Genomic DNA, 70,488 nt, shown 5'->3' on the forward strand with positions numbered 1-70,488 from the left:
AACGCCTTAATATTGCTTTCAACATTCCATGAAAATGTTTGCTCATCGATCGTCTCTCAAGATTGTTGTAAATCATATTTATTTTCTCTATTCTTCCCTTTAAACGCAATAAAGAACGAGGATATTGTAATTATTTTTTTGATATTAATATTTTCATCTAGGGGTGATCATTTTCGGTTCGGTTTGGTTTTTATCAAAAAAAATAACCAAATCGAATTTTTTTATATAAAAAAACCGAAACCGAACCCGAACCAAACCGATCGGTTTCTGTTCGGTTTTTTAGGACAAAAACCGGTTCAAACCGGTTTGGCTCGGTTTTTTCTGTTTGACTTGTTTTTTTTTTCGGTTTGGGTTCGATTCGGTTTTTTTAGTTTTAGGCTTATAAAACCGAACTGAACCGACCGGTTTTTTCCAAATTTTAATCGGTTTTTTTTCACGGTTCGATTTTTTCGGTTATTTTTTTTCCGGTTTTCTCAGTTTTTTGGTTTTTTTACTCACTCCTATTTTTAGTATCACTTGATCCTTCAATATCTTGAAACAATAAGCAAAGAATATTAAAAGTATATCTGTATATTTCTAAGTCACTCCATGCATGCAATATCACTTGGCAATTATCATGCCACAATGTAGGCTATTGGATTATGTCTATGTAGCTCCTTTATCAACCTCAAAATATGCCTCCAAATGACATGCATCAATACTAGTCAATATTTTAAATGTTTTTTCCTTAAAACGTGTCTAACAACACCTCTATTGAAAAATTGATGAGTCATTACTGTTTTTATCATTATTATATTAAGAAATAAATTTAGTAAGATAAATTATATTCTCTTATTAATATATACTAATTATAAATATAATATCAAACAAAATATATGGCAGCTTTATTGAGAATCATGGATATTTAATATATATATCTAATTAAATTAAATAATTAACTTTAAATTAGTTCTCAAGCAATAAAACATATAAAAATCTGAAAAAACACCAACAATAAAAGCTTTTTATTGGACTAATATTGACATTAAAATACAAGAGTTAGAAGAGCAGTCGCAGATAAGATTAGATATCCCGATAATTTACTTATTGTGTTATAAAAAATTATCTTATATTTCAATAAGTTAACTAATTACTCGGAAATTAATAGTTGTGAAAATTAATTATAATTTAATAAAACAAATTACTTGTCATGTTATAAAAGGAAAGTACTTTATTTAAGTAATAAAACATTCATTTTTAAGTGATTATGAACTAAAAAGTACAAGCACCGTAAACTTTATCTAATTAATTTCGTAAACTTGAAGCATTATAATTATAGTCCTTTCAAATAACCATAACGAACAACTATGTAATTGATTGTAAATGTATTGTCTCCAAAATATGTCTAGAGGCTATAATTGAATTCTTCTAAAAAAAGTCAATAAATAGATTCAAGAAACGATACGACGTCGTCGGAGATTTTGTTTTCCGTTGGAGAGCCCATAAAAGAATAAACCATTAAAACAAAATAGAAATCGGCTGGCAGGAATCGGAGATTCCCTCAATCTTGCTCCCCTCCTCCTCCCTGTCTAATTATTTTACTATATAGCAAACCTTTCAAACCCAGATCCCAATCAAGCATCAGCAATCGCAGGAGAGACTGAAAGGTCAGCCACCAACGTCACTTCCTATGCTCTTTAAAATTTAGCAGATACTGAATCCGCATTGTAGCAATGTTTTGATTTTCCTTTTTTTTACTTGCAGGAGGTCTGTATCGATAATGTCAGGGGAGGAGAGATGGTGTGTGGTGACTGGAGGCAGGGGATTTGCAGCCCGCCATTTAGTAGAAATGCTAATTCAATACGACTTGTTTTCTGTTCGTATAGCCGATTTGGAACCCCAAATTACCCTCTCCACGGAGGAGCAAAATGGAGCCCTCGGTCACGCCTTGAAATCTGGCCGTGCTAACTATGTCTCCGCCGATCTCCGTGACAAACCTCAAGTACTCAAAGGTTACATAACCACCATCTCGATTGATTTTTAGCTAATTAAGTAATTTCAAGCAATCTTTTTATTTTTATTTTTATTTTGGTTTTTTCAGTTATTGAAGGAGCTGAAGTCGTGTTCCACATGGCAGCTCCTAATTCGTCTGTTAATAGCCAACAGCTTCACTACTCTGTCAACGTTCAAGGTTAATACCTCTTTTTTTTGCTGCCTTGAGTTTGATTTATGAAGTTCCTGGTTTATTTTATTTTATTTATTAGGTCCCCCCCGCCCCTGTAATTTATGTAGGAACAAAGAATGTAATTGATGCATGTGTGGAGCTAAAAGTGAAGAGGCTTATCTATACAAGCTCAGCTAGTGTGGTTTTTGATGGAATTCATGGAATCATTAATGGAGATGAGTCATTGCCTTATACAGATAAGGTATTGGCAATACTGGTATTGTTCGGTTGAATTTGATCTGGGATTAATGAATTGTTTAGTGGAGATGAATCTTTTTCTTCTTCTTTAAACTGTTTCAGCCTCTCGATTCGTATTCAGCGACTAAAGCAGAAGGTGAGGCTGCGATTCTCAAGGCCAATGGTACTAATGGACTGTTGACATGTAGTTTACGGCCTAGCAGCATATTCGGCCCTGGAGATAGGTTGTTTGTTCCATCTTTGGTTGCTGCTGCAAGGGCTGGGAAATCTAAGGTAAATATTTCTTTTAAGTAAAAATGTGATGTAACTTATTAGGATTTTTAAGAGATAACGTGTGTGTGCAGCCATGCACAGTGCTTTTGAAGATGATCACTAAGTACTACAAAATTCATGGATTGTTTCTGAATATCTGTTGGTTACAGGTTTCTATGAACTTATTAAATGTCTTCTTATAGTGCTAGTCGTTGGAGTGGAAGAAATAAGTGTGCTCTAAATGAAAAGTCAATGTAGCTTTGAAGGAGGTTGAACTTTTATTGAATACTTTTTCATGCTAGTTTCCTGCAGTCAGATTATCAGTTTGGATGGCTAATAAAGTTATGTTGACCTGAATTCTTATTGAAAACCATGCTAATATATTAGATATGATTTGCAAAATTTTATTCTAGACCAAAAATTGATGTCCATAGCCATCAAATTATGTTCCATACTCTCTTTTGCTTTAGCCATCTGCCATGCACATATTTAAGTTACTTTTATTCCCCGTTGCTGCAGTTCTATGCAGTTACTGATGCATATGTGGTATGTTTCTTTCATTACATCCAATGCTCATCTTTCTTCCTTTATTATTGTTTGAGCAGTTCATGATTGGTGACGGCAATAACATCTACGATTTCACATATGTTGAAAATGTGGCACATGCCCACATATGTGCCGATCGAGCTCTAGCATCAGAACAAGAGGTTGCAGAGAAAGCGGCTGGGCAGGTGCCATCTTTTTCTGCTTTTCCATTTTTCTTTCAATAACATGTGTGCACGCCATTAACTTTTCTTGTTATCTCTTCTATTCAGATCAATTGTTGTATATAACTAAAGGATTGCAAGAACAAAGTTTGAGTCAGGAGATTATTTAATTTTCAATAATTCTATTTCTTATCTGCGAAGAGTACACTTGCTGCTTATAACTTCTATCTCGCGTTTGAGTCCTGCAATCGTATTCTAGTTTTGTAAGTTCATTCCATGCATGAATTGACAGAAAGACACTAGTTTGGTTGGTACTTGCATGCAAGATTATATTCACAATTTTAGTTGGAGATGCTCTGGCCAGTGAGATTTCATACACACTGCAAATGGGACAGATATCAATATTTATTTGGCTTAAGAAAATCAGGTGAAGATAATTGGTCCTTGTCTAGCTGTGTGCAGATAGTATCAGTTCATTTTCTGCAAGTCACATGGCAGAGATACATTAATAAGGAAGATGGATGGCATGACTAAGAGAGAATACAAGGTAGATTTGGTCAACTAATTTCTCTGTTGAAACCAGGCCTAAGAAGACAATAGCCACATTTGTCCATGAGGACCATGACAGCATATTCTTGATACGCAAGCCTCTACCTTGGCTGACAAGCCAAAACTTTTAAACCTTCCTGTGTCAAAGTTGGACTGAAAGTGGCGAAGTCACCTTGAAGGCTTGAACCTTCCTGGTCACTTTGATTCAGGAAGACATAAAGATCGAAGTGCATCATCTGCATCTCACCCTTTGTCATGTAGGAAATTGATATGTAGGATGTCATGCAAAGCCATATGAAGTCCTTGAGAGAGCCCTTTACCTGTAGTCTAAAGGAAATCCCCTTTTAACTTCTAATTCATATGCTGTGTGATGGCATGAAGAGAAATAATATCTTCTCGATGCTTTAGCATGTTAGCTTTAACAAGAACTTGTGCGACTGCGACATGGTTCATATCAATCCAGATTCTGAAATGCTTCAGAAAATGCTGGAAAACAGAATAAGTGAGAAGGTTCTTGAGGGAAATTGGGAGAAGGTCCTGATTATTCCATGATGTATTGCTTTCTATTTTTTTCTCTTAAATCAGGGCAGTGTCATGCTTTGAAACTGTTATTTTCATGCTGACGTGATCCGGAGATTGTTTATAGCTAAACTAGATTAGATTTGCAGGCATATTTTATAACCAACATGGAGCCCATAAAGTTTTGGGAATTTACATCACTTATATTGGAAGGCCTTGGCTATGAGAGGTACTCCTTTTCTCTTAACTCTTTTCATTCGCCAGTTGTGTCCAAATGCTTATTTATATCTCATAGTTTGATCAAATTACTCAGTTGTTACTAAGTGTTTGCTTTTCCTTTCCTCTCTTCCTAGTTTTGTTATCCTGATTTTTAACTGTTTCTCTCTCTAGTTTTCAACAAATAAGATGATTTATGTTTTTGCCTTGGCCATTGTGCACATTTCTTTCCTTCTGAACCTCCACATTGGTCATATCCAGTCGAGCCTTCCTTGTCTTGTATTAGGGTGTTGATTTTAAGTCAGTCTAGAATCATATGGCATGCTTCTTAGATGCAACCTATTTCATATTATTAAAAATAGATATGGCACATTGTAATTGAATGTAATGTAATAAAGGAAGGAGATGCTACTTCTTTTCTTCTCCATCCATTCGGTTGCATGAGATTTCAGTACCTTCTTCCCAACATAGCATAGCATTCTGTATGTTTTTTTTAAATAAACAACTGTTATTGTTTTTTTTGAGTTGGGGGAAGGAAGTAGGAATAAAGTATTTTCTCTCTTTTAATTATGAAAATAGAATTTCTTCATAAACAATGCAATAATAAATGTTTCATTTTAATTCATTATGTCTCCTTGTATGCAGGAAATTAGAAACAAAAATCATTGTCTCCTTGTATGCAGGAAGCTAGAAACAAAAATCATTTATGTATTTGCTAGTCCACAATTTCTGCTATCTGAATTGTTGTAGTTTGCAGACCAAGAATAAAGATTCCCGCCTTTGCTGTGATGCCGATTGCACAAGTGATAGAGTGGATATATAAGATATTTGGCCCATATGGGATGAAAGTTCCGCAGCTGATACCTTCAAGAATTAGACTACTCTCATGCAGCAGATCTTTTAATTGTTCAAAAGCAAAGGATAGACTTGGTTATGCACCTATTGTACCACTTGAGGTTTTCCAACATCCCATGACAATTTGCTTTTCTGCATGACATGATCTAGAATTATTTGGTAGTTTTCACAAACTTTTGTTGAGATTTGCTACACCTTCCGAATAGTTTATACAGAACCTTAATTAGATGTTGCTATAAAAAATTAGATTTAAACCCTGCATTAAGTGTTAAATGTTTCCATTCTAGTTTCTCAGTTTCTCTTACAACATTGTTATAGTAAGTTTAAACACTTCGAATAGTTATTCTAACTAGTTTGAAAGTCCATCGCAAGAAAAAATATTTTTATATGTTTTGGGCATTCTGAGTTGTTCAGATTTTGTAACACCATCTTACCTGTCAGCACAGCTCTCTCTCAAACCTGAATGTCAATCGATAAATGCTTTTATCCTTACTAGCTGCTCAGATCCCATTGTCACTGTTGTTGCAGTCAATGTAAATGCTTTGTACTGTTATTCTAACTTGCTTGAAGGTCCACAGATACATTATTCTTATTATGTTTTGTGCATTTTGAATAGTTCAGATTTTGTAACACAATCTTAGTGGTCAGTACAGCACGCTCTCTAACTTGAATGTAGATTGGATGAATGCTTTTACCAACCAACAAACATAAACACCAATTCAAAATGCATGCTATACTACCTTTTTTAATTCCACTACAATTGGATTGGTAATTTTTCTTGTGGTAATGTGATTATGATTTTTTGCAGGAAGGCTTAAAAAGGACGCTTGAGTCATATCCTCACTTAAGGGCTGAAAATCAACCTAAAAGAGAAGGGCCATCTAAAGCCTCCATATGTCTCGGAAGTGGAAAGGGTACAAGTCATCAATTTCTGTTCTTCGTCATATTTTTCATGTCTGGCTCTGCAGGATTTTAGCTCCCTGAAAGCATTTTTACACTATGCTGTTGAATGCCGAGTTCTATATAGAACTGAAATCGACCAGAAACTTGTGTACGAATCACCCATTGCATGCTTATAATGCTGGCTGCATTTTTATGGATGCTGAACTGTTGAAAACATTAAACAATGCAACTGGGAACATTGAAAATAGAAAAAGTTTGTGCCGAACCATGGATTTGGTATTTTAACAAGTGATTGTAGGTCACAAAAGATGAAAGGATTGAGGGGTTTGAGCTGGTTTCCACATGCCTGAAAACGATAGAATTGGGCATTTCATTTTTCTTTCACTTCAAGGTAACTTGATGAATTTAACATGCAGAATAGGAATGTTAGCAATTGAAAGTTGTGGGGACATCATACCATGCATATTTTTTTTTGGTGTGGAACAAGTTGATATCAGTCTTTCCCTTTAGCTAGTTATCTCAACACTCATCTCTCTCTCTCTCCCCCCCCCCCCCCCCCCCCCTTTCTCTGTGGATGTGTGTGAACTTTACCATGTATTGGAACTAATATATTTTCGGCTGTTGCCATTTTCAGTTGCTGATACACTACTTTGGAAGGATAAAAAGCAGACATTGATAACATTGTTAGTTCTGGTTGCAATTTACTACAACTTCATTGCATCTCAGTCCACCATTGTTACTGCTGCTTCAAAGCTTCTCTTGGTGGTATCAGTCTTCTTGTTCATCCATGGAAATTTACCAGAGAAAGTGTATGCATGCCTGTGTTCCTTTTTCACTTGTCAATAAGCCAATCTTTTGTTTCTTAAAGAAGCATTTTTTTATCACTTAAGAATATGATATCTATAAGCTACATCCTGAATCCAAAGGTCCAAGTGTTTTACATGTGGTGCCAGTGGTTCCTTGCATGTGGTTCTTATCACATTTATCTTTTCTGGGAACAAATTTTCCACTATTAAAGAATATAATGAAACATGTGAAGTTTTGGGTTTTCAACATCATAATCTATAAGCTGAAAATTCAAAAAATTGCTTGCTCGAATTTCAAACACCAAGCATGTCCTAAATCTTCTGATACAGCGGGGGACTGACAGAAGGTCACTGCTCTTTAATCGAGGAACATCAGTTCTGTATAGTAAAATTTTCTTTTTGGTGCAGGTTTGGATATACAATTGAAAAAATTCCCATGTCATATTTCAACTTGTCAGAGGAGAGGTCGCACCAAACTGCCCTTTCAGTGGCTTCATCATGGAATGCTGCTGTTAATGTTTTAAAATCTCTTTGCAAGGGAAATGACTGGTCATTATTCTTCCAGGTATTCACTGTTCCTTACAGGTTTCTTATTACAAGTCTTATTCTGTAGTGTAGTAAATTCATATTTGGATTTGCACATTCTTTTCTTAGTTCAGAAACTGTTGTACATCTGCATGCTAGTTCTGAACAGGGTTTGCATGTACAGAATGCAAAGATACTAAACTGATAATGTAAGAATAGATGCTTTCATGTAATGAAAGCTTTCGTCCGATACTTGATACTGCTAAATGACAATTTCTTGCTTGAGAGATCGTTACTTTATCGAACATGTAAAATAACAAGCCCTACCGCCTGATTGCTGTAGCTATGAGCTCCTACATTGGAATTGAATCTTGCATTATTTAACTAAATGCATTAATTATGTAATTTTGTTCTTTAAGTTACAGCAGAAATAAGTTCTGTTACAAATTTTATTGTGCTTTTGAAGTGCTTGATTTTACCTATTCAAAGATTTGGGTAGTTTAGCCATTCTTGTTTAAAAGTTGGGATGCCATGTGCCATTTGCTAAGGTTTTTCATTTGCAATGGAACAGGTGGTGATATCACTATTGATTCTTAGCTTCCTTGGAGCCATTTCATTTCAGACCTTATTTATTATAGGTACGCTCTCTGCTGTTCTTGTATGGGCATAAATATGCAGATATGCAATTTTCCTTCTTTCAATTTTCAACCCTATAACCTTGTGGCAGTTACATCAAGACTAATACTTTAAATTGAAAAGAGCAAGCCATGCCAAAAGTTTTGACATGACCTCTTACCTGTTATAACTGTCTTTAAGTACAATTTAATCAGAATTCTGCTTGCCCCATTTAATTATATTCCAGATGCAGCCTTTTTACCTGAGTTTCTTCTTGTCCTGCTCCGACTACCATTATATGTTTAATTTTTTAATGTCTTTTTTCTTTAATAACAGCAGTCAGTTTGAATAAGTGTGGTTTTGTGCTCCGTTTATTATTGCAGGACTTCCTGTTGCTTTTGCTGCATTCTATTTGTATGAGAAAAACGAACAAGCAATTGATTCTATGTTTTTGGAAGCTCTCTCTTTGGGTTGCAAAATGAAATCTGACATCACCAAAAAGGTACTTGGTTCCAAGAAGAAAGATTGATGGCTGACTTCCATTTTTTCATCCGCATGCTTGTATTGTGTCTGGTACCGACTGGACTCTTTCACTTGGTAGTTTGATTTTGAAATGTGGGGGTTGTCATACGGTTTTGGGTTAGATGCAATTCTGCTCATGTTTGTCTATAGAGAATCCTTTGTGGAAATAAGCTACTCCTGTTTTGTTTTATAACTTGAATTATACATGGGAGCTGACATGTATGTTATTCTACCCTGATTTTTCTTTTTGATTAACATGCAATTTTTCTTTGTTTTAATGGAAACTGCATCAAAACTTGTTCCAGAAATTTTTATTCTTCAATTTTGAAGAATATGTTGCGGTAGTGTGTCTCTTCTACGTTGTTCCATACAGTTTGCCTGCATGTTAAACAGCATGATTCTTGAGCATGGAACATCCCTCAAGTCTTGGCTTAGAGCTTCTTTCTTCTTTAATCTTAAGCACGGACAAAGGGAAACTTTTTTTTGGTACATAAAATGGAATGGTAGGTAAGTTATCCATTAAAACACACTGGCAAAATGACGAATCTTTGAGCACGGCCAACCAAACACCGCAGCTAAGGAGCCGAGTTTTGCTAAAAAAAAAATTGATTTTTTTTTTTTTTTAATATGTTGATGATAATAATAAATTTAAAAAAATAAATAAAATATATTATTTTGATATGTTTTAAAATTAAAAAATATCAAATAAGCTCTAAAACAAGATGTGAATTGAGTTTAAAAAATATTTATTTTTTTACTTTAAATTATTTTTTTTTGTATTTTTAGATATTTTGATGTGGTGATATTTTAAAAAAAAAATAATTTAAAAAATAAAAAATACTTTAAAAATAAATAATTATCATATATTTGGGGTGTGATATGATAAAAAATTAAAAGTACAGGGGCACTAGTTGTTTTTTGTCTTAAAAAAAACCCTCCATTCATAAAATCGAGCCCAGGCCTATGAATATGCTACGTAAAGTAACAAAGCAGACGGCTCTCCTTCTTGAAACCGCAGAGTTTAACAAATAACAAGTGCCTCTCTCTCTCTCTCTCTCTCTCTCTCTGTATCCAGTGAAGTCGCAGAAGAGAAACCAAACAAAGCAGTTTGTCAGCACATGAAAGCATGGTTTTGTAAGCAAGTTGTTAAATCATCTCCTTTTTTTTCTTGCTTCTGGGCTGCCTCTCGCCTTTTAGTTTTGGTCTTGCTTAAAGAATCAGAAGAATTCATCAAGATACAATTAAGATACTTCATATATTCTCGGTCAAATGTATTATTTGTTTTGTACTTTTAGGAATCTATTACGCCAATAACTTCAGTTTTGCACCCACACACACACACACAAAAAAAAAAAAAACCATTTAAGGCCACCAGTAACATGAGTGTTTTAGAAAAAAAAAAAGTAGTTCTTGTTTTTGCTGTTTAGTTTAAGCTTTGCATGAATTTCGTGCTGTGCATGCATGATTGTGGATTTTGCAGGATGAAAAACGTGAATGATTTTCGTTTCTAATTAATCATGGCAGCTAGGGATGCTTATTCTACTTCCAAGATTTTAAATGATGTAAATATTGAGAGCTGGATTGTGTGGGAAAATAGCATAGAACTTGTTATCTTGTGTCATGACTCGCATATTGCTCTTGATGAAGATGAACCTGATAAGCCAACTGATGGAACTTCGCCTGAAGAAAAAGCCAAATGTGAGAGATGGGAGAGAAGTAATCGTTGACGCCTCATGATTATGAGATCCAAGATCTGCAGAAACATTTACCTTTTAGATAAATCTCGCACAGCTAAACAAATGCTTGCTGCATTTGAAGAGTTTATACTACTCAACTGACCCTTCTCAAAGAGCCCACAAGTTTTTCACAGGCTATTCAACACCCACAGTGGCGTGCTGTCATGCAGCATGAACTTAATGCTTTACAGGCCAATAACACTTGGAGCTTAGTCACATTACCACCTTATAAACAGCCCATTGGATGCAAGTGGGTATATAAGATCAAGCTGAAGGCTGATGGGACCGTAGAAAGATACAAAGCCAGGTTGGTGTCCAAGGGATACGATCAGATAGAGAGCATTGAGTTACAAAAATGGTCACAATTAATTTGTGTCTTGATTAGTGTTGCTTCCTTGCTAGGTTCGTATTTGCATCAATTAGATATTAACAATGTCTTCTTGCATGGTGATCTCACTGAAGAGGTATACATGTCTTTATCTCCTAGTTTAGGACGAAAAGGGGAGAATCATGTTTGCAAACTTCACAAATCACTATATGGCTTAAAACATGCATCTAGACAATGACAATGGTTTATCAAGCTGTCATCAGCACTCAAAGATGCTGGATTTCATAATCAGCTGGCAGACATGTTTACTAAACCATTAAGCTCCACTCAATTTGGAGTCTTGCTTCATAAGTTGGGTGTCATTAACATACACTCCCAACTCCCAACTTGAGGGGGGGAGTGTTATAGGAAATTAGTCAAGCAAATCAAGCCAAATAACTTGTCAATCATGACAATTAATGCAGATCAATCTCCCGTTATTGTTTCCTGCTTGTACACAATCAAGCTTGATCATTGGCAATAGAGTAGGATTTAGTACAATGTCAACAATATATATATATATATATATATATATATATATATGTTGTAATCCCTGTTTCTTAATACGACATTAATAGACTTTCTGCATATCAAAATCGTTTTAAGATGGTTATGAAGGAAGAGAAGATAAAGGTGCCTTCGATGTTAAAGAAGTTGTTGAGTATGAGACTTGATGATAGGCAGGATGATCTGCGATATATCGCACGGTGAACAATGAGTTAAAATCCAACCCAATTATATTCATTAACACCACTGTTAGATCTTAACAGGAAGCTTCAGTTTAAACCAAAAAGTATACTCTTCTTTGTAGTAGCTGGGCCATTGGCTAGTCATGGTGTTAGAACTTCGTACTCTTAAACTATTGGGCTCAGCCCCCTTAAACTCTCGATGAACGACTGCACGTTAATTTAATTTTCTGGTCAACCATCATCAATCATCCAGGAGATGATCCAAGAACAAATTGAGGAACGACTACGTGTTTTGCAGGTCAATTTAGAGGAACAAAAAAGGAGAAATTAGGAGTAAATACATGCATACTTGGCTACGAATTATATAATTAAGATATTTGTTTAGAATATTGTTAAACAAAATTATCATGAGTTTTTGCAATGTAATTAAGATATTTATATGGATGACATGGAAAAATTAGCATGTGCTAATTACATCAAAACGATTGTTTTGGGTAATCAAAACCATGAACTTCATTTTAATCAATGATTGGGCTCCTTCGTCTACATTCCCCTAATTAGTTACGGCATTAATTAGGTTTTGACCTCTCGGTTAGTCAAGCAAGGCAAAGACTGTTCTTATTTTCTTTTCCTTTTAAGAACATCAAATGAATATAAAAAACTTCTACCACGTACGTAAATGGTTCCAAATTTCAAACAAATAAATAAAAAAGGGTTAAAAAACTTCTACCACGTAAGTTTAATTCCAAATTAATATCATGTTCTTGATATTATTAAATATAAAAGTAGAACCCATCAAGAGTGCTTACCTTGAACCACAAGAATTCCACCGAGCAAAGCCTTTTTAACCAAGTAATCTCTTTCAAGTTATTACCTAAACTACTAAAAGTCTGTGCTAATAAAATCTTTGAAGATAATATTTCTTCTTCTTCTTATATTACTCAATACAATCCATTCAATCATCTTTTTTGTTAAAATTAAAGAACCCGTTGTTTCGTATTTCGTATTGTAGTAACTATTATTTTTTAAAGTTTTTTTATTAATTTAAAAATATATCAAAATAATAAGAAAATATCTAAAAAAAATATTTTAAACAAAAAAATATTTTGAAATGAAAAAATATGTAAAAGTTTTTAGGAGTTTATTTTAGATTTCATGTTTTTTGCACAGTAAATTAACAAGTTTGAAATACTTTTTTAGGTCAAATTAAGTACCTACAAATATTACAATGATTAATTAAGAAATGTCTTTTACTATTTAACGAAAATTAGGGAGGATTGTTCGGCATGTTCTTACTTGTGGAAAATTAACAATATTTAAGCATAAAAGGTCATATGTCCAGTTTTGAATTTTTTTTTTCCAAAACGTTGAACAGCTACTTAATTTCGAAATGTATTCAAATGTTTTTTTAATATAGAAAAAAGCATTTTTTGTCATAACTACTCTCTCTATTTTCAATTTTTATGTCCTATATATTATTTTAAAGCAAGTTAAACGTGTCTTACGTATGTTTTTTGTAGAGGAGAAAAAAAGGTGTAGAGAAATTCAAAGGGATTAAAAATTAAAAATATTGTTTTGTAAATTTAAAAAAAGAAACGAAATTTTTTTTTTTAATTTTTATAAACACAATGGACACTCCATTAATTCTGATGCAAGAAGGCAAAACATCAATCACCATGCATGAAAGTTGGTCCAAAATATGATATTCTCGAAACATTGAAGAAGAAGAAGTTGACATTATTTGGGCGAGATGATATCATTTCAATTTTTAATTCCTTGTTTTAAATCCAGATAAGATTGAACAAAAGAAATTAATTAATTTCGCAGTTGGTATGAATTAATTTCTGGAGTATCTTGCAGGCGTTGAACAACAAAAGATAGAGAAAAAGTCCCAGGTCTTGTTCAACAACTAAACGGGGTTGGTTAATTAAAAAAACTTGTATTGTTCAACTAAAACACGAGGTCGACCAATCTCCCTCTAGGTCACGAAATACATATATAACTTGCTGAGGAAAAATAAAAACATTTATTTGGAAAATAAATTTTCTTTTTGGTAAATGATCGTGCTAATGAAAACTAGAGCAGATATTATTATTATTATTATTATTATTAGCGTAGAAAATGTATGGAAAAACAAAGTATATTTTCCAATATTTCCTCGTAAATCAAACATAGATCAGGAAAATAAACCCACCGAATTGGGATTTCGGGATGGGTGGTTGGAATAATTACTAGCAACACTCCTAATCCTTTGACAATATCGGTAAAAAATATTAAAAATCTATAGTCAAATGAAGCCAAAAGAAAGTTGCTGAATTACCAACTTATTTAATTTAATGCCATGAGGTCTCCACCGCATAAAGCATGGTTTTTTTTTTTTTTTCAAATAGTCAGCAGAAGAATCAGAACTCAAAATGGTTTATAAATCAGGGGTTCTCGTCAAGTTTCAAAGAGACTGGATGGCGTATTGGAGTCTCAGTCTCTCCGTTTTCCTCTACCCCTGTGAGCAAACTTAGCTGACTCCGACGTCTGCTCGAGGTTTCTGATTCCAGCAGCCAACCATTTTCTTTGTTCATTTTCCAAGCAAAAGTTCAACAAACGAGAAAAAAAATAATAAAAACAAAGTACAGACAAAAAGACATTCTTGGACGGTTGGAAGGATCCACTTGCAAATTAACATGCGCCATCCACTGAGGTTGGATCCCATTGTCGTATTGGACTGCGCCATGTTCCTGCCACCGTTTGCTGTGCTCATGTACATTTTCATAGAATTACACAAAAACAAAATCTCATTTTGTTTGCTACTATATATAGTAGTTTCTTTTCAGGAAGTGTTTGCTGTCGTAATAGTGTTTGTTATTTATTTTAAAATATATTAAAACATTTTTTTATTTTTTAACATTTATTTTTAATATTAATATATCAAAACAACTCAAAATTATAAAAAAAATATCTAAAACTTTTTAAAAAGCATGACTCCACCATAACACCCGGCGCGCGGTTGTTAGTTTCAAAGCTGTTCTGGGTGTGTGCAGCGAGGATGAACCTTGGCGTAAAGGTGGAGGTGAAATTTACATTGTAATTAATGAAGAATATTCTTCGAAGATTTTTATAATTAAGTCTATGAAAAATAATAATAATCAATCAATATACAGAGAGAAAAACATTAATTATAACGCATGCTTAAATTACAAATGGATGCCTATTGTCAAATTTCGACTGAGATATCCAGCCGTACGTGATCTCGTCTTGCTTTCCGGTCGACAAGATTAACTAACTTTGACGAGAGACTAACGAGGTTAACGAATTCGAAACTCAAGAAGACAACTACTTTCTCGAATAATAATAATAATAATAATAATAATAATAATACGAAGAACATTCTTGAAGGATTGGACCATTTCCAGAATGAATGCGGAAATGCACTAATTACCTAAGGTTTTAGAGCAAAGTATTTAACATCACCGCCGTATTTCCCTGCTTCATATCATATGGCGTTTGGTCCTTCATTAATTTCCCTTTAAAACTGGCTCTTAAAATAATAATGGTATACATATATAAAGAAAAAGATAACACAAAGGTGACATCGCCCATCAGAATATGGAGTGAGTGGCTTCACTTTCGGTTGATAAAGAATTGATTTTTTATATATTTATATAATAATCTATTTATTTTGTAATTATTATCATGAAACTTGGAATTCAGGCGAGTTTGATGAACACCATAATGTAAGTTCAAACGCTAAAATAGTTATTACTATAGAATTTAGAATTTAAATGAGTTTGATCCTCCTAGTGTAGCTCAACACTAATTTATATTTGATAGAAAATGTTGCGCGTTTTACACTTACATATCTAGAGTGATTCTTGTTGCACCTAGCTATGTTGTTGTGATATAAGTTTAAAACACCTTTACAAATAGGATTAATCAAATATAAATATGTCACTTCAATAATACATAGGACTCAAACACGAGACCTCAAGCTAAATGAATTTTTATTTATCATTTAAACTAACCTCTTGAAAAATATCGCTATTGGAAAATTATTAAATATAAATAGACACATCGATAAAAAAAATTTATCAATAAATTATAGTGAATTTTTTATTAAATATACCGTCGCAGTATCTATTGGTAAACACTATGGCTGAGAACTTGCGTATTGCCCGCAGTGTTTCAACTGTCAAATGCTCTTAATCGGTTCCGAGCACTCAAACTCTGGAGTTCAAGGCGATTTTAGACCAACGAGTTCAAGCTCAAACGGCTCATCTTGCTATTGATTATGAACGACCCAGTGCTAGGATGACTGAACTCCGCCGATTGGTAATGAAAATGAGATCACATATGGGTGATACATGTGCTCTCTCTTATTCGCCTCACGGTCTCGTCAAAGACTCGCCTCCTCCTCCTCCAGCGCCTCTATTTTAGATTAATTGTATTTGAATTTATAAATGTTTAAATTTGTAATAAATATTTGATTTTTATATTAATTTAATTTATTTTAATTATCATTTAATTTATGTTTAATAGTTTTTTAAAAAATACATATATATTTTTAAATTATTATTGATGGGGTTACCGATGGACTTTGTTCGTCGGTATATTCTAGAGAGCTGAAAAAGAATTGCTATAAATATCATTGTCACTTTTACTCACCGATGGAATAGTAGATGGTTTGTTTGACATACAATTTTTCTATCCGTTATATGTTATATTTATTGATGGAAATACCGACGGAATGAAGCGGGTAAATTTGTTTTTTTTATTTTTATTTTTCTGTCAATAAATCTATCGATAATTCACCAACATATCAAAAATCACCGATAAATTAATTCTATCCGTGAACCTATCGATAAAATTTATGCCGACAAATTTTAAGTATAAATACTAAAAACAATTATATTAGTAAATCCAAAAATTCCGGTGGCTTATCATTCTAACTAACAAACTAGCCAGTCAAAATTGATATATATAACTTGTAATTCTACTATTTTTTATATTTGATCCTGTAATAGTACATAGTGTAATATATTTTATAGAAACCATGCTACATAAGCGTGCATGCCATTCATTTGCGTAATTAAACTATTATGAGTTAATACTTACATATATTAAAACATTAAATCATTTATTTTATTTTAATGAATTTATTATCTTGAAATAAAGGAGAAAGATATTGAAAGCTTTTCCTAGAGTAATACTATCTTACATAATATATAATTTTATAGAATTTAATATTTATCTGTCGGAGAGGACAATATTTTGGTGAGTTGATAATTAAGATTGAAAGATTTTTATAAAAATGTTTTAGAACTTGATAATTAAGTGGAAGATTTTATAAGAATTTTTTTATCCTACAATAATTAATTATAATACTCTTATGAAAAAAAAATGATTTTCTTTTAATTTTGTTTAGGCTTTGTTCTATTTTCTATGTTCTTTCTAGATTTTCTATCATATCATAAAAGTGTACGTGAAAGGCAAGTAAATCTAAAATATCTTTCCTTTCTAAATTTTCTATCATATCATATGAATCTATACATCAAATTAAAGTTTAAAAGTGAAGTATATCTAAAATGATTTCTTTTTTCTAGATTTTCTAGGACATAAAAGGAAGTGCGAATATCTAGAATAGCTTAGTTTCGTCTTTATTTGGAAAAAAAATGATGTGTGAGTATCCAAATAAAAAGGGAAATGTTCCAAATATATAGGCTGCATTAATTAAAAATAATACATATACCCAAGTAAAAGTTCACCAAGACAAAAAAAAAAGAAAAAGAAAAGGCTGCTCCTTGAGTCCTCCAAGTCTCCTATGTAATTGGTTTTCAAATATTTGACTAAAAAAATGGGAATTTAAGTTGCTGCAATCTATCTCGAGAAGACAATAGAGTTGCTATCTCTGTTTGAAAAGAAAGTGTTCTCCAAAACATGTAATTTCCCTGCTTTGTTATTGTGGAAAATCCCTTCCAAATTCTTTTATTATACGAGTGTGTGCGTGTAGACACACGAAATTTTGTTTGATTAACTTAATTCTATGCCGGTTTGCTTCGGCAATCAAAAGGTTAGGCAGCATCAAAGACTTCTACCGTTGTGAAATAGCCTTCCATTGATTGCTGTTAAGCCCAAAATCTGACCTTTTTCTTCAATATTTACCAAACTGTGTCACATTTTCAAAGGTCTTGCATGAGCAGCTTTGAATGAATTCATTTATTTTCCTATTGACCGCGTGATACTCTCTGTCTTGTGTTTTGGTTAATTTGTGGCTGGCTAGATATAATGGTGTACCAGGTTTTGCGTATGAAGACTAAATCTCTTTCACCGAGCATGAAAATGTAGACAACGAGATATTCTCTTCTGTAGCCAAATCATCTCTATAAAAGATGACATAAATCACTCCAAAACTCAACCGTGAAACCCCACAAAGAGCACCTTAATTGGGTCTATCCCTTGGCGTATTTTCTCCTAGCATAGGAAAACATAAATAAACAATAATAATAAAAAACTCCCGAGTGTTGTAAACACATATAAAAGCACCCGAGAATCAATCTTGAGTTATTAAAAGGTCATTGATCACGTCCTTTAAACCAATCCTTGCCCGTTTCTGAGTTGATTAAGCAGATTTTTAATTATTAGCTAGTTAGTAACTCTATGTAAAGAAAGACGATAAGATAAATGAAAGTTATTCCTATCTGATAACTTCTTGTGCTTCATTCCTTTCTAAATAGTGCACTTCCTCTTGCTTTGGAAAACAGCTTTCTGGATACACCTCGGCATTAAGCAAGGTATGTCTATGCCTTCTCCCTTCTGGTAATCTTAGTTTAATAGCAATTATCTTCTATCCTTCCCATTCCCTTTTAGCTGTTTCCAAGTTTATGCATGGAAAACTTTCTCGTCTTTTAAGCTTCATGTTGTTGGGTAATATTGTAGAATTCATGATCACAAAAATGAAGAATGTGCGTTGTCGTGGCGGGTGTCATCTGACCTCGGTCGTCTGGCTCATCATCTTCTGCTTCTTCACAGCTGCTTTCGCGAAGACCCCAGTCAGGTTCGTCCTCGTCCCCAGCTTTCCCCCCTTCATTTTACATTTCTTTTTGTTCGTGTGTGTGTGTGTGGAGAGAAAGAAAGAGCCGGAAGAGAGAGAGATATTAGAGAGAGAGAGAGAGAATGCACTAATGAGATTACTATTGTTATGTTCACATGTCTCGAAACTGTTCTTAGTTGGAACAGGTGAATTTAAGGCAGACATTCACAGAACAACTTTTTCGATAACTTTTTCCTCCTTCAATAATTTTTGCGTCAAGTTTTTTTGTGGTGAATGGTGGCCAACACCCCACAGTTTGGTGCTGCACATCTTTTTATTCTTGTCTTGTTCTCTTTTCACATTCACAGTCAAATTAAACAACCATTTCCATACATAGTATTTGGTTCTCTCCCCCTTCTCAAACATTAGAGCATTAAACTAATCAAGGTCCTAATTAGGCTAAAACATAAGTTAACAAGAATCTAGCCATAAATAGGTCCAACTTTTAAAAGGCTGTGCAGTGGCATGCTTTGCCTTCAAAAGCAGGGCACGCCTGTGAGTTGATTTGTTAATTGTCATCTACAATACATGAAGATTCGGACCCATGACATTTCAATTTTTATATATTTAAACTTAGAAATTGATTTTTTCTCTCTATTTTTCTCTCCTTCTATCGACTTATTTTTTATTACGTGAGTACTGCAGTTATTCTTTTAATATTATAAAAAATTTCATGACTTTTATGGCACAAATAAATGTTCATAAATTCTTACTTAACATTTTCAATTCTTAGAGAATGTAAATAATTATAAAAATAAAAAAAAGGATATATATGTAAGCTTTATTGTGAGGTAATATATGTTACCGTGATTTACTATGCAGAAAAATTCCAAGGACCAGCGACAGCTCGGCTCTTGGGGTTCAGCTAAATATAAAGAATCGTCAACGGGTACTCAATCATACATTATTTTGGCTAAATAATTAAGTTACCAATGAACCATTGATGAACATGAAGGCATCATACTTGTACAATTTTTACTAATTAATTGGGTTTTTTGGCCTTCTCAGGTCGTGATTGATAATGGACTCGTCGAAGTCACATTCTCCAGTCCAGATGGTGATGTTACCGGAATCAAATACAAAGGAATCGACAACGTGCTTGAAATCGGTAACGATGAAGATAATCGAGGGTATGCACATTTCATTTTAATCGTGTAAAAACCTATTCAATCTTCTACAGAATCCTATAATCTGTGTTAGCGAGAGCAATTATACTAATTGCACTTCACAATATTTCGAATACAGATACTGGGACGTCGTCTGGAACAAGCCAGGAGATCCCATCATCTTCGACAAGTAAATTTCTCTCTCTCTAAATGTTGACATAAGCCAATGCCATGATACCAGATTTAGATCCTCTTATATTCTAAGAAATATGAATGTCCTGACTGGTGCAGAGCGGCAAATTGCACAGTTTTGGGTGCATATGCCATGATAGCAAGCTTAAATTGGATTGGAAAGTTGTTTTGTAATTTAAAATTCTTCTACTCTGCAGGTTAGTAGCAACAGATTTTAAAGTGATAATGGAAGATGAAAACCAAGTGGAAGTATCCTTCACCAAAACATGGGATCTTTCAATGGGAAACTCCACAGTTCCTTTAAATGTAGACAAAAGGTGAAGTCTAAATATTCTACACAATGCTTTAATACCATGAAGAATTAAAATATGCTTTCATATTAATTTGATTTCATGTTTGCAGATATATAGTAAGGCGTGGTCAGTCGGGGCTCTACTTGTACACCATATTGGAACGCTTGGAAGGATGGCCCGATGTTGACATGGATCAAATTAGAGTCGTTTTCAAGCTCCAAAAAGACAAGTAAAAACTAAAACAAAATCCATTCAATTTGCTATTAATCGATGAGTTCTACTGTAGTAGTGCTAGCAGTAACCAACGACTGATCTGATTTACTGTACATGTAATGTCTGGAATTTATTTTGTCAGGTTTCACTACATGGCATTATCGGACTCCAGGAAAAGGACCATGCCAATGCCTGAAGACCGCGTAAGTGGCCAGCCTCTGGCTTATCCCGAAGCTGTTCTTCTGACCAAACCGATAAACCTAAAACTTAGAGGAGAGGTAACTCTTATTTCATCTTTAATTTCTCTGATGTGCCAACCATAAATAGTTGAAAAGTGACAGGCATGGTTGTCACTAGCTAGCCTCTGCTAGGGGATTATCATTGCTGGCTCGGTGAATTTTTTCGTCAATCTTGTCCCTTGCGTCCGTTGTCTGAAAGTCCCGTGACAATGTGAGGTGCAGGTGGATGACAAGTACCAGTACTCATGCGAGGACAAAGATAACAAGGTGCACGGGTGGACTGCAGAGGACCCCCCTGTGGGATTTTGGATGATCACACCCAGTAATGAATTCCGCGTTGGTGGACCCAACAAGCAGGATCTTACTTCCCATGTGGGCCCCGTTGTTCTCAATGTAAGCAACCCAACTCTCTAATTTATCCAGATTCTGTGATACATATTCATGTCTGAGGTTGTCACTTGTCGGAATAATTTTCTAACTTGATATGTTCAGCTTTTGTCTAATTCCTTCACTCACATGTAGATGTTCACGAGCACACATTATGCTGGGAAGGACTTGAATACAGCATACAGAAATGGAGAGCCATGGAAAAAGGTCCTTGGCCCGGTATTCGTCTATCTTAATTCTATTTCACCGAAAGAAAATTCCTCGATGCTTTGGGAGGATGCTAAGGAACAGGTTATAAATCTGCTAACTCAGCTACTGATTCTATTGAGACAAATTACGGATCATACATTTTTGTTGACTGTAACATGATGTTTCATTGGTTAATTTAGATGTCAATAGAAGTCAACCGGTGGCCATACGATTTTCCTCAATCAGAAGATTTCCCTTCTTCAGATCAGCGCGGTGCTGTCACTGGCCAATTACTAGTTCGTGACCGGTAATGCTATGGTGACTCTGGATGATCAACATGGTTGAAGTAAATAATTGCTAATAATTGTTATTTTTTTTCCTTTCATTTCAGATACGTCAATCAGAGGTTAACGTATGCCTCCTCTGCTTATGTGGGTTTGGCCGCGCCAGGAGATGTGGGCTCATGGCAAACAGAATCCAAGGTAACTTCAGTTTGAACTTGAAAAATCTTGATTTGAATTATCCAGAGATTTATCTATCTTCTTCTTCTGAAAAAATTGTTCTTTTTTCAGGGTTATCAATTCTGGATTCGAGCTGACAGACATGGGCATTTTGTGATTAAAAATGTCAGAGCTGGGAACTATAGTTTGTATGCATGGGTTCCTGGTGTCATTGGGGATTACAAGTATGGTGCTAATATAACAATTAATCCAGGTATGATAATCTTTCCCTCTCTCTTCTTGATCAAGAGTTACCTGTAACAGGATCAAAATGGATTTCCCTTTTGTTGCATACTATGTGTAATGTGTCAAAATGCAGACGTGGTTATATTGAAAACTATGAGACTCTTGCTTCTTTGTCCTCCTCCTTTTCGCTCTGGTTAATAGCTTGATTATCACATCCAAAATGCAGGATCTAGGATCAGATTTGGTCACCTTATATACGAGCCTCCAAGAAATGGTCCTACTCTGTGGGATATAGGCATTCCTGACCGCACAGCTGCAGAGTTCTACGTACCAGACGGATACCCAACACTGATGAATACATTGTACACCCGTGAACCAGCAGAAAAGTAAGCCCTCGTCAAAACTGCCACGCATTCCGGCTGCAGATTTGTCTTCTCTTCCATATATCTATTTAACTCTTTATATGTCCAGGTTTAGGCAATATGGATTGTGGAACCGATACTCCGATCTATATCCCAACGATGATCTCGTTTATACCATTGGTATTAGTAATGTTAAAGACTGGTTCTTTGCCCATGTTACCAGGTATTTGTCTCACTTAATCTTTTAGCAGTAAGCTGGCTATTTAGCTAACTTCGCCACTGCTAATTCTAACACTTGATCAACAACAGAGATGCAGGAAATAAGACGTACGACCCAACAACATGGCAGATTATCTTTGAACTCGAAAATGTTAACCGAAATGAAAACTACACTCTCCGATTGGCCTTGGCTTCAGCTACTGCATCCGAAATACAGGTACGTAAATTACAACGTGTCCTTCTCATTATCTGCCACCATTTTACCTGTTGCTAGAATTGCAGTTCTCTTTAATCAAATAATACTAAGAGTTGCTATAATTTGGCCAAAAGGTTCGGTTCAACAATCCAAGTAGCGATCGGCCACTATTCACAACAGGAGCCGTAGGAAAGGATAACGCGATTGCAAGACATGGGATTCATGGGTTGTACTGGTTGTATGGCATTGATGTCCCAGGCTCTCAGCTTGTCGAGGGAAAAAATACAATTTACCTCACTCAGGCTAGAAGTGATGGCCCCTTCCAAGGTGTCATGTATGATTACATTCGTTTTGAAGGACCAAGAGGAACTTGAACAGTTGTAAAGGAATCCTATTATTCGTAGGATCCAAATAGATAGATTATATGTTAATTCAATATTGATGGTATAATTCATATTCTTTTATACAGAAGAAAAAATTTGAATTCCAACAATGATAGAGGCCCGCAAATTTCCATTTCCCATGTTTCCTTTTTTCTTTTCATGTCAGTAATAATTCGGCTCTGCCTTTCCATTGTTCTCTCTTTGTCAATGGTCCGATGAGACATCTTTCTCTGCATGGTTACAACTTGTAAAACAAACCCTGTAAGAAAACATCAGTATTTGGTCATTAGCAACAGCAGTGCATAAAACCTGGATTCTTAGACCGACCAATTTCTTGTCTTAAACAAGGTGAGACAACATTTCCTCAGCGATCACGTATTTGTTCCTGTTTTTTCTTAACCTCGGTCTTCGTTTTGGATGTTTAAGATGAATGAATTATTGCTTTGGTCACTGTGTTTTGGGTGCATGCCCATCATTGCTAGCTAGTTTATGAGCAATAAACAAATGGTTTTAGTTTATCAGCACTCATGAGTTAGGAATCACAAGAGGGTTTTGTAAACTCTGGTTTGACAGATTTGGAAAAACTCTCCTTCGTTTTATTAATGAAGGTGACTCAGTATATATAGTCACACAGCCTATTACAGAAAACGATCAATGTGATTCTCATGCGAATCACATGTTACTACCTCTAAACAGAAAGATAACGGAATAACAAAAATGCAACAGAAAACTGAAATGAAACTAATTGTAAATGCCATTAACTAATTAACAGACTTATTGTAACAATCACTCCCCTGAACTGAAGATATTGTCCAGTTTCTGTCTTCAGTTCACATGTGAGTCTTCACACACGCCCATCATCATACGCAGCCTTTCAAACACAACCCTTGTCAATGGTTTGGTCATGATATCTGCCAATTGCTCTTGAGTATGACAGTGAAGCAAAGTCACTACTCCATCTCGAGTTAAATCACGAAGGAAGTGGAAGCGAACATCAATATGCTTGCTCCTACCATGCATGACAGGATTTTTTGAGAGTTTAATAGTGGAACTATTATCACAATAAATGATTGTAGTTCCATCAGATATGTGATCCAGCTTTTCCAATACCCTTTTTAACCACACAGCCTGACAAGCACAAGACGCCGCTGCAATAAATTCTGCTTCAGTAGTGGAAAGGGTAACGATGGGTTGCTTCTTCGATGACCAAGATACAGCCCCTGAACTTAGCATAAACAAGAATCCTGACGTGCTCTTTCTATCTTCCAAATCTCCTGCATAATCGCTATCAGTATAGGCAAGAAGTTCTTTATGGCCATTTTGTTTATAAAAAATACCATACGAAATAGTCCCTTTGATGTAGCGAAGGACCCTCTTCACGGCTCCAAGGTGTAACTCTGTAGGATGAGCCAAATGCCTACTGAGTAAACTAACCACAAACATAATGTCAGGCCTGGTTGATGTTAAATACATCAAACAACCTACCATTTGCATGTAGTGAGTATTATTTACTGCCATGCCCGTCGGGTCTGTAATCAACTTAACACCTGGAACAATAGGATTGTGGACAGCATTGCATTCAGCCATGTTAAAACGTTCCAATACCTCTTGAGCATACTTCTTCTGACAAACAAAAATACCATCAGCTCTTTGCACCACTTCCAAGCCCAGAAAATATCTCATCCTTCCCAAATCTGTCATGTCGAACTCCTTCATCATGGAGAGTTTAAATGAACTGAATAATGCTTCATCATTTCCAGTGAAAATGAGATCATCGACATATAGACATACGAGCAACAATGAAGTGCCCTGAGATTTCTTGATGAACAAGGTGTGTTCATACGGACATTTCTCAAATCCTTCTTTGAGAAAATAAGCTTCAATTCGACTGTACCATGCCCGTGGGGCCTGTTTTAATCCATACAAGGCTCTTCGTAACCGATATACCTTGTGTTCTGCACCCTTCATAACATACCCAGGGGGTTGCTCAACATATACTTCTTCATTTAATTCACCATGAAGAAACGCGGATTTTACATCTAGCTGAAATAGGCTCCACCCCTTCTGCGCAGCTAGAGCAAGAACAATCCGAATGGTATCCATACGAGCCACAGGAGCAAAAACCTCCGTATAATCCACCCCATGTTTTTGCGTGTATCCTTTAGCTACAAGACGAGCCTTGAATTTATCCACTTCTCCGTGTTCATTCAATTTTGTCTTGTATATCCATTTTACCCCAACTACCGTTGCACCATTAGGAAGATCAGTGAGGTCCCACGTTTTGTTTTTCTTAATTGCTTCAATTTCGGAATCCATAGCACTCCTCCATTTGCTAATGCCAATTGCATCTTTAAAGGATAGAGGATCTGCATCAACAAGCAATGCAAGATTGCCTTGATAATCTTCATCCGAAAAACCTTCACCACTGTCAAAATCACGCAGCCAAACTGATGGGTGTCGAGCACGTTTTATGGCAGCACTGGACCCCTCAGCTCCATGGGAATGGTCAATATTCCCATTAATTTCATCAGCTCCTGTATGGATCAAATTTCCATCACCATCAATCTCGGCAGTAGCTGCTGCATGTGTAGAATTACCATTTGAATTTTCCAATTGATCCAATCCTCCAGTTGCATCAGTTCTATCAATCTCAGAATTGCTTGTGTGCTCGGCAATTTCAACATCTTGATCATTATTTGGCAGCTCTTCATCCAAATCTCCCCATTCAATGGATGCTTGAATTGCATCCATATACTCTGCACTCCATGGCCAGCTTTCTTCTTCTTTAAAAACAACATCCCGACTTACAATGATCCTTTGAGTTTCTGGATCATATAGGCGATATGCCTTGGCCCCTTCACTTACTCCCAACAACACACACTTCAAGCTTTTATCATCCAATTTGGTCCTCTTGTTGTCTGGAATATGGGCATACGAGACACACCCAAATACCCTAAAGTGAGCAACTGATGGTTTTGTGCCACTCCATGCCTCCTCTGGTGTCTTATTTCGGACTGCAAATGTGGGGCTCCTGTTAAGAACATGCACTGCCCAATTCACTGCCTCGGGCCAAAAATTTTTGGGGACTTTTCTGCTGTTGAGAAGGCTTCGAACCATGTTCATAATTGTCCGATTTTTTCTCTCTGCCACCCCATTTTGTTGGGGTGTGTAGGTTGCAGTGAGTTGACGTTTAATCCCATGCAGTTCACAAAACTCAGCAAATTCCTTTGATGTGAACTCCCCACCTCTGTCAGTTCGCAGCCCTTTGATGCTGATTCCAGTCTCCTTTTCAACTCTTGTTTTGAAGAGCTTGAATTGCTTAAATGCTTCTGACTTGTCTGTCAAAAAGAACACCCAAAGCTTCCTGCTAAAATCATCAATGACAGTGAATAGATACCTTTTGTGGCTGTTGGAGATGGGAGAAATCGGGCCACACAAGTCTGCATGAAGAAGTTCCAGTGGCTGTGATGCTCTCCATGTTGTTGTTCTTGGAAATGAATTTCGATGGTGCTTTCCCAGTATGCAGTCTTCACATATCATGTTTGAGTATTTCGATTGGGGTAGTCCATGAACCATGCCCTTTTGCAGTAGAGTTTGAAGACCACCAAAGCTTAAATGCCCATATCTACAATGCCAAAGGTACTCCAAATTCTGTGCAGGAGTTATGAAGCAGTGATAATCTGGAAACTGAATCTTTGCAATAACAATGAACATTCTGTTCATGGTCATCTCAGTCTCAATAATGAGTCCTCTGTCAGGGTGGAAAACTTTGCATTTGTTGTTTTTAAATAAGATTGCTAGCCCCTTTTCCTGAAGTTGCCCAATGCTGAGCAAATTGTTCTTTAAATCAGGAATATAGAACACTTCTGAGATCACTTGGGAGCTGTTATTGACTTGGAGATGAATCCTCCCCTTTCCCAACACATCAATACTGGAGTTGTCACCAAGCTTGACTGATCTGTGGAAGTTTTCGTCCAATTCTAGGAAGAAATTCTTGTGCCCGGACATGTGGTTGCTACACCCCGAATCCAAGAACCAAGCTGTTTCATCGTGTGCTTTCTCAATATGAGCCATGAGCAACATTTGCATTGTGTTCTTGGTGATTTTGATCTCATCAAAATCCAGTTTAGCCCCCTCAATGTTGTTCTTCCCTTCATTCAATTCTGTGGAAATTTCGACACCCTCCAGTTTGTGAACCGGTCGACCGCTTGGAAGACAACACTGAACCGGTCGACCGCTTAGTTCTGTCTCATCTGGAATTTCCAGAAATTCCTTCTCATCTGCAATTTCCAGATTTGGTGTGTTGCTGTGCAATTTCGATGCATTTTCACACTCCCCTTCATCTGCACAACTCATCTCAACTGCACAATTTCCTTCATCTGCATAATTTTCAACAATTTCATAACTCTTCCCATCTGCACATTTTTCTTCAAAACAATGTGCATCTGTGGGCATGTGATCAGTATTTTCCAGTAAAGAGTCAAAAAACTCTATCTCTTTTGCATCATCAACACATGCCATAAGTAACATGAGTTCATTCTCATCCATGAAATGCCTTGATTTCATTATCTCTTCATCTTCAATGCAAGCCATGAGTAACAGTGGTTCATCTGTTTCAGCATAGTAAGCCTGCGATTGTGACTGCGATCCTCTATTTCTGCTCTTTCTTGGGCATTCATATTGGAAATGACCAAGATTGTGGCAATAATAGCATTCCACAACAGACTTGTCAAAGCCTTGCCTTCCACCAAAGCTCTGCCTCCCACTGTTGCGACCTCTTCCTCTCAAGTAGCTGCTGCTACGACCAGTTTTTACTTGATTATAGTCATGAGTGGTTTTCAATGCTTGATCCTCCACAACATGACTGTGCATCCTCTGCTCATGAACTACTAAACTACTTTGTAACTCATCAATGGACATTGTGTACAAATCCTTGGACTCCTCAATCGAGCACACAACGTAATCAAATTTTGAAATCATAGAACGCAGGATTTTTTCAATAACAGTGATTTCTTTCATTTCTTCTCCAAGGAATCGCAGCTTATTAGTAATTGTAAGTGTACGGGAAAAGTAATCAGAGACATTCTCACCATCCTTCATGTGTAGAATCTCAAATTCTTTGCGCAAAGCTTGCAGCTGTACACGTTTAACCCGTGTGTTACCTTGAAATTTTTTCTTCATAGAATCCCAGATTCCTTTAGACGTTTCTTTGTCCAGTATAGTTTCCAGAATTGAGCGATCAATTGCCTGGAATAGGTAATTTTTAGCTCGCAAATCCTTCAGCCGTTGATCTGCTAAGGTTTTCTGTTGTTCACTCGTGAGATTTCCTTCATCTGCTGCTGCAGCAATTCCAGATTCCACTACCTGCCAGTATTCCTTGGATCGAAGGAAGTTCTCCATCAACATGCTCCAATGATCATAATGTCCCACAAATCTAGGGATTGATGGTTGAACAAAATTGCTTTCACTTGCCATTTAAGCACAGGTTATGCAGAGAAAGAAAATTTGACAAAGAAGCTCTGATACCAAATGTAAACTCTGGTTTGACAGATTTGGAAAAACTCTCCTTCGTTTTATTAATGAAGGTGACTCAGTATATATAGTCACACAGCCTATTACAGAAAACGATCAATGTGATTCTCATGCGAATCACATGTTACTACCTCTAAACAGAAAGATAACGGAATAACAGAAATGCAACAGAAAACTGAAATGAAACTAATTGTAAATGCCACTAACTAATTAACAGACTTATTGTAACAGGTTTACTCTAACCTAGCACTAATCTTGTCCCAAAACATTCCCTCTCTTCCCCCTCATTAGGGGTGGAGTCGTCTTTGAAGTTCTGCTAAAACCCTCAAGTCTAGATAGGAAATTTGGTTTCGATTTGAATAGCCGGGCAGCGGGGAATTTTTTACTGAAAAACAAAGTTATCTGACATCGAGCACCGATTTAAAACAGGAAAAGCTCAAGCTTCTCCCACTTTGAAGGTGGGTAAAGTTCGTTCAATTTTAGACCTTGCTAATAACTTGTTAGAAACTCGAAATAAAGTTTAAGACCTTTGCTAATAACCTGCTGGAAACTCAAATCCTGTATTACGAAGTACAGACCCAGCAGCATCTTACTGGCTTCTAAAGCATTTAGAGACTGTATACCCCTTCGTCACTGCTTACACCCCTATAGCATTTTGCTCCCACCCCATTTGAGTGGATGTTTTTCTTCCTTGAATACTTATAGCTTAAAAAATGAAAATAAATAAATAAGGTCTATTCAGTTTGTGGCCGACTCAGGAATCATTTCACAAGTCTGGATTACGACTTCGCAGGCCCTTGGTTTTTTTTTCCTTTTTTGATAGTATGCCCTGTTTTCTTCTTTCAGTTGTTAAATATGGAAGGTATCCTGACCATTTGTCCTTTGTTGTGTTGGTGGTGCCTACAAAAACATGAGAAATAGGTCGTGGAATGCATCGTCTGCCATAGTACCGACCCAGATATTCATAATCCCCTGTTCTTCCATCATCTGCGATTAGCTCATGCTCTGGCACTTGGAGAGATATTCAACTGATTTGCCCTGTTTGTGGTGGCCGCCCAGATGTAGTGCTCAGAAACCAGGTTTTCAGCACTGGTAATAGCAGTGTTCTAAAATTCTGGTTTGACCCTTGGTTGAATGGCTGAACCCTTGATAGTCTCTCGATATTCAACTTCAAACACCGGAGCTGTAGTGAACAGCTTCCTAGGGCATCCGGAATGTATTCCTCTCAAATTCATCAAATAAAAAAACAACTGCAGCCTTTGGTGTAGCACCCTCAAGCACATTATGATGCGCTGTTCTTGGAAATCCTAAATCAAGGAGCTCAGCAAGAAGGGTTGGGTCTAAAAGACTGACTTTTGCAGGTGTATGTTAATAGTGGAGGGCATATATAGGTGTAAATGTTGATATCACCAAATATAATGATCATCTTCACATTTTACTAGCTGAAGCAACAAATTTCCAGTTCATGCATAAATCTTTCTCAAATTTTCTCCTCCTATTCCTCCCCCTCACTTTCCACCCATCTTTCAAATAAAGGAAAATGCCTCGGAACGTGTGATTTCGTCTCTCTTTCCTCCGATTTTAAGAACATGAAGTTCGAGAATTTGTGCAGCTAAACGATTATTTATAAAAGACCTACATCATTAATTATATGAAATGAATCCACGAACAATGAAGAGATTGGTTGCCCAACACAGTAAAGAAAGCATCTGCTTCTCTCAATATAAATTTATTGATTGGCACTGTTGTCATTTACTGTACAACTCGACAGCTGAGGATTCCTATGGAACATTCAAATGGCAAAATTCTCCTAGTATCAAGGTTCTTAACTGGGGCAATGAACCCCAAAAAGACCTGCACACATTCATGAAACTGTATCATGCTTGAGCAACATTAAATTTTCCACAACAGGCATAAACTCTTCTAGGCTCTCTTCAAACAAAATCTCAAATCGCCTGGCCTCTAGATGCTGCAGCCAAATTATTCCATATTTTGAAGTTTAAGTTTTGACCTGAGTTTCCTTAGAAAACCTTCATTACAAAAAAAAATCTAGAAGAAATCATAAAGTAGCCTTTCTAAGCTGCTTAAATGCTTCTATTAAAATTTGTAAACCATTTCCTCTGTGTATCCAGCTTCCTTTAGTAGGCCAGTGAGCTGCAACAGAGCAAATAGCAAGTATTAACCAAACGACAAATTGTTGACTCGTCAGAAATAACAAAAAGATGAATGCACCAGTCCATACCTCCCCCTGTGAACGATCTTTAGCCTTATCACCAGATATATGTTTCATCATCCCAGGGGGTCCACACACCTGAAAGAGCAAACAATATTGAGAGCGGAGGGGTTCAAAATGAGTTACAAACTCGTTCCAATTTCCACGTCAACTATATGGGAAAGCAAAAAAAAAGAGTTTACAGCTGATATGGATGGGTACATTTTCTGTCATGCAAGAACATATCTTTTCACGTAATGGACTAATGAAAGAACAGGGTGACACTGACTGTGAGTTGAAATTTATAGAACTCAATTAAAGAAAATAGAAGTTGAAAACTATCCTAAACAGGGTTAAGTCCTTCGTAGCGTAGCCAGGAAATAGTGATTATTGTTTCATAATTCTATGAATGCTATGTTGGTCAGTGATTTAAAGAAGCTCCTTATAACTCGCGACTTGAGTTTAGAAAAACATAATCTGTTATGTAGGAAAAGGTATCTGTAACACGCAAGAAAGTCCCGACATCAAGAAGCAGTATTTATTTGAACAAGGGTTCATCATATCTGCTACGAAAGAAAAAGTATTGGAAGGGATAATGTCAATCTGAAAGCTCTAATTGACAATGCAAAGACTTTTTAAGTGTTCAGTGAAGAAAACAGTGATGGAGTGAGGATTTTCTTGGGTAGGCAAAAAACACATGCAAAACAAATCCAAAATAGTAATACCTGTAAAAGAATATGCTTGCATGAGTATATGTTTGTGTGTTTGAATGTGTAATTACCTACATGCAAATTTAAACTTGCCTTGATATTAATGTGTATATATCGAGTACTCCACGTGATTGGAGAAAAAAGCCTAATCCAGTATACCGTATTAACGAATATATTAGGCTCAGCTTCGGAGCAAGAAACATGGATGACTAAGTATTTAATGAGCTACTATATAGCATAGATCAAGAAAACAGAAAAGGCTTAATTATCTAGTAATTGTTTCTAGTACAAGTAGGCCATGGCCCCCTCCACCACTGAACTAGCTTATATTTAATGAAGGCTAAAGATGCAGAAGTTACAAATTGACATTTACCAGGATAAGTGTATCATCACACGGACCAGGTAAGCCTTTCACAACCATATCTTTTGATATGAAACCTGAACCTCCTTTCCAGTTCTTCGATGGATTGTCTACAGTGTAGAATATCTGGGATTTTTACCATAAAAAATATCAAGGAGTTTTCATTGGAGAAGAATAACTGTAGTTAAACTGATACAGCAAATTTTCAAATTCAAACAACTGATACCTTTAAATTTGGATGGCTAGCAGCAAGAAAGTCAAGCTTCTGTTTAAGAAGTATGTCATCAGGGGAGACATTGGCATAAAGCAACGATACCTGTTAAGAAAAAATAAAGATCAATTTGCTACTACTTTAGGTGAGAAGACTTCATGAAAAAAATAGTGAAAATGATTGATCTACATAAATAAATGATCTTGTAACTTATATTTGTGATATTCTGACATATCCATATAATATTTGATGCTAACAGAAGCATTCAAATCATCATTAAGGTATGAGTGAAAATACAAAGTTACATATTAAATGGGCAGAAGCTAATGATCACAGAAAATAACATTAAGACAGTGTCACCTGAGTGTTGTCATCGGGATTCTTCAGTATAGCCTCAATTACTTGAAGCATTGGAGTAATGCCTGTGCCACCTGCAATCTGAAAGAACATGATAAAATCATCAAACTGGATAGCAATGAACATGTTTTTAAATGGACCTTGCAATAAGAACTAGATAGCACATATGCAAAGTGATGAAAATATAGAACAAAAATTGAGCTAGCAAATCTTTTCCTTCGTGCTACATGTAGAATTGGACTGATAACCCACTATTATTTAATGTAAATATGATAATTGACTCTTCAGAAACACATATTAGCCATGGTTAGAAGAAAGGATGCAGAGCTGGCAATTCCCAACACCACCTTTCCCCTCATACCACTATTCTTTAATGTAAATATGATAATTGACTCTTCAGAAACACATATAGCCATGGTTAGAAGAAAGGATGCAGAGTTGACAATTCCCAACACCACCTTGTCCCTCATAATTAAGAGGGGTTAACACCCTTCACTACGCTTCAAATCTACATGAGCTCTTACCATGCCAATGTGCTTCTTCATATTGGGAGAATATCTGAGCTTTTCAATGGGCCTGAAACAAGAAAAAGGCATCAGTGATAAAAGACAATGTACAGTAAATATCTGTTAGCTTATGGTTGTGAATAACATACCCTTTCACTTCAACAACATCTCCAGATTTTAAGGTAGCGAAATGCTGACTCATTTTTCCTTCAGGATACACCTGCAACAATTTGAAAGTAATGGGAGAAAAATTCAAGATGAGGAGCATTAAATAGGAATAAAAGGTCATCTTTAATAGTCTAAACTGAGGAAGTATGCGAGGAAAAATAGCTAAACAATTATGTCACTTATCTTGATTAATAAATCAAAATATCCCTTAGAATCTGGGTCTGATATAGGTGTATACCTGAGTAGAGAATAAGTTCCACAAATTAACTTTCAACAATCCAAGAATAAACTAACCATTTTGCCAGTAAAATCATTTCAAGAGAAGAGCCATGGAAACCACATTTTAACATGAAACTGTTTATCTTCCTTTTTTTCCGAGGAGGAGAAAAGGGAGGCAGCAGCTTTGATGGTCAAAATTCTGCTTGTCAAGGAGACTACAAATGCCATAGCAAGTACAATTCGGATGGAATTCCATCCTAGGTCAAAATTCTGCATGTCAAGGAGCCTACTAACGCCATAGAAGTATAATTCAAAAGGAATTCCATCCTATGTATTCAAGACATCCAGTTCTAAGAAACAATTTCAGTACTCAAGTATCAAGAACACTGAGATCCAAGAAAAACTTATAAGCAGTCAACTTTTACTCTAAAGAAAACGAGCCTCGCCATGAAAAAGTATGGCTGGAAGAAATCAAGCACCATATTGAGAGAAATAAAATTGGATCAAGCATATTGGAATCTTGAACGGGGAGACTTACGGGCGCACAACATATTTTGTTTTTCCTTCAGCATCTTGTCCTATTGGAGCCCTGCAGTTACAAAAGTACATCAAAGCAATGAAAGAACCAGAACACCTAATTTAAAAAAAAAACAAAATCTACAGAAAATATATGGAAGTATCAGAACAAGCGGCATAAAACACACCTTGTAATAATGCATGAAGCAATATCTAAACCCAACTTTGCAGCAGGATCAAATGAAAACCTGGCATTCCAAAGAAAAGGGCAGGAAAACAAGTCACGATTATAGGCATGGAACACAATTAACAACTACAGTAACATTTGCCTAGAAAATCAGTTTCTCAGAGATATCACATAACGTGCTCCAGAACAACCCAAATTCAGTCAAATCCACAACAGGGAAAAAAAAAGCATACCTGAATAAATGAGTATTATGGCTAACTCTGGCAGTGTCTTGCAGCTTAAATTCAATCCATTTATCTGGATTGAGAGCTGAAAAGAGAGACAACAAGCAAGCAAGCATCAATATTGTTCCCAAAACAGCATAGCCACATCCCATCTTATGAACATAAGGGAGGGGAGAGAAAATCCACTCACCAACTTTTGGGCTGCCTTCTACTTTCACTTCTTCTAAATGAGCCTGGTACATTGTCAAAAATCACAAAGCATTTAAAAAATACTAAAACTGAAGAAGAAAAAAGGAAATACCCATCTCAGAATCAATCAATTATGATGATCATCATCATCATAATATCCATTTAATCAAAAACAAATGAGTGTGATTTGATAGAAAACCCAGATGGGAAATTACCAAATTTGGAGAGTTGTAGTAGTACAAATAAGAGATTCCACCGGTAACTGCAGCGATTGCTCCAAAAGTGGACTTGGGCTGACCTCCGAATGAAACTGGAGTGGCCTTAGATAGTCTCCTGAAGAAGGTAGAAGCCATTTTTGTACACTCAAAATAAATTCCAAGCTGCAAAGCGAAGAAGCAAACTGTTAGCTAGGTAAATATATTCTTAGACAAATTCTACAGTGCCGCTGCATTAAAATGCCGTTACTGTGATACAATGCCGACGCTGTCCCTTGGCTGCCACGTGGTGATGAACCTTTGTATTTGTTTTTCATTCTTTCCCTCAAAATATTGAAACTACAATTTCGCCCCACACTTTATGAGATTTTAACGGATTAATGACACATTTCCCCTTATACTCTTACTTTTTTATGGATCTTCCCTTGTATAGAATATTTTATGCATTCTACCATTTTACTATTGTTTTGTTAAAATTTATATCCTTTCATCTAATTTTATTACGTGTCAAGAATATATGCATTAATCTATAAGATTATCACTTGAAAATTAAGCTGAAGTCGGGGATTTCAAACCGCTATTTTTATAGAAGACTGTATAAGCCACAAGCTGTTCGATAAAATGACAAGGAGAAAAAAGACTGAAGTTAAATGGAGGAAATCATTTTTGAATTTATCCATCCCTTGTAACAAGAGAAATACTAGTGAGAAAGAGAGAAAAATTTGCAGTTGGCGGCACTCTAACACTTAGTGCTAAGTTTCTGAGTACAGGTGCCGATTAAAATAGAGACAACCAGGTGTGTGCGTGCAAGCAGTAGCAAACTACGGTTGCAACTGAAAAAGGCTTGAAGGAAATTTCTGTAACACACAAGGCCATCCTTGAGGACTGGACTTCTCACACATTGTGGAGTACCCAGTATACAACCCTGAGCATATAATTTCTCTCGCTCTCTTTTAATTTTTGTTTTTACATCTATGCATGGCTCATTGTTTTACCATTTGCTCGTGTGATTGGTCATCCCTTTGTACCATTTAGTCTCTCTTTTCTTGCCCTGAGTAAATTGTCACAAGTATTGCTTACACATTACTAGCTTATGTACACATTTGTGTTAGAAGTTATCTTTCATACATCTTTCTATTGCCTACGGCATTGTGTACCGCGTACTGTTTTTTTGCATATCATCTAGTTTTTATTTATTTCTTACAGGGATAAGCCAGAGTCATCAATCAGATCCTCAACAGTGTGGAAGGCAGTTTGGTGCCTGAATGCCCCGGAAAAGATAAGGAAAATGCAATCTCATGCCAATCCAACTGCTTTAAGCTCTATTAGTCCCCTCTTCCCTTTGTAGGCATGCCAAAAAGAGGAAGAAGCTGTGGAGCCCACAATTTTCTTCTACGAGTATGTGGACACCACATGGTTAGCTAGTTCTAGGGTTATCAAGAGCAGGGTTTGGAAATTTTGATTGAAGGTGGAGCACTATTAATAAGCTGGGGAATGAATGCAGAAATGACTACACTGCGATTAGTGCTGCGTGTTTGTGTTGACAAATTTGGAAGAGTAGGAATGAAAGTCAAATGGAGTCGTCCTATCAATCCACGTAAAGTAGCAAGAAAGTCATCCCTGCTCACAGCATAGTTCTCTCTCTTGCGGACCATCCTTCCTTCTCCTGCTCCAACATCTTCTCAAAGAGGAGTCCAGATGGATAGAAGGGAAAAACCACTTGATGGGAACCTAAAGATAAATATGTAGGGGTTCCACTATGGTAAAGCGGTGGATGGTAGGGGTTCCAAGTGCAAGAGTAGGTATGTCGCTCGAGGATAAGCCATGAAGATTAGGGAAGCTCTCATCTTCGCGACTTCGTTGGGAACTCATGGGATTGTAATCGAATCTGATGCTGTTGCTACTGTGTTAGCCATCAAGGATTCAAGATTGACCCCTGCTTGGAAAGGTGGTCTGGTCACAGCAGACACCAAGCATCATTTACCATTTATGCCTAATGTGTCCGTAAAGTTTATCAGTATAGAGAGTATAATATGGTCGTTTGAATTCTTTGCCTCCAGAATTCATTAGGGTTTTACAAGTCTCCATTGCATGTAAATCGGACGCCAGATTACATTGGCTAACACCCAAATGTAGTCTCTCTTTTTTCTTTTCTTTTTTTGACCAGCATAAATCATGTCCTTGCAAATCATAAAGATAAAAGAGAAATGACGAGACATCTTACAAAGGAATGAGAGAAATAAAGGAATCAATGCACCATGAAAACAAAAATGAAAAAAGAAGGAAAATACTATGAAAAGAATACCCTCTCCCTCTCTCTCTCTCTAATTATAATTACTCTTATAATTATGTTTTTAGCTGAGAAAGATTTCACAATTAATGTATGATATAGAATGTTTATGCAAGGAATATGACACTGATAGGTTGCTCTACTCCAGGATGCAATATTGCTACTGCTTTCTTCCTGCGGATGATTAATTGATCAGAGTAAATGTTATAGAATAAGATCGGCCATCAAGATGTAATTATAACCAAGAATAAAAATTGGCTTTCTCCTAGAAGCTATTTGGTTATGAGCGGTCGTTGTCAAATATTATCAATTATGAGGAAAATATTATAGCTAGATTTATTGTGCTCCCTCTCATATTTCGAGTGGTGATGTTTTATTTTCATTTTAATTTTTAAACTTTGTTTCTTCTTGATTGAGTCTTGTCAAATTAATGGTCAATTTCTTTTTAATTTATTAATCAATAACTAAATTAAAAGAGAGAGGACCACGGTGAAAAAAACACTAAAAATAGGTTAATGATTTCAAAATTCACATGAAACATTCACTTTAGTCCTTATAGCTTTCATTATGTAAATTTTTCATCCCTTTAGTTTGTGAAAATTAATTTTGGTCCGTAACTTTATTTTTATTGTTTTTTAGTCTCTAATTCTAGATAAGAGAGAGAAAGTCATCAGAATCTGATTATAAGAAGAGAAAATATCAATTAACACCAATTTAGACGATGAAAAATATCAATCTTTGTGTCAATAGTATCCATTCGATGAGAGAAGTTCATCTAGGGTGTTATTTTCCCTCCGCATTGCTTGAGAGGGTAGATTTGACTTTGAAAAGTTTTTTGAATTTGTTTTTTGGACGTCTTTATGTCTTATTCAAGGATATAAACAAGTTTACCCAGATATTTAGGATCTTTTCTAAGTGTTTTTAGGTCAAAATTGGTTTAACAATAATATTTTTTGACAAAAAACCATTGCTTTGACTTTTTAGCGACCCTCTGATCACTAGAATTTAAGGCTGCAGACATCGAGTCATTTATGATTTTTTTTAAAAAAAAATAGAAGGGTCATTTGGCCTATAATATTTTGAAAAACAATAAATAAATAAAAAGCCTAGCATGCAGGTAGCTTGCCCTGATTATTAAATTATTTTAATGTTTCTTTAATCACTGCATTTTCATCCCCTCAGAAATCAAAATAATAATAAAAAAATCATTTGTTATTCAAAGGTTTTATTTTTCATTTGACTAAAAAAAAAATTTTATTCAACTTTAAAAAATGTCATTTTTTTGTTTTTCAAGTTCCACTTGCATGTCCTGTTTGTTTTTTAATTTTTTTATTTGATAAAAAACGAATCCCACATGCATGGTTATTGTGTAATTAAATAAAATATAATTTAAAAAATAAAAAGTTATTAGATATACTAGTATGCATAACCGCAATCATAAGTTTAATATTAAACTATAACTAAAAGGAGTCAGTGTTTTACTGTGGACTGCACTGTGCAGTCCACAGTAAAACACTGACTCCTTCCTTAGGCCTTTTTTTTTTTTTTTTTTTTTTTTTTTTATTATTATTAAGGTTATCTAAGTTTTTTTGGCTGTTTTTTTTATACTTTTTGGGATTTTTTTTTGCTTTTTTATTTATTTTTTTTAATTAATTATTTTCGTTTAGTTTAGTTTGTTAATGTTAAATTTCTTTCTATTTAGTTATTAGACTTTCATGACACATATCTCGAGTTTTACGGGTTAACCTGGTTTCACGGGTGAACCCAGTTAATTCCAGGTTGACCCGTCAATTTTTTTTATTATTATTTTCATAAATATTTTTTTTTAATTTAGTTTGTTAATGTTATTTTTTTTTTATTTAGTTATCAGACTTTCATGACACAAATACTGGGTTTAACAGATTAACATGGTTTGACGAGTTAACCCGGATTTTTTTTCTTTTTAATTAATTTTTTTTGTTTAGTTCAGTTTGTTAATATTCACTTTTTTTTATTTAGTTACCAGACATTCATGACACAGATCCCGGGTTTAACGGGTTAACTTGGTTTGACGAGTTAACATGAATTTTATTTTATTTTTTGCTTTTTTTTTCTTTTTAATTATTTTTTTCGTTTCGTTTAGTTTAGTTTGTTAATGTTAAATTTCTGTCTATTTAGTTTTTTTTCTTCTTAGAGGTTTTTTTTCTTTTATTTGTTATTTTTAATTAATTTTATTTAATTAATTTAGTTTATTAATATTAAATTTTTTTCTAAGTAGTTCTCGACTGATGCCTTTAGTTTTTTTTTTATGTCTTTGACTGTGAACTGCACAGTGCAGTCTACTGTGAAAAGGCTGATGCTTTTTTTTAATTAATTTTTTTTGTTTAATTTAAATTGTTAATGTTAATTTTTTTTCTATTTAGTTATCAAACTTTCATTACACGGATTCTGGGTTTGACAGGTTAACCTGGTTTGACGAGTTAGCCTAGTTAATTCTGGGTTAACCCATTAATTTGTTTTTTTCTTTTTAACTATCAAGCTTTCACGATGCAAATTCAATGTATGACGGGTTAACCTGGTTTGAAGGGTTAACCCAATTAATTCATATTTTTTTTTCTTTTTTTTCATTAGTTTTTTTTTTCCTGTTGGTTTTTTTTTAACTAATTTATTAAATTATCACACTTTTATGACACAACCTTGCAGCCAGACCCATGTCCAATGTTATTGGGTCTGGTATTGCAATCCAGACACTTTTATGCTAAGGGTTAACCCAAGTTTAATGTTATTATTAATATTATAAACATTACTCTTGGATCGGGCGTTGCAACCAAACCTGAGACTCTTGGGTATAATTTTGTAAAAAAACCTAATAGTTTTAAATCTTAACTATTTTTAAAATGCAAAAAATAATTGACCCGCGGCATCGCGCGGGGCATGTAACTAGTGATGTACTATTTTCACTCATGCTTTTTAAAAAAAAATTATTTTATATTTATTTTATATTTTTTTTTAAATGGGCTAGCGTGTGATTTGGTCTTTGCTCTTACCATATTATTATTTAAAAAAAAATTATTTAATGTTTTTTTAGCCTTTAAAGTTAAAACAAACAAAAATTAACAAAATGGCTCTTTTTTATTTGATTTAAAAAACGGTTTTTTTTATTTAACTTTAAAAATAGGTTTTTTTTTTCAGTCCCACACTCCTCTCCTTCTTGTTATTTTTTAAATTACTTGATACAAAAAAAAAGTCTCACCCACCTAGTTGTTGTGTGATTAAATGAAAAACAATTTATAAAATAAAAGGTTATTAAATTTAATAGGATGCATGATCTAAATCATTAGTTTAACAAGTTGAAATGAGTTCACTTGAGTTTTTTTAATATTTTTTTAATTAAATATTTTTATTTCTAATTTCTCTTTTTATAGGCCAGGATTATAGGTAGGTACATAAGTTCAGCCTTATTGTTATTTTTTAAAAAAATTGTTTTTACTTAATGCATTTTCAGCCCTTTAAAATTAAAACAAAAAAAAATCATTCTTTTTTTATTTGAATTTTAAAAATCCTTTTGTTATTGAATTTAAAAAACTAGGTCATTTTTTTGTTTTTTCAATCTCTTGTGCCTATCATGTTTGTTTATTTTTCAAATTATTTTTTATTTGATACAAAAAAGTCTCTCTACCTAGTTGTTATGTAATTAAATAAATGATAACTTAAAAAATAAAAGATATTAAATTCAATGAGATGTATGACCTAATCACAAGTTTAAGAAGTTAACTCGAGTTCACTCGAGTCTAGTTTTTAACCTTTTTTTAACTGATTTTTTTTTCAATTTTATCTTTCAACATTAAATTCTTTTGGAATTGGATATAATTATTTGTTTTTTTTTTAGGTTATCACGGTCTCATAATTCAAGTGCGAGTTTAATTGATTAACCCGAGTTAATATAAGTCAATCTAATATATTGTCGTCTTAATATTTATAAATAAAATCCAATATATCACTTCCCCGACATTGAAAAAAGATATCATCCAATATAGGTCAAACTTTGCATTCATAACTATTTTTTTCTTTTTAGAAAACATAATATCAATGCATAAATATTGTTTTTTCATTAAAAAAGAATCTATTCTGTAGTGTAGCATGGGCAATAGACTAGTACAATTAAAAGACATGGGTGGAAACTTCATAAAAATTATGAGCCACCTCAAGAATTTTTTGTTTTTTTTTTTTGTTTTCATTTGCATCCTTTCTTACTTTCTTTTGATTGAGTCTTTCAAACTATTTTTACCTCATCAAATCTTTTGTTTTCATTTGCATCCTTCTCTCTTTCTTTTTATTGGATCCTTCAAACTTCTTTTTTTCATTTGCATTTAACAACTATAGTTTAGTTTTACATATTCATCCCCAGTAAACCATGAAACGGTGTTTAGAATCATGAACACATGAGGCATTGAGAGATGGGAAAAATATTTAAAAAAATAGAAATACAATATAGAAGAAAGACACAATCTACCTTAAGTTGCAATAGTTACTCTTAATGTTTTTTTATTATTTCCTTTTTCTTTTTATTTTTTTATCCCTTAACTTTTTTTATTTTCAATTTTATCCTTTAACATTAAGTTGACTTAGGATTGAATTTGATGTTTTATTTCATTTGACTTTAAATAAGGCTCTCACAATGTTAAAAATAAATTTTGATATTGAATAACTGTTTGATTTGGTGAAATAAAGTTCAATTTTATTCACTTAAACCAATTAAAACTTTAAAGATCCAATTTCAAACTAAAATAAATATTTATCCTTTTTTTTTCTAAAAAATAACATATTTATCTTAGCTTTTCAACTTAATTTTTGGTTGAAATCAATCAATTTATTATCATTTATTAGCTATATATATATTCTCAATTTGTTTTATTGAACACGAATATAAACCTTTTAGTTTGCAAATATAATTTTCTTGATGATAAAAAACATTAACACAACACCCGCACCCTTTTATGATGCTGAAAAAAAATGATTTATCCCGCAACGAATCAAACTAGTATTAGGCAAGCAAGTTTGAACGGAGGTTTCTATCAGTGTGAGCCACCATCTGACTTAATTTTGACCAGCAAAGTGCACAAGTGTTGTTTCAAAGCATTTTTCAAAATTTATTTTTTATTTAATAATATAAAAATTAAAATAAATATTTGTAAGAAAGTTAACTAATAAAAATTTTAAAGGAAAAATATTTTTTTTTAATTAAAATTATCTTCTTACATTCATGTGATTTAGCAACAAGGTTTATTGAATAAAAACTATTGGTAGTTAAAAAATATTCATAAAAAATTTAATGACTTGAATTAAAGAGAAAAATGTATCTTTTTAATAAAATACTCACTTTTTTTATTCATGTATTTCTTTTATTAAAAGTTTTGTTTTTAAATAAAAAAAACTTATTATAATAATGAAAACAAGTTTAAATAAGAATAAAACAAAATAAAAATAATGGATCAAGCATTTCTAGACGCTATTATGAACAAATCTAAGAACAATAAGTCTTATAATATTTTAGAAAACATCTATAATAAAAATAGCAAAATAGATATTTTATTTTTATTGAATATCAATAAGATTTTTTTTTAAATATGCATATTAGTTTAATATATAACTAATAGTAAAGTAATTGTTAATATCACAAGCTCAAGTGTTATGAAAAACTAAGGCATAATTGGACTGTTTAACAAACAGTTTATGAGTGTATGACCTGAAATAAAAAGGTCAGGCTTGCACACTCATCATCTATCCTAATTTTTTTTATAGAATTAATGATGCATCGTCCCCCTAGACAAACAACGTGTTTGTCTTCTGGTACAGATTCCGACCATTTATGGTGGTTGAAAGTCGATGTCCAAGTTTTGAAACTCTAAAAACTCATTTTCAACTTGTTTTCACATGTAAATAACTATTAAACATCACAAGACTTCGTTAAACCCATTTTATCCCAAAAAACCTCCATTCTTTTTAAAAATTCAAAATTAAACCACGTCACAAAAAAAATTCAAGCTCTAATCTACTTTTTTTTTTACAAGATAAAAATATCCAAACTACCTTCATTCATGTAACTCCTTTATTTTTTTAAAGAAAATACAATGCATCGTTTTATAGTGCAGACAACAAAATCCAACCATTTATGGTAGTTGAAAAGTCAAGATCTGGATTTTAAGACTCTAAAACCTCATTTTCAACTTTACTTTACATATAAACGTCTAAAAAACATTATAAAAGCCTTGTTAAACCCATTTATTTCCCAAAACACCTCCAATCTTTCTAAAAACTCAAAATCAAACCAAATCACAAAAACCCTCTCGAGCCCCAATCTATTTTTCTTAGCAATAAAAAAAATTCAAACCACCTCCATAAAACTCTTCTATGCAAAATGAACCAATTAACACAATGATCGGTATTTTTCATTACCAGAATGTGCCCAACTAACCTCTTTCTCTTTTCTTCTATTTTTTTTTTAGTGATTTTCTCCCTTTTCTCTCAATGTTGTAAAAACAATAAAGTTTCAGATTATAACATAAAATTCTAAAACATTAGAGATCAAATAATGTATAAACTAAAACTTGAGGGGCTAAACTGAACTGAAGTTTTCCATTTTTTTTTTAATTCTGATCATTGTTTTTGTTTTCTTGATTTCTTTTTTAACCATAGCCTAAAATTATATTTCTCACAATTGATTTTTAATTTAACGTCATACTATTTCTCGATACTTCGAATATGCCATAGCATGCAAAGTGAAAGCAACTCTTTTTTTTTTTTTTTTTGGCTTCCTTGTGTACATTTTAGGAAGTTGACAGATTAGTTGACCGCATCCTCCTCTTTCGTCCCCCTATTTACTTGATTTAATTTAATTTATTTAATTTTTAAAAAAAGTGCCTGGACCATTGACTCGTATATTTCTATGGCTACGCATGTTGTAACACGTGGAAGCTTGCTGCGTAAGGTTTGGTACGCGGTTGATGGGAGACCAATGCGATAATCAAGAACGCCACTAGCTAGTTGCCTTCACACATCAAATATTAATTAATTAGTCTAATGCTGTTAGATCGGCACTTTCCATGGTGATCTTACTATGATCTGTCACATCATTATTTACTTAATTAATAATAAAAATTATTACAACATTAATTTATAGCATTAGTGCTGTGATAACATGAACTTGTGTGCTTCCTTACTATAGCTCGGAAAGTGTCCTTGTCCCACTCTGCCCGAACAAAAGTTATGTATCTCGTTAAATCTAGAGTTCACTGCCCATAACTTGGGTGGTGAGCATAGATCGGCGGTTCAATAATATTATTTTAAAAAAATATTTATTTTTTTAAAATATATTAAGATATTTTATTTTTATTTTTAATAGAGAAATAATATAATTATATTTTGAACCTCATTTAATAATTTAAATTTTTTGGTTGAGATGATTTTTTGATATGGTATCATAGCTTTAATGGTCAAATGGTCACGAGTTCGGATCTTACCATCCCTATTTATTTGATAAAAATCAAGTACAATGTAATATGAGTCTATGATTTCAAGTCCAAATGACTTTCACTTGAGGAGGTGTGTTAGAAAATAATATAATTATATCTTAGAATCTTATCTAATAAGTTAAGTTTTTTGATTAAATCGATTTTTTAACAATTAAAATTATTAAAAAAAACATCAAATTAATATATTTCCGGCTAAACAAATCTTTTGAAAACACACCGAATACAATTTCAAAAGCAATGAGAAACTGTGCTTGAATAGGCTTTACGGCAGTTTGCTCATTGCCCCCCTTACCGTGTGAATTTTCCAAGGAGCAGGCAAGGGACAAATAGTGATCTTCTATACATTTACATGAATGAATTATAATAGCTGGCTGTGGAGCTTCAGGAGTGGACATGGCCTACCACTTAATTAGACAGTGTTATCATTTTATCGTGGACTAGAATCCTGATTTGTCATCATGTAGGTGCTGAATATTTCATGTCGATAGGTCACCTTATATATTCTCTTTCATTTCCACTGCCACCGTTTTCAGTCTGATTTCCTTGCCGGGCTCTGATCGTTTCTGATTTCACAAATCTTCCTTGGATACACAGCGTTGACTTGCTATCCAGTATACCTGTTGAACCTGTAGAAGCAGAAACCATAGCTAGCTGCTGCCACAATTGAAAATCTCATGCTCAAATCCAGTCCGGTGGGCAATGGCATCCAAACTTGAAACAACCAAATATCGCAGATGAGGATTTGAGGAGCCTTTCGATGTATGTGGGATAAAATCAAGAATTATTCATACTATTGTGGCACTCTTGCATCATTGTAAATACAAAAAAGACTCTGCCCTCCTAATTTCAAGCTTAAAATTGCTCGTAGTGACTAGTTTCTTTCTGCTTTTCATAACATCAATCATGTCATAAACATTCTTGTAGTGCGTTGTTGGCAATGTCACTGCTTATGCTACCTTTATACTACAAGCCATTGAATAATTCAGGCCAACTTTAGGTGATCTAAAGGAGTATCGTGGAAAATGACAACTTCCCGTGAGCGAACCAATTCTATGCATATCCATCTAACTATTTAATTACCCTTTTTTTAAAACAACAATGAAATTTCATTAACATAAGACGACATTATAGAGCAATTGGATGTAGTGTAGGGTAAAAACCCAGCAAAATAATTAAAGCATAATGACTCAAACATAAAAAAGCTCAATGAAAACAAATAGCATGTAGAGAAATGAGTATAGCAGGTGGTGAGACCAGATTGTTATCGTAAATGACGACAATGCGTGTATCGAATCACGAGTTAATCTACTGGATCAATTTAGATCTAGCACGGGGTAAAACTCGGTCGGAGTCAAGTTTCGAGTACCAGGTGGGCGGGCATAGTCACACTGTGCTTCTAACACTGAAGTCCGAAGAAGCTTGTTCGTCAGGTAGCATTCCGAGCCCAAGACTGGATCTATCCGCTTCCTGACAACCGTGGCGAAACGCACCTTAACGTGGCTTTAGATTCCATCAATGCAGGCAGCAATATCATGGCCATGAGGATGAGGAGATTGACTTGTTCACCATGTAAACCGGGCCACTAATCTCTCATGATCTCTAAGTTTATCAAACTTCAACGAGAAGAAATTTAATCAAACAACTCAATGCCTAGTCCACCTGCCTTTCTCACGATCAAACAAGTGAGAAGAAAGGAGAAAAGGTGAAACATGTTTTTATGCTCCTCAACAACAACTTCAATCACCATCTCTTTTAAACATCAAGGAGTTCATATCATAATTATTAAATTAATTGCAGGATGTAACTTGTCTTCTGTCATATTCATCGAAGTCTTGAAACTGATGGCTGTGGTTACTGGTTAGAAATCTTGGGAGTTTCTCTTTTTTCTTTTTTCTTTGTTATAATTTAATGGTACACACCATGATTTCTCTTAATTATAGTTTAGTTCTTTTAGTTTATCAAAACAAATTAATTAGTCCTCATGATTTCAAAAATCCTATATTTAATATTTAATTATTTGTGTTTATTTAATTAGTTTTATTTTTTGTTTTGAGATTTTTAAAAAGAAAAGAAAAGAAAAGAAAAGGATAAGATGGAGAGATTGATGAGAAATAAAGCTTTTTATTTTTTGGAACAAATTACTTCTAAATTAAGCATGGTCAACATTGATTAAATGATTATTTAATTTTTTTATATTAGAGGAATTAATTAATATATCTTAATAAAACATAGGGACTAAGTTATAGTTAACTCCAATGTGCAACAACCACATAGGCTTTTCAACTCTACAGCAAAGCCACTTGTATTTGTACAATGTCAGCCATGTAATTGCGCAAAAATAACATGTCTATTTTGGGTAGAATAAATCTAGCTTTTGAATGTGAAATACAGAGAAAAGTGAAAACTTCTAACGCTCGTGGCTTTGGCTTTGGCTTTGGCTTTGGCTTTGGATAATTAAATGGTGCGATTCCCCTTTTTTTTGAAACCAATAAAGCAAAAAACAAAAGCCAAAGCAGTGATTTTTACATTACAGATTCAGAGCCAGAGAGCAAGCAAAGCACGACATTCAAAATTTTTCTAACTTTTTAAAGGGATCTCTTCAAGAAATTCTCTATTTGTGATTTGTCTCAGCAACCTCTGCTACTCCTACTACTTTTAACAATCTCTTTGAATCAAAATTCACATTCCTTTACTGTTTTGTTCTCTTCTTCAAACACCCTTTTCTTCCAAAGTCCTATACTGTTTCGTTTTAGTACTACTTCTTGGTTGAGGTTTTGTTTTTGTTCTTTTTAACATCAACCCACTTTTTGTTTCATGTCAAGATTTCTACTTCGGTTTATTTCTAGTCATTTCAGAAACACCATCATTACCTCTAATTAGTATTGTCTTCTTTCTTTTTCTCTTTCCCGCTCATTAATCTTTTTTTGTTTCATGCAATGGAATCTTTATTGTTTTGTTTGAAAGACTGGTGCTTTATTGATTTTTTTTCTATGGTTAATTATGGTGTGAATCAAGAATTAAAAATAGATTTTTAAGTCTGGTGGGGGCTTATGGGTGGTGCTGGTGATGGTGGTAGTGGTAGAGTTCAAGTGGTTGATAGTAAAGGGTGTTCAAGGTTGTTTGTGGGGATGTCAGCTTCATTGCCTTCTTTTAGAGGGTTGCAATCCTTTGAGCCAATGTCTCCTGTTACTTCCTCTATTGGGTCTGAGCCTGTCGTGGTTAGATCACATGGTCCATTTGCTGGTCTTGTCATTTGTGTTACCGGTCTATCCAAAGGTATTTACTTTGTGGTACTGAGTAATATTTTTTGCTTGTTTTTAATTTTTAAGATGTTGAATTGTTGATTTATTGATCAAGAAAAACATAAAGAAGTCATGAAAGATTGTGATATTGTGTTTGAAATTTGTATTATATATTGTAGATTTGTGTTTATCACATAAAAGTAACGTTTTTTTTTATTTGTATGAAGTCACGAACAATAACTATACAGTTGCAGCTGTTTGTGTTATTGTCATGATAACAGCAACATTTTTAACAGCAACATTTTTTCTTTGAATTGTTAGGTATTAGGTACATATTTGAGCTATATGTTTTATGTAATTTTCTCTCCTTTAAAAGAAAATATGATGCTAACTAAGGTAGAATTATGGCTATCTTGAGTATGATGTGTTGCTTCATCTTTTTGATTCTCTCTTCTAATTATTTGATATGTTAAATTTGTGTTCTTTTTTAACAGATAAAACAATTCAATTTTCTCGTTTAATTTGCTAAATAAGTAGTTGTTCAGGTTTGAAATTCTTCTTATGCAGAAGCCAGGAAACAAGTCATGGAAGCAACAGAGAGATTAGGTGGTCAATACAGCCCTAATTTGCATCCTCAGTGTACCCATTTGGTGGTTCAGATATCCTTTTACTCTTTTTAGACGTAGATTATATCATTTTTTGACATGAAATGGCATTTTGGTGGAGGTGCTTCGTTGTAAAATGGGCTTGTGCGTTGGATATGCATGCGAGTGAAATTTTGCAATCATCTTAATTCTTTGGTTGGGTTGACTGTATTATTCGGCATTTCTCATTGTCTTTTAGTCCCAGAATACATTAAATATCTTTTCGCTATTGATGCCACGACTCTGTGGAACCTTAACACTAGTTACAGCTTTGGTGGACGTAAATTCGAGCATGCTTTGAAGCATGGATCTAAAATTGGTCTCTTTGTTGTAACGCTTGGATGGTTTGTGGACAGTGTCAGGAGGAATGGTAAGAGTTGACTAATTCTGGTTTTGTACTAATCAGTTATATGCATTTAGTTGCTAATCAAAGGTTCTCTCTACCAGAGCTGGTTTTGTGCAATTTTCTGTCACAAATTCAATCTTATTTGTAACCTCACATATGAATTAGGAGATTTGATCTCTCTCAGAGCTATGGTGCCTTTTCAAGTGCTATACTGATATTTTTTTATGCTTGCCTTTATTCTGTTTAAAGAGGGTTCTATGGGTTTTCCATATGGTTTAGGTGGGCTATTTGCCTGAGTTTTTTAGCGAGGCTTCTGTTTGTTAGGATTTTTATGTGAAAATGTATCTTGATTGTTTTTCTCAAACAAGAACACAACAAGGAAACAAGAGAATTAAAGTGATTTTATTTTTAGCTTGTTATATCAAATCCATTTGTTTTTTCATCCGTTGCAGTGAGGTTGAGTGAATCACTCTATAGTGTCAAGAGTGTTGGAGAAAATGGTGCACGCTTAGATGAAATGAATCGGCTTGTCGGTTTTACTGGTGCTGAAAATGTTTGTCTTCCTGTTGGTATTAATGATGCCAAGCAATTCAACAAGAGTGAAGGACTGCATCAACTATCTTCTGGAAGAAGTCCTATCAAAAGTATTGGCTTGAACCTGTCTGGCAATTCCATGTATGTTGATTCAGACATTTCAGATGATCTGCGAAGTAGGGTGAGTTGAAATGTTGGTATTAGATAGCAGTGAGTTTTCTTTACTTATAATGTACATGCTGATGTTAGATAAATGAGTGGGACTCCATGTTTCATCTATGTTTACTGCTTTACAATGTCTTTGATCAACTCCTTGAGTCATTTAATATGCTTGATAGGTTTATGAGGCAGCTACAAGAGAAGGTGCCAAGGTTTTAGATCGATGGTTTGTTGGTTGCAGTGCAAGTTATGTAGTGTGTGAAGGGGCTTCTATCCAAAAATACCTTGGCCATTCTAGTAACCTTGTTACTGTGAGTTCTGCATTGCTGATTCCACACTAGAATGAGTACTCTGTGTTCTCATTTTCTTCTGAAATGCTGCTCCTCTACAGAGTTGCTTTTTGATGCTTAAACTGTTTGAATTTTCCAAGTTAGTTTTTTTTAACTGTTTGCATATTGTAGTTGCATATATTTTGTATGATCTAACTGATGACATGATCTACAACTTGAAAATCGTTTTTCTCTTAATATTGACTAGCACTCCACTTCATTAGTTTATTTCATTTAAATTCTTTGCGCATGTAATGTATTTCAGCCACCATGGATTCTGAAAACCGTGAAGGAGAAGCACATGCAGAGGCTTGTTCACATGTCTGCTGATTTGGCCAGACATGTTGGCGTGATGCTGGAAAATTTTCAAAATCACATTACAGAAGAGGTACTTTTGATGTTGTTCAAATGCTTATTTAATGATGATACTTTTTAATTAATGTTTTCCTAGATGTTTGTTTTTGTTCCCCCTGTACTTTGCATCTTTAAAATTGATTTTGTTCTAGGAAATGGATGGAAGAAATGTTCCTCAAGATCCACAGAGTTTGAGAGGTAAAGCAAGTCACGAAGAAAGGCTACAGATCGTGAATATTGCTAAGAATGGGGTTAGAAATCGTCGCAGTCATCGTATGCAGGTTAGTGGTTAATAATATTCATGTTTTATCAGATCTGCACTTGCATGCTTGTGTTTTTCATGTTTAGCTATTCTCGCATTGCAATGCCTTCTGTCTTTCTGTTCTCTTTTTTTGGCTTTAGTGTTAGAGAGACTCAGTTTTGCTTAATGCGTAATAGACATAGAAACTGTTAGTGAATATAATGAAACCATTTGCTTGGATTGGACCACACTTCTTTGACATGATATCAAAGCCTCAATGACTAAATGGCCACAAGTTCGATTCCTAGCAGCCCCATCCCCCCATTTTTCTAATTAAATTAAAAATCTCGACACAAAGTAGTGGTGAGCGTGTTCAAGTTTTAAGCCAAAGTGTTTTCATGAGGTGTGCTAGTGAATAGAATAAACTATGTTTTGGGACCTCATCTAAAGCTTAAGCTTTTAAGTTGAGATGGCTCTTTGACGAACACCATCGACTAAAGATGTATTTACTTTAACATGTAGAATTGGGGTCTTTTCTCAAATTTGGGCCATTACAGCTATTGTCCCATGAAAATAAGTCATAACTTGAAAGACTTGGGCCTGATTACTGAGGGGCCATCCCTGGTGCGATGGTGAAAATCTTGGGCTGTTGACATTTGATCACCATGCAAAATGCTGAAGAGTGCTTTTACAGAATCCTATGAACATGATAATTTGCTAGTAAATTTTTCACCTGAAAGTCATTATTTGTCAGTTTCTTGGTGATCCTTGACTCCTTGTGCCTCTGCATATTTTTCAAATGAATGACATGCTGGTGGTGATGTCTTGTATATTATTTCATGTTTTCTCTTCCTTTCAAGTGCGTTTTTCTGCATGTGGGTAGGTTCATCTGGTCCTGTATTGAAAACTGCCTTGTGTTGATGTGAAACATATCTTTTGTTCTGTGGATTTTTACAGACCTGTCAAACCCCAATACGACCAATAACCCCTAGCAGCCTTCTGGATTCAATCTGCTGGTCAATATCTGAGCCAACTTCAACAGCTTCTATTTACACAGACTCTTTTAGTAGCGAAGATGTTAGTGAACAGCATACATCTGTATTTTTTGATGCAAAAGGAGACATCAAGGACTCAGAAGCTTCATTTGCAAACTTAACCCGGCCACTGACGGAGAGGTTATTGTTTTTCTCAACTGGGATGCCTTCCAAAATTATCCTCAATGCTTATGAGTGTCTCACTGCATTCTCTTTCTGTGTCTTGCAGTGAGAAAACCGAATTGATATTTAAGAATCACTTTCTGACTATACTTTTTCCCGTTGACCGATTTTCTGAAATGGGGCCATCTTCAAGAACGTTTTTCAGTGAAAATGGTTTTACATGTTTGGAGGTTTTAGATCATATATATGCATTTTATCAGGTAAGTTTTGAAAATATTTTCCCTTCCCTTAGCTAGTACGTCACTTCCTGTGATCATAAATATGGATGTTTTGATCAACTTGTATGATCAATCCTGATGGCTCTTAGAATCAATGCTGATGTGTGTTATATTCTCTTCCAGGAGGATATGTCAGGGCAAGAAATAGGAGCTGCTATTCATACTGATTCCAGACATGCTGACAGGCTTCGATCGGCGTACTCCAGCAAAGAAACATCAGTGCATGGTTATGTGATTTTTAAACGGATTGATTTCTTAGGGAGCCGTAAGAGTTTTGAGATGCTGAAGCGTGTTAGCGGGGATAACAACAGCAATGTATATGAGCTTTTGATTAGAGCATGATGTCACCGTATCAAGCTGGCATACACGCTAGCTTTTGATTAGAGCATGATGTCACCGTATCAAGCTGGCATACACGCTAGCTTTTGATTAGAGCATGATGTCACCGTATCAAGCTGGCATACACGCTGCTTTATAGTCACTGGCCAATGGTGACTTGTGAAAACTGAGAAAGCTCAATGCTGTGGGAGTTTGCTGTTTCCACCACCAGCTTTCTGAGAATGAAAGACAGTTTCTACTTTGCATCACACAATTACCCTCTCTTTGCATATATATATATATATATATACTTGCATTTGACGTGCATAAGGAACAATAGATGAGTGAAAATCCCAACAAATTTTGTTGTTTTTCCTAACTACACCTGTTATGTATACAGTCCATCTCTTCGGTGGGTGCGCTTTGACACCATACCATGTAAATTTAACACATTGCATAGATGAGGTCTTTTGATCAACTCAAAATAACTCTCTTCATGCAAATGTAAAACCAAAAAGGGCGAGTGGATTTGTTCTGCGTCGTATATTATTATTCAAGTTGCCATTTGACAGAAAGTGAGTTGTCAATGAATAGTCATTGCCTATGTTTGCAGGAATATTTGCACCAGCTAGGCATTGCAGACTGCAGGTTTTATCTTCCTTACATTATCAAAGCCAGGAAAAGAATATGCAGTCAACTTGCTCTATTTGGTTTACTAATTTCATTACCAATAACTTTAGAAGCCACTTGCTTCTCAGCTTCATGGGCTCATCATGATCCAACTTCAGTACAACGAGAAACACGTGCATCCTCGTACGATTAGCTGGAGGAGTGCTGAGGACACCCTTCTCTGAGATGGGTTTTTATCCTGTGTGCAGTAGTGTAGTTTTTGTGGTTGTGATTTAAAAAATTATTTTATAAAAATTATTTTAGTTGAGGTTGATTTGATATTTATATATGTTTGGTTAAAACTGTGGTTGAAATTGAGGTTGAACAAAAAATAATTTAATGTATTTGGTTAAGAATACTTTTTAAATTGAGGTTATAAAATAATTGAAAATGATATATATTAATACTGATAGTTTTTAATGCAAATGCTATGTCATCAAGCGATCTCTGTTTAATTTATGTAGTGTCATTGAATAATGTTAAACATTAATTTTTTGAATAAAATACAATTAAAAATAAAAATAAAAATTGAATTTTTTTTACTGGATCGGATCTTGTTCAATGCATTTAGTTTTGAACCGGATCCGGTCCGACCAGAATAGTAGAAAATGTCTCCACTGTTCACTTAGTGAACAGAAGTGGAGAGTGAATTAATTCACTCTCCACTGTGTAGGAGATTCACTCTCCACTGTGGAGGAGAGGCTGCGTTACAGGAACACAACGAGCAGCATGCAATTTCTGCTTCAACAAAACAGAGTTTTAAACGCAGATAATAGGAGAGCCCGCGCATAAAAATTGTGGCTGATTTTGTAACCGAACGATATGTTGTAACTATTAAATAATAAATGCTGCCACAAACACTTAGCCAAACGGGCTCTTACAAGCTAGCATACCAGTATCTTTTGTAGGGTTTTTTTTTCATTATTTGATCAAGAACTATATAAAACCTAATGCTTTAACTCAAACCTTAACACACCAGACCCATTGAACTCAACATAACAAATGCCCATTCTTAATTATTTTGAAGAAATATTTCAATTTGTATGACAATTTCATGATTCATTAAGAAAGGATCTACTGAAAACTAATAAGAATATAAATAATAAATAATTCACCTTTAATGAGGATTAACATAGAAGTACGATTAATGTTGTCAGAAATTTTGATTCAAGGCTTTTATTGCCATTTTAAATTTTTAACCCTTTCAATTATTTATTCAGCCCATTTTTTATATCGCTAATTTTTAACACATGAGACTGATCCACATGTCAATGTCATCGAAGTCCACCAGACAGGCATCCGCTAGATAAGATGCTTTCTTGCTTTTCTTTTCTCTTCTCTTTCTCTTTTTACAAATGTTAGATGAGATTTATGTAAATTAGAAGCCGACATGGGATAAGAAAACAGCTTGCAAGTTATATGCTTTTTTCTTTTTTGATGCTCGATGGATTGACCAGTGAAACCTTTCTGGTTTGCAAGAGGGCACCACTGAACTGCAAACCATAACATAATGCTACCTTTTTTTGTTTCCTGTATTAATAGTCACATCATATACATAAACCCTTCTGGTTACAAGGTTGATTGGCAGAAACATTATCCAGGAAATGGGGGATAGTTCACAAGTTACTCTAATCTAAGCTTACAACAGCACCTGGGGCTAGGCGTCACTCACTACTTTCCTGGTTGCTCTGTGTTTTGAATCAAGAGATGGCAGATTATTAAACAAAAATTCACCATCATGCTTCCAAAATTAGACAGAATAGAGAATAGTAACTCATACCACAGCAAGTCTTATATTGATTCACCAATGATGACCTGCCCCCGTTTTTGAAGCTCATTAAGCATGGCAAGTGCTGCAGAGTCATATGAAGTCTTCTTATCAGCCCTCGCATTCAACAACGCCAAAAGACGGCATGTTCAAGATGGTTTTTGATACGTAACTGTTAAACCCCTTTCTTTTTTGGGGGCCTTCACCGAATTCAATTGCAGTTCTGTGGAAAGAAGTTGATTAGAAGAAAGAGAGAAAAATATGCAGAAAACATGTAGCATGGAAAACAAAATACCCTGTACAATTAATAACGGTGAAAGGAAATATTTGATCTTTGCATATAAATGAAAGTTTGGAGGGAAAAAAAAGGCAGGAGAGAGAGCTAGTTGAATTGGCAAACCTGGATTTCGTTTCTGTTGTATCAAATGTAGGCATTGGCCACTGAACTTTCTTACAAAGATCGTAAAGAGCAGTACGAGGTCCTCCTTTCTTCATGGTAACTGACTCAATAACTGCAAAAAGGTGAGTTCAGTGAGATATTCTACCATTTTTTCTTGGTTATATATTTTAGAATTTATTTTAATTTGCATGTTTATCGTATATAAAGATGGCAGGGAATATTTGGATGTTAGATTAAATATCAATTTTACCAAATAGAATATAAGTTATTGTTAAAAAAAATTAAAAGATCAAGGACCAAAATGAACAAAAATAAAAACAAAGCTCTTTTCCAACTACATTTTTCAGAGATGTGGAGAACTTCATATTGGCCCTTTAATTTTTAATTTTTGCATATTTAGTTCCTATTCTTTTATGATTTTTACATTTTGGTTCTAAACTTCATTTTTTCATGTTTCAATATATATGAATGCTCAAAGAGTAGAGGGACTCACTAAAAAAGGAAGATAGGTGAGAAAGAGTTCGATCGACCATATTATGACCATAAAAAGTACCGATCTTTGTATGAATGGATTCGTCTTAAAGAGAAGAGTTCAATGAAGATGGTTTTTCTCTTTAAACCTGCTAAAAAAATAGATCAAAACTAGTTAAGTTTTTATGGATTCAATTTGATTTTTTTAAAAAGGTGATTCCATTTTGTTTCAGGGTAAAAAAATGGATTTATAAAGGTTTTAGAATATTTTGAGGTATTTTTAAGTGAAAATAGATTGAAATTTTAATTTTTGGAGTTAAAAAACTTGGACACTAATCATCTCTAATGATAAATAAAAAAAAACCCAAATAATAACATGTTGTTTAGCCAAAAATAAAATTGGATTGGAAAATACAAAGATTGTATTTCATGTTAGCCAAAACCTATATCATTTATTTGTGTGCATTGAAAATGGTATGTATAATAGTAAGTCTAAACATATACATCGTAGACATAATATCATTAAACATTTGTTCTCGAATGGAATTATTTATATTGGCTATATAAAATCAAAAGAAAATATTACAAATCCACTAACTAAAGGTTTGTTGAGAGAGCTTGTATATGATTCATCAAGAAAAATGAGCTTAAAGCTTTTAAAATATGAAAGAGTGTAATGATAGTAACCATACCTAGTTGATTGAATATCTCAAGACTAAATTATGGAAACTAAGTCATATAACATTCTTGGTAGCGTTAGAAAACTAAGTCATCATTATACAATTACAATGTGATAAAAGATGAGTTGAGCTCTTAATAATTTTTATATTTTGGTACACCAAATGAAGTATAGCATAATGTTTTTAATGAAAGATCACTTATATGAGTGAGAAATGTAGATGTTTTTTTAGAATTTCGATAGAGGCTAAATTCTTTAAAACACTCATGAATCCAGGAGTTATTCAAGGCAAAAAAAAACACAATAGTGAGAACCAAATGAAATCTCTAGATAGAGAGAACTATACGGGTATTGTTATCTTGGTTTGCATAAAAAGCTGAATAGTTCAAAACATCGAGTTCACTATTTATCCGAGTAAATCTGATAATATTTCACTAAGAAAGGTTCAAAGTCAAAAGTTACCTATTCTGATATAGTAATCTACCAAATTAGATCTCCCAACAAATCTTTGAGTCATTTTCAAGCCGATGAGATAATTTCAATTCATGTAGGGGATTGTTAGAAATTTATTTAATTAACATGATTTAAACAAATTATGGGTGAATGAGAAATTAATCTCAAAGAACCCATGGTTTTCCTAAACTTAATTATTGGTTTATGGTGGTTAATCAAAGATTGATAATGGTGGAAACTAATTCCTATTAATTTCAATCTTTTAGCTTCTAAAATTCACTATAAAAAAAAGAGGGTGAAAGAAGAGTTTCTAACTTTAATTTTTTAGATTTTTCACACTCTTTCTCACCTTATTTTTAGCGTTTTTATTTTCTTTTAAGCTTTGGTTTTTTCTCTAAAATCTAGAGCTTAGGTTCATACTTCGTTAAGAGATATTTGAGTTCTTTTATTTTAATCCAAATACCTTATTTAGAAATGCATCTAAACTAATGTGGTATTGTTGGAATCTTAGGAGGTATATTGCAAACAATCTGGGTGTATAAGTGATGAGCAATAAAGCCTTAAGAACAAAGGATTCATCATTGACAACAACAAAAAATTTAGTTCTTTAAAGTGCTTCAACAAGTAATTTGTTTTAATTTAAACATTGTTATTTTTATTATTTGTATGCATGCTAGGAATTTGATCTTATATATATTGCAAGTTTGAATATATGATTAGTATGCATGCTAATATTCTTTTTTTATTGTATTTTATGTTGAAAGCATGTTTGTCTTGAATTTTATTTTCTATGTTTATGGATTTAAAATTGCATACACTCTAGGCTTACCTAGAACAATATTTTATATTATATATGCTCATGTTATAATAAACTAAACATCATTACTCACTAGTCTAATATAATACAATATATTTTGACACCAATATATGGTTAGCTTGATGGGTTAAAAGTAAAGCTAAAGTTAAAGACAAGCCACCTATGATATTGTCCATCACTTCATATGACCACATTATAATAGCCAAGGTTGCATGTCCTCTCTCTTGCATTCATTACATTGTTAGATAATAATATAAATCATATCTTGAAACCTCACCCAAGAGCTTAAGCTTTTGGGTTAAAATGATTTTTTTATATGGTGTTAGAGTCTTGATGATCAAACGGTCAAGCGTAAAGAGATTTCAACTAAGAGGATGCGTTATATAATAATATAAATTATATCTTAAAGATTTATATAATATCTTAAGATTTTAAATTGAGATGATTCTTTGACATTCACTGTATAACATAAGTATATAAGACTAACTTGTCATTTCAAACTCAAAATATAATCTTGTATACATTTGGCAACTCCATATTGTATACAATATGGCAATGACTCATCAAACCAACAAGAGAGAAACTCATTCGGCTTCAACATACGAATAAAAAATCAACCACTAGATTTCAGGTAAGATAGACTTATAATTTTTAAAATTTAGGAGCCATCATATTTTAGAGTAAACAGTAAATGAATTAATTAAAAAAATTAAATCAAAGATATTGAGAAATTAAATCATTTCATGATTTTTTTTTCTATTTTTGTGCTTATACTGATTCTTTTCCATTTAAATACATATTTTTGTAAAATTTGATCAATCTAAGTATTTCCGTAACCTTCTCTTATAAACTAGTTGAGATGGCAATATGGGAAGTCATCCTATAACGTAGTTCGGCCGTTGAGCATAAGATTATCTCCCATGTCTGATTTGTATTGGAATTGGCTGCTACAATTCTTTCAAACGAATGTTAGAGGATTATGTTAGCTTCTGAAAATCATTCATGGTGAATACAGACACAGGAAATATTCGGAATTTCACTCCTGGATTGCTACTAATGCTTTGTGTTCACTTAGGATTGCGCACGGCGACTTTCCTCCAGCCCACTTTGCCTTCCAGCATGAAAGAACTTTCAGGCATCATGCTCAATTTGTCTCAGGGTTCTAACCTGTGAATATAACGGGTGCGTGTGTTTGGAAATATGATGTTTTTTAACTGAAAAATTATCAAATTTCCAGGTTCATTCACAAGAACACTCCCATATGAAACCCCCACCAAAATAGGCTCAAGTACGTGGAAAGCTGGCTAATGCGGTGACTCCATCACCAGCGGACCAGACAGTATCAAAAACGTCAGCACAACTTCACCCATGTTACACAACAACCAGCACTCATCTATCCGAGATGAAATTTCATGATTTCATAGCCATCGGGGACAACTTAGTCATGCTTGATGAATTGTACTATCATGTAATTCAATTCTATCAGTTACATCTGAGAATAAAAAAGAAAAGATAAAGGAATGTTACAAGAAAAAAATTTATGGTACAAAATTAACATGCTGCAAAAGTTTCGGCTTATGTAGGTTCCCTGATCACTACCAAAATGTAATCCTGCTGTCAACCTGTTAACACCTTAATGGTACATTTCTGCTCCCTTTTTCACCTTTTCCCTAACCTCACCTTTTTTTTCCTCCTTTTTTTTCTTTCATATTTTCTTTTTTCAGGCTTTCAACTACTTTCTCTTCGATATCTTCCATGTACAGATACAAGAACGATTTGATGACTATGACTTGGATTTTGCATCGTGTCAAAAAACTCCTATGCCTTGTGCTGTTGTGACACTGGTTCAATATATCACTACCCGAAGCAGCCCTGGATGTGGTTCTGTGTAGTCAAGGCCCTCTTCTTCAAGCAGGTATCGCTGTACAGCAACGGGAAGTCTTGCAGGAGTGCGTGAACCTCTGGTGTGATGACCTGTTCCAACACATATATAGACCTGCAAACGCTGATCTGCTGCCTGGGCTGTGCTCCTCAGAACACTCAATTCGTGCTTTAGCACATGAATGGCTTCAGTTACATGCAGACCATGAAGGTCTATCATTTGTTCATGTCCTCTTCCAGTTCCCTGCATCTCTAGACTGACTGGATTCCTGGAAAAAAGTTCAGGCGGGGAGTAAGAACAAACCCAACTATTAGCTTACAAAAATTAAAACCTCCTTGGGTCTAGGGAATTAATGAACAGAATGTCCACTTATGGCTCTGCACAGCAGGCATTGTTAACACTTCTTGAGAAACAGGCCCACGCAACAAAGAATGTAATCAGTAGAAGAAATTGAACATGCCAGGGCGAAATGATTTAACCAGACCTGACACAATCTCATTTGCTTCAAGGAAAAAAAGAAGAAAAATAAAATGGATAAAAGCAATAGTCAAACACAAAACATCAGCATGTCACAGCTAACGCTAAAACAGATGGTTTGAAGAGGGAGAGAGGGGAAACCCATCATCTATTATCCAAACACATCAACTTGTCATGGCTGAAACAAACTGTGAGAAAAAAGAATTGACAAACCTCTGGTGATAAATAGATTCTTGAGCTTTTCCATGAGCTTCCTTCATATGCATATTGTGCAGCTGTCCTTTGACACTCAATTCCTTTGCCAGAGCCTTATTCCCAATGAGGTATGCTTGACGTGCCTGTTGTGAGATATAAAAACCATTACACCTTATGATTGATTATTTTGATTGTGCTGACGTGTGACAAAAAAATCAAATCGTGAATAAAGATTGGAGCAGACTCACAAATTACTTGGCTCAGCGGTCAGCAAGCATCAAATTTGCTGCATGATAATCTAGTACAATGTCCACTGCAGTGGCACACTAGCATCACGTTTGTAAAAGCAAACCTATCAGTAACACATGCTCACCCAGCATGTTCCAGGCTGATAGTGTGCCTGCTTGCTCATGCAACTCAGCTTGTTCTAGATTCTAGGTGAGCATGTACAGCTGTAGTTTGTTCTAGATTCAGTTTAACTTGCACCTTAGGATCAGCCAGTAGATTTACTGGTCAACTCAGACTTTAGTAGAGTCTAATTTCAATCCTATTTAGGAAAAGGGCACGCTAGATATGGGGTTCATCTAGGTGGCTTATATAAATTATAATTCCTGATTTCTGCACTATAAAGGGCCATCATCAGTTACTGTATTCAGATAACATATACCTCCTTACGATGACTCATGCATCTTTTTCAAGCCAATTTTAAGGTTGTTTTGATCACAGAACACCTTGAGGGTAAAAATAAGAAAAGTTTAAACAGCAGGACAGCAAAAAAAAAAATGATATACCTGTTCAAAGTATGCATTCCTTAAACGCGCATGATCACGAGCTTCTTCCCGCATCTCAGAATACATGTTTGCTGCCATCTCAACAATGTTAAAGGAAATATATACATGGAAGGTATTTGCCCGCATTTAAAAGGTGCATAAACTCAATTAACTTTGTTGACCGAGGAATATTACCCACTGCTTCTCCAGTTTCAAGCCAGACAGGAGCTTGTCGACCTGACCCGCGACTTTGCAGCCTGTCTGCATAAATGCCTCTCCCATGACCACCACCATAAGCACTAGGCAAAACATGGGAACTTCTGCTTGAGCCAACTGTGGAATCAGCAGAACCATTTCTGTCATGCTTCCACATACTAGAATCTTGAGATGCCAATTTCCTGACAGCTGATGCAAAATCCACTGCACCTCTAGATGAAAAGGAACCGCCAGGTTTAAATAAAAGCATGTTGTCTTTGTTAGAAGATCGATAAGGAACACTAGCTTGCTGAAGATCATCCCCAGTATATTTTGAAGAACCATTCTGATTATCTAGCACTGTAAGTGCAGGAAAGTCCAGTGCACTGAGATTGGGAGCTGACAAAGTCTTTGAGTTTGTATTCTGATTGAAACTGCCATCAACTTGAAGCTACAAATTTAAGACAATAAGTAACATAAATGCTCTGTATACAAAGCACAGTAAACTGCATACAGAGAAAAATGTAACTATGATGAGCAGAATCATTCACAGATGGGATGGCAGATTTTAGCCACTTCAGGAAATATAAGAAAATATGTTATTCTTGACGTCAAGCACTAGTGCTTCCACCAAATCACATTTACAAAACTATTGCAACAGATATTACAAATTAACAAAAGAAAGAGCAGAACATCAATAGGAGGAAAGAACCAAAACAATATGACTAACCCCCTGTTACCAGGAACAGTGTCTTAAGAACTTGAGGTTACACATAAGACCATAGTCGGACGGAGTCATCAAAATCTTCGGGAGCAAGCTCTTCCCTGCCAACATAAGGCATGAGAAGCATTGCTAATCACAGTTAGCATCCAACCAAATAGCAGAGGCCCTGCATCTCTACAAAATTATAGGATGTGTAGCAAAAGGGCTGTCTCCACTGTATTAATTCCAATACAAAGTTGTGGGAAACACAGACAAATTGGATTCAGAATTTCAGAAGACTTAAGAGAAATACAAAAACAAGTAAAAAATATTTTGCATTTAGCAAAGCGCAGGCACACTTTTTGACAATGCATTAACATAATACATCTTTTTAAAAGCATCTGCAAAATGAGATACAGACAAAATAAACGTGATTGGAGGCAAGAAACAAAGGAGTTACCTCTAACTGAGTGAGCATCTCAACAGTGAGATTTAAGTCACAACCACTAGCAAAATAAACTTCTGCAAGGCTTTCAGTAGCAAACCCAGGGAATTGTGAAGCCAAAAACCCCAAAGGGTTTATTTCAGTATCATCCACTATTGCATGCTCACCCAATATTTCACTCCTGAACCCATGTCTAGAATTTCCATTGTAGGGATGTACCTCCCTACCATTGCCAAGAAGGTGATCACCGTTTGCAATTTGCTTGTCCCACGGCTTAGTTGGCAAATTCAGAAAACTTGCTGAACTAGGATCTTCTCCATAAGAAGCAGACGGATATCTCATCTTTTCACCAAAGCTGCTACCATTCATATGACGTGGAGACGGTTCCTGCTGCTCGGTCAATACATATCCACTTCTGGAGGAGGCATGGAACCTAGGCACTTCACTGTCATGTAGAGACAAGCCTGCTAAAGAGAGCCCTCCTAGTCCCTGAGACTCATCGTCGCTCATAACCTTAAAATCAGGGGTGATATCATCTGGCAGCTGGTGGCGCCAGAACTGATGGGCCTCATCATCAGAAGCATTAGAAACAGATGATTCTGATCGATCAAGCACTGCTTTTCCTACGGTTCCAGAAGTAGTGAATTTTGTTGCAGCATCTGCAGAGTTTGAGGTACTTCCAGATGGCGAAGAAGATGATCTGAGGGAAAAGGGAACAAACTCTGCTGCATTTGGGTTCAAAGTTGTTGCTTTGCTTGGAAGATTAAGCTTTGTATCGTTGGTTAAAGAACCTTTCTTGGATAAGCTCATTTCTTTACTAAAATGGAAAGAAAAAGAAACTCTAAATGCATAAAAAGAGACTGACACAAAGAACACCCCTGACTTGTAGTAGGCTTTATCCAAAACCTGCAAACATTTTCATTTACTCATCAGTCAAACGTGCAAAAAGAACTACATAATCCATGACAGCCCCACAATCATAAAATCCAGTCCTGGCCGGAATGACCTCAACAACCCTTATCTAAAACGACACTGATATTTGCAACTGGCTTATCTAAATTGAAATCATCCTAAAAGAAACAACTTTGGCATACCCATTTCCAAACTCAGCTTTTAAAACACGCAAAATACAGTATACATGGAACCGGAACTTCACCGCTATATCAAATCATTTTCTCCCCAAAACCTGGTTGAACAAAACCAGGTGAAGGTTAATTGAATACTGTGAACTATGACCGTCAGCACAGAATGCATAACATGCTAATAAAAAAGAAATCTTTTAAGTGAAACATCGAATCAATTGCATTAAATAGGACCCAATTGCACAAAACAACGCTTCAAACCCCACAATTGACTAATTAGTAAGCTATAGCTAAAAAAAAGATAAATTACATCCATTTAAATCAAAAGTTAAAACCCAAAAAAAATTAAAAAAAAAACCCACATGGAATAATTAAACACGGAGCTCATTAAATCAAAACCCTTGCAAAAAGATTCCACAAAATTAAATAAAAGCAACCGTTACAAAAGAATTTTTTTTATAAAAAAAAAAAAAAACACAAATCGAGCACCAGATTCTTACATTTTCCACACAGTTAATCCTTAAAGATCTCAAAAACACAATATTGAACTAACCAAAAAACAACCTCGAAAAAAAACTCAAAATTGACAAGAAACAACGAAAGATCTATAAAAGTCAAAGACAGAACAGAAACAAAGAAAAACCTATACCTTTGCGAACCAAATCAAATGGATCCATAGCAAAACAGAAGATAAGATCCGATGATGATGATGATGATGATGATGATGATAGGAGAATTAATTACAACTAGTCAAAGAATTCGGTCCGTCATGGGCTTCGAGCTTTGAGGTTTTTCTTCTTTATTTTTATTTTCTCTCCCTTGTTCTATCCTTCTCCTAGTAATAAGTATATATGCAAAGGATTATCTTTCAGCTTCTCTCTCTTTCTCTCAATTATTTTTATTTTCTCTCTATATTATTATTATTATTATTATATAATTTATTATGAGATGGGATGGCTTTTGGGTATATGCTAACAGTATCAAAGAAAGCAGGCACCACAACCACATAAATAATTACAAAAGCCCTTCGTCACTCGATTTGACCTTTCCATCTCTCTATGGAGTTATTGACTATTGACCCTTTGATTATCAGTGCTGATTTTTTTTCTTTTTTATATAATTTAATCATTAGCTGGGATTGGGAGAAGTTAGGCCACTTAACCCTTTTTTTGTCAAGCTACTCATCCTCCCTTTTTTTTTTTTTTTTCTTCTCTCTCAACTTGATGGCAATATAATTAAAGGGGTTAATTAATATTTGAAGTTCCAAAATGTTATCTATTATTTAATTTAATATAACTTCTTCCTTTTTTTCAAAAAATAATACACTGAACTAGAATTTTTTTTTATATATAATGGATCCTACTTTTATAGTATAATGAAATGGCATGCCCGCGCGCTGCTACGGGTTTATAAAACAAATATATTTGATAGTGTTATAATTATAAATCAGCGCTAGATAAGTAATAAAAACTAAAGGTATGATGAAGTCAATATTTTATGGTGGAAAAAAAAATTATGTTGGTGATAAAAAACTTAAAGACTGAAAAAAATGATTTGTAGTAATTCATAATGTTTTGTGAAGAATTATGAACCAACATTAATTTTTTTTTTTTTGTTAATAATGGATCCTACCTTTATAGTGTAATAGAAAATATATCAAAATTATGTAGTAATTCTTAGTATATAATTCCTTGGATTTAAATTAGAAAATATATATTGCTCCCCTCCATTTAATAGGGAAACCTATCTAATAAATATATAAAGTCGGATTAAAAAATGCTCTAAATAAAACTATAAAAGAACATATATTTATAAAAGAGAAAATGCACCAAAAAGGTGTGAATGCATCTAGGTCTAAAGAATTGTTATATTATGTACAAAATCAAAAATACCTAAAACTAAAGAGAGAATCGTACTACAAAATATAATCATTTACTGACGTGTTAATCTCCTCGCAAAAAAAATCTACAGCTATAGGTTTACTATTAAACCCATGCTATAACTCTTTAATATCCAGATTGCCCTTTGGAAGCTCAATAATTTAAAAACAAATAAAAGAATGAACTGGAGATTTTTCTAGGAGAGCAAATCGGAGCCATCGAGGTTCCTACACGTGTGGCGGAGCAAATTCACATTTTAAAGCATGGTAACTAAATATCAAGCGAATAGCAAAAAAAATAAATATATATATAAAAGCAATGCAGACAAACAAACAATATGCAATAAAAGACAAATTCAGATTTAAATAGCCCATATCTTGTCAAAATTGCTACAATTATAAAAATATACTAAATTTGTTTTGCTTATAATTATATTCAATTAGTAATAATTTATCATGTAATCTCGAGGAGCGTAGCTCAACTAATTAAGTTTTAGATTTGCTTTCTAGAAATCACCAGTTCAAGTCTCACAAACCTCAGGGTCACTGGAAGCTTACATGGTCATTAACTTCAGGGCACGTGGGATTAGTCGAGGCATTAAAAAAAAAAATTATCATGTGCATAATTTATTACAAAAGTTCATAAATCATCCAAGTTATATATATAATAAGTTGCAAGTTCTTGAAGTTGGATTCAATGAAGGACAATATATCATTTGAGTTAATGAAGGGAACATTCATTTGGTAATTTTGATGTTTTACGAATATTTGAATTGGAAGTCATCTTATAAATTTTAATAAAAAAATTTATTTTTAGAAATTTCCAAAATTTCAATTAATAGTCATCTTACAATTTAATAAAATTTAGTTAATTTGGACTGAATTAACTAAGTTTTACAAACATAAAATAAAGTAAAGTTTGACTAAATTTCTTCACAAAAGCTTGTTTGCCGAATTGATATAAAAAAGGGTTTGAGGTTTTGATGCAATAATAAAGTAAAAAACTATACCATTATTATCATACGAGACATCCATTTGTCGAGGTAAGAGCACCAAGCGTTCCGTTACGTGGCGAATAATAACGTCTCATAAAAAAAAAAGAAAAAAGAAGAAGAGAGAAAGAAATCCAAGTCTTTCTCGAGAAGGACATAATTTTAAATATTTAATTTTAATACGACGAAAAAATAATCATAGATAGGCCAAACTCCACATAACAACAAAAGAAATGTAGAGCCGTCAGCTGACTAATAAGGCCCAAAAGTCAGGCCACTTTATAAAATTATTATTTATTTATTTTTGTGGTAACTTACATAAGAAATTAACTTGGATGGGAAATATTTTTTTTTGTCAAGATTCCACTCTATTATCCTCACGCTCCTTTTTTTTTCTTTGATGAAAGTACTTTTTTAGCTTTTTTAATAAAAACTTAGAGTAGTTAAAATGAATATTCGTAAGAACCCGATAGTTTGTATTAAAGAGAATAAAAATAAAAAAAATAAAAAACTATAAGGGCTAAACTATACATTTACATGTCTAAACAATGCACTATAGATAAACAATCAATTCACGATGCTTTGTGTGTGGGTGCATGATGCTTTTGCTATAAAGAAACATTGGTATGATTTTGTTAATTTATTAAGGAAAAATTACTCAAAATATCCTATAGTTCGGTTATTATTTCACTTTGCAATCAAGTTTTTAAATATTACACTAAATAAGATAGGTTAAAGCAACTTTTAAAAATCAAAATATGAACTTTCCTCATCAAATTAAACCATTTGACACAATTATTGTTTATTTTAGTGGCTTAAATCGATGTCAACGACACTTTTTACTCTCTACCACTGGAATCTAGCAATCTCTCTCTATCTCTCCTGTATCAGCTAAGAACTAAAAAATAACAAAAATAAACTTTTGTACCAAATTTGAATTGAAAAAATATTGAGATACTAAAATTATATAATTTGCGTGATTTTTAAAGTTCAAAAATCGAAGTGTATCTTTAGCAAAACTTATGGCACGCCACCCATGTTTAGCGCATTTTTCATTTCAGTCCCTCTTCTTTTAATCTCATTCTTTTACAAGAAATAAAAATTAATTGGTCTTCAATTATAACTAAATCACCAGGAAAAAAAATTGAGGACCAAATAAAAAATTTTGCACAACCCACTCATAGTAATGTGTGAGATGATGAATAGTGGAGCCTTGCTTAGTGAAAAACTCACATCTTTTAGAGTTATACTTAATACTTAATAAACTAACTCGACCAAAAAAAATATACGGCTATTGTTCCTTTGAACACATAAAAGGCATGCCATATAAGGATACAATCATCGCGTATGATCCTTTGTTTGTATCTACTATAAACATATCCTATTTTGATTAGTTATTGGCCATAAATATTATTATTTTTTAAAAAATAAAAAATTGTTTTAAAAACATATTAAAAACATTTTCTTTTTTATCTAAACACCTTTTATGTTCTTTTTTTAACATGTTCTAAAAAAAAGTAAAGTTAAAAAAAAACACGGAAAGAGATCAAGTTAGCACCAGACTCGTTTAGAAAAGGCCATGCGCGGACCTTATTTTTTTTAAATGAAATTGGGTCAAACTAGGCATCCCATTATTTTTTGAAAAATAAATTCTAAAGGATATGTTGTCTTGTTTTTCCTAGATTTTGACCATTATAGTGGCCAGAAAAACATGATTTATGTTTTTTTAATCCAAAAATCAATTTATCAACTCATTTTTTTAATTCAAAATTCTTAGAAAAGAACCTAAACACCTTGTCAAACCGATAAATGGTCTTAAAAAACCAAAACAATCCACACAAAAACTTGAAATGAAACCGAAATAAGAAATTTTCCCAATCTTAGATTTGGGTTTTTAGACAATATCAAGGTAAAATAATTTAAGGGGAACTCTTCTCACCAAATGGAACCTATTGACACTAAAATCGACTATTTTAGTAGTCGAAAATGGTGTCAACGATGATTTTTTCTCTACCGTTGGAATTTGATATTCTCTCTACTTTCTCATACCAGGAACTAAAAACTAATAAAAATAAACTTTTGTACCAAAATTATTAATTAAGGGGCCCAATAGGTATAATATGTAAAGTTGGAGGACTAAAGTAAATTTTTTATGGGAATTTTGAAACCATCACCAATTCGTGATGTATTTTTTACTTTGATTCTATGTTTTTCAAAAAAAAATTCCTAGTAAACAAATTCATTTTTTTTTTAATTTAGCTAAGAAAAGATGCAACTGTAAAAAAAAAAATTAAGAACTAAAAAAAAAAAAACAGATAATTCACAGTAAAATATAAGAGAGTGATACGAATATGTGTGCACATTGTTTAATGCTTCTCTGCATGCAAATTTAAACCAACAACCATAGAATTTAGCAATATCAACTTTAATTAATGTCAAATCCAACCGTAGTTTTTTTTTTTTAAAATAAATTATATTTTTATATTTTTAGATTATTTTAATATATTAATATTAAAAACAAATTTAAAAAAATAAAAACATATTTTTTCAATATATTTTAAAAAACAACAACTACATGCATCACAGATATGATCTAAATATCCTTTGCATCTCTTATTTGCATTCAAATCAGGCAATCAACATTGCATGCAAGAATAAGAAAAAAAATCAATTTCACAATTGATTTTTCTTTGCTTTCTCTTTCCTTCCCTCCCTCCCCATACCAGAAACACAACCTCTCTCTCTTTTCATCCTTGCACTTGCTATTTGCAGTTGAGAGCTTCTTTTGGTCTGGGTTATTGCTATGTCTCCATGGCAGGGGAGAATGAGAGAGGAGAAAGAAGGGGAGAAAAAGGGAAAACAAATTGAATTGTCTCTGTAAAAGAGTGGTTGCCATTAAACCACATCTTCCACTCTAAAATAGAGAAAAAGAAAAAAATAAGGAGGAGATATGTGGCCGCTGTCTGCCGGAGGTAAGAAAAAAATCGAATAATCGATTAAATTGAGAAAACTGAAAAAAAAAAACTGAAAAAACCAAACAAAAAAAACCGAATTAATTAATTAAAAAATCACAAAAAATTTTGATTTGGTTCAATTTCTAAAATCTAAAACCGATTAGAAAATCACAAACCGATTAATAATAATAATAATTTGTATAATTAGGAAATCTTTGGGCCTTGTCTCGCATGTAAGAAGGTGCAACCAGCGAAGTAAGAGACGATATTGTTTGCTTCTATTAGTGTATCTCTGTCTTTGAATTCAAGATGTCAGCTTTGTTTCAAAACCTAATAATAAAATAGGACTAGAAAATAAATAAATCCCAATACGAGAAGGAGAAGGAAATCTTGCTTAGGGCGAAAATCAAAAGCTTTGGCTTTTATATATATATATATATATATATATATAAAGTGCAGAGATTTTATCTGCTTCGGTTTCAATAGATCTCTGCATTAATTTTGCACCTCTACGTACGACTAATTCTTCAGATTTCTTTTTTCTTCTTTCTTCTTCCCTTCATTATGTCAACCATGGACTCACAAAACTATAATGTTTATGTCTCTGCGATCTACTCCAGTAATCCTAGAAACAGCAGTGCATCTGTCTCAACTAACTGCTCCATGTTCAGTATTAAACTTCAAGTCATGACAAGCTATGTATCGGATGTTACTGTCTACATGCCTATGAAACACAATTTATTGGAATCATTCACCAAGTCGAGGTCGCCTGTGCCGCAGACGATAAGAGATCATGGTCCACAAAAATCTTTCACCTTTGAATCATGTCACTCTTTGACCAGAGACATCATCTCAGGGGTGATATCTGAAGCCAACATCGGCTTCTCGCTGGATAGGATTCAATGGAAAGGAAATCCAAGAGAAGACTGGACTCGGCTAAAGAACCAGGATGATCTATTTCGGTGCATATTGGATATAATTACTCATTCTTATGACAATGAGTTCACCTTGTTTTTGATGATCGACAGGAAAATAATTCTGCCACGCCATGTGTATGAGAGAATGTATTATGCAAGAAGTGTTCTAAGAGAAGCACGTGATGCAACTAGAATGGTTTCTTTCATGAACCAGCAGCAAGCTAGCTTAGGGAGGCCTTTCTTGCCTAGTATATGGCAGAATACTATTCATCAGCCATTAAGAGATAGGGGTGAAAAACTTGGATTTAATTCGTACGAGTCATTGATTGATCTTGCCTTTAGACAATATGCAGAACAAGAAGGATGCAAGCTAACTCCGGCCACTAAATCATCGATCCAATCATTAGAGGAGGTGATCTTCGATGGTATTGAGTCCACAACATTCTGCACAATCTGTTTGGAAAACATGGAAATTGGTTCTCCAGTCACTTGCATGCCATGCTCCCACAGGCACAAGTTCCA

At 34.2% G+C, this 70,488-nt stretch overlaps 6 protein-coding genes and 3 long non-coding RNA genes across 11 annotated transcripts in view; 6 read left to right on the forward strand and 3 right to left on the reverse strand.

Annotated features, from left to right (window-relative positions):
- The first annotated feature begins 1,469 nt into the window (after window positions 1-1,469).
- On the forward strand, window positions 1,470-9,148 carry LOC7492281 (3beta-hydroxysteroid-dehydrogenase/decarboxylase). Its single transcript, XM_002308473.4, has 13 exons — window positions 1,470-1,646; window positions 1,744-1,991; window positions 2,081-2,170; window positions 2,272-2,405; window positions 2,504-2,674; window positions 3,259-3,384; window positions 4,578-4,657; window positions 5,402-5,600; window positions 6,308-6,413; window positions 7,037-7,211; window positions 7,617-7,773; window positions 8,305-8,371; window positions 8,732-9,148. Exons 2-13 carry the CDS (start codon window positions 1,760-1,762, stop codon window positions 8,875-8,877), a joined length of 1,683 nt encoding a protein of 560 aa, XP_002308509.2. The 5' UTR covers window positions 1,470-1,646; window positions 1,744-1,759; the 3' UTR covers window positions 8,878-9,148.
- Window positions 9,149-9,711: 563 nt separating this feature from the next.
- Window positions 9,712-10,786, reverse strand: LOC112327968 (uncharacterized). Its single transcript, XR_002982497.2, has 2 exons — window positions 10,640-10,786; window positions 9,712-10,550 (listed from the first exon to the last, which is right to left on the reverse strand). It is a non-coding gene; the product is annotated as an uncharacterized LOC112327968 (long non-coding RNA).
- Window positions 9,848-11,169, forward strand: LOC112327967 (uncharacterized). The gene is made up of 2 exons (XR_002982496.2): window positions 9,848-10,004; window positions 10,518-11,169. It is a non-coding gene; the product is annotated as an uncharacterized LOC112327967 (long non-coding RNA).
- A 6,827-nt stretch (window positions 11,170-17,996) lies between these two features.
- LOC7491976 (rhamnogalacturonate lyase B) lies at window positions 17,997-23,343 on the forward strand. The gene is made up of 17 exons (XM_002308474.4): window positions 17,997-18,444; window positions 18,590-18,707; window positions 19,566-19,632; window positions 19,752-19,873; window positions 19,989-20,039; window positions 20,239-20,358; window positions 20,444-20,563; window positions 20,690-20,825; window positions 21,009-21,179; window positions 21,309-21,464; window positions 21,563-21,669; window positions 21,754-21,844; window positions 21,935-22,076; window positions 22,275-22,434; window positions 22,520-22,633; window positions 22,720-22,846; window positions 22,960-23,343. Exons 2-17 carry the CDS (start codon window positions 18,595-18,597, stop codon window positions 23,197-23,199), a joined length of 2,037 nt encoding a protein of 678 aa, XP_002308510.2. The 5' UTR covers window positions 17,997-18,444; window positions 18,590-18,594; the 3' UTR covers window positions 23,200-23,343.
- A 7,107-nt stretch (window positions 23,344-30,450) lies between these two features.
- Window positions 30,451-35,027, reverse strand: LOC7491977 (NADH-cytochrome b5 reductase-like protein). Its single transcript, XM_024604742.2, has 13 exons — window positions 34,816-35,027; window positions 34,602-34,644; window positions 34,421-34,496; window positions 34,189-34,248; window positions 34,023-34,073; window positions 33,449-33,503; window positions 33,247-33,317; window positions 33,116-33,167; window positions 32,595-32,672; window positions 32,250-32,339; window positions 32,036-32,149; window positions 30,983-31,051; window positions 30,451-30,894 (listed from the first exon to the last, which is right to left on the reverse strand). Exons 1-13 carry the CDS (start codon window positions 34,951-34,953, stop codon window positions 30,838-30,840), a joined length of 954 nt encoding a protein of 317 aa, XP_024460510.1. The 5' UTR covers window positions 34,954-35,027; the 3' UTR covers window positions 30,451-30,837.
- Window positions 35,028-35,180: 153 nt separating this feature from the next.
- LOC7492282 (uncharacterized) lies at window positions 35,181-36,969 on the forward strand. The gene is made up of 2 exons (XR_002982688.2): window positions 35,181-35,730; window positions 36,022-36,969. It is a non-coding gene; the product is annotated as an uncharacterized LOC7492282 (long non-coding RNA).
- Window positions 36,970-47,028: 10,059 nt separating this feature from the next.
- Window positions 47,029-52,793, forward strand: LOC7491978 (uncharacterized). 2 transcript variants are annotated; one of them, XM_002308476.4, is made up of 10 exons: window positions 47,031-47,892; window positions 48,426-48,517; window positions 48,770-48,872; window positions 49,301-49,563; window positions 49,721-49,852; window positions 50,136-50,258; window positions 50,377-50,505; window positions 51,423-51,640; window positions 51,729-51,882; window positions 52,024-52,793. In XM_002308476.4, the coding sequence occupies exons 1-10, from the start codon at window positions 47,667-47,669 to the stop codon at window positions 52,240-52,242; spliced, it is 1,659 nt and encodes a 552-aa protein (XP_002308512.2). In that variant the 5' UTR covers window positions 47,031-47,666; the 3' UTR covers window positions 52,243-52,793. The 2 variants fall into 2 exon arrangements, with proteins under 2 accessions (XP_024460101.1, XP_002308512.2); XM_024604333.2 differs by lacking the exon at window positions 49,721-49,852 and having other exon boundaries at window positions 47,029-47,892.
- Window positions 52,794-58,920: 6,127 nt separating this feature from the next.
- Window positions 58,921-64,113, reverse strand: LOC7492283 (polyadenylate-binding protein-interacting protein 7). Of its 2 annotated transcripts, XM_024602462.2 has the most exons (7): window positions 63,874-64,113; window positions 63,237-63,328; window positions 62,158-63,048; window positions 60,995-61,445; window positions 60,821-60,891; window positions 60,048-60,172; window positions 58,921-59,625 (listed from the first exon to the last, which is right to left on the reverse strand). In XM_024602462.2, exons 3-7 carry the CDS (start codon window positions 62,950-62,952, stop codon window positions 59,322-59,324), a joined length of 1,746 nt encoding a protein of 581 aa, XP_024458230.1. In that variant the 5' UTR covers window positions 62,953-63,048; window positions 63,237-63,328; window positions 63,874-64,113; the 3' UTR covers window positions 58,921-59,321. The 2 variants fall into 2 exon arrangements, with proteins under 2 accessions (XP_024458230.1, XP_002309456.1); XM_002309420.4 differs by lacking the exon at window positions 63,237-63,328.
- Window positions 64,114-69,536: 5,423 nt separating this feature from the next.
- The window catches only part of LOC7492284 (uncharacterized), a 1,028-nt gene continuing 76 nt past the window's right edge, over window positions 69,537-70,488 (forward strand). Inside the window, exon 1 of the mRNA XM_002308477.3 lies at window positions 69,537-70,488. This exon is cut by the window's right edge and continues 76 nt beyond it. Coding sequence (XP_002308513.2) covers window positions 69,614-70,488 — 875 coding nt within the window. The 5' untranslated portion in view covers window positions 69,537-69,613.

The sequence above is a fragment of the Populus trichocarpa genome, chromosome 6 (genome assembly GCF_000002775.5).
Source record: "Populus trichocarpa isolate Nisqually-1 chromosome 6, P.trichocarpa_v4.1, whole genome shotgun sequence".
In the NCBI taxonomy this organism is placed as follows: domain Eukaryota; kingdom Viridiplantae; phylum Streptophyta; class Magnoliopsida; order Malpighiales; family Salicaceae; genus Populus; species Populus trichocarpa.

Coding starts and splice junctions, on each gene's coding strand:
- LOC7492281 (XM_002308473.4), top strand. CDS start 1,760: ATGTCAGGGGAGGAGAGATGGTGTGTGGTGACTGGAGGCAGGGGATTT. Junction 2,171..2,271: donor CTACTCTGTCAACGTTCAAG/GTTAATACCTCT, acceptor TAATTTATGTAG/GAACAAAGAATGTAATTGAT. Junction 7,212..7,616: donor GGAAATTTACCAGAGAAAGT/GTATGCATGCCT, acceptor TTTTTGGTGCAG/GTTTGGATATACAATTGAAA.
- LOC7491976 (XM_002308474.4), top strand. CDS start 18,595: ATGATCACAAAAATGAAGAATGTGCGTTGTCGTGGCGGGTGTCATCTG. Junction 19,874..19,988: donor AACGATGAAGATAATCGAGG/GTATGCACATTT, acceptor TTTCGAATACAG/ATACTGGGACGTCGTCTGGA. Junction 21,180..21,308: donor TGGGCCCCGTTGTTCTCAAT/GTAAGCAACCCA, acceptor ACTCACATGTAG/ATGTTCACGAGCACACATTA.
- LOC7491977 (XM_024604742.2), bottom strand. CDS start 34,953: ATGGCTTCTACCTTCTTCAGGAGACTATCTAAGGCCACTCCAGTTTCA. Junction 34,645..34,815: donor ACTACAACTCTCCAAATTTG/GTAATTTCCCAT, acceptor ACAATGTACCAG/GCTCATTTAGAAGAAGTGAA. Junction 32,340..32,594: donor ATCCCGATGACAACACTCAG/GTGACACTGTCT, acceptor TTTTCTTAACAG/GTATCGTTGCTTTATGCCAA.
- LOC7491978 (XM_002308476.4), top strand. CDS start 47,667: ATGGGTGGTGCTGGTGATGGTGGTAGTGGTAGAGTTCAAGTGGTTGAT. Junction 49,564..49,720: donor CAGATGATCTGCGAAGTAGG/GTGAGTTGAAAT, acceptor TATGCTTGATAG/GTTTATGAGGCAGCTACAAG. Junction 51,641..51,728: donor ACCCGGCCACTGACGGAGAG/GTTATTGTTTTT, acceptor TGTGTCTTGCAG/TGAGAAAACCGAATTGATAT.
- LOC7492283 (XM_002309420.4), bottom strand. CDS start 62,952: ATGAGCTTATCCAAGAAAGGTTCTTTAACCAACGATACAAAGCTTAAT. Junction 61,446..62,157: donor AGATGCTCACTCAGTTAGAG/GTAACTCCTTTG, acceptor TTAAATTTGTAG/CTTCAAGTTGATGGCAGTTT. Junction 60,173..60,820: donor GGAATGCATACTTTGAACAG/GTATATCATTTT, acceptor ATCTCACAACAG/GCACGTCAAGCATACCTCAT.